This window comes from Trachemys scripta, chromosome 18 (genome assembly GCF_013100865.1).
Source record: "Trachemys scripta elegans isolate TJP31775 chromosome 18, CAS_Tse_1.0, whole genome shotgun sequence".
Taxonomy (NCBI): Eukaryota; Metazoa; Chordata; order Testudines; family Emydidae; genus Trachemys; species Trachemys scripta.
In genome coordinates, this window is record NC_048315.1 from 16,415,635 (window position 1) to 16,486,962 (window position 71,328).

Genomic DNA, 71,328 nt, shown 5'->3' on the forward strand with positions numbered 1-71,328 from the left:
AAAAAACAACCTGTGCAAAATAAAATGATTGGCAGCAGTGGTGGCAACAGCATTCGTTCCAACCCCACCAGCATGAAAGAGAGAAAGAGAGAAGGGAATATTCTCAAAGGGGATTGCAGACACTGTATTTCTCTGGCAATGAGACAGCCCATGCTGCATGACCTACTTGTGGCTGCTGAACAACAGCAAGTTGCAATAGGAAGCAACGGATTTAAGATTAAGAAGATGCTGGTGGGATGGATGAGATACTGCTCATGGAAAGAATGCTGCACATCTCCTAGTCACCTTACCTTTGTCCAACTTGTCCTCATCCGTCCTACCATGAATGCAAGTCATAGAATCATAGAATCATAGAATATCAGGGTTGGAAGGGACCTCAGGAGGTCATCTAGTCCAACCCCCTGCTCAAAGCAGGACCAATTCCCAACTAAATCATCCCAGCCAGGGCTTTGTCAAGCCGGGCCTGAAAAACCTCCAAGGAAGGAGATTCCACCACCTCCCTAGGTAACGCATTCCAGTGCTTCACCACCCTCCTAGTGAAATAGTGTTTCCAAATATCCAATCTAGACCTCCCCCACTGCAACTTGAGACCATTGCTGCTTGTTCTGTCATCTGCCACCATTGAGAACAGCCAAGCTCCATCCTCTTTGGGAACCCCCTTCAGGTAGTTGAAAGTAGCTATCAAATCCCCCCTCATTCTTCTCTTCTGGAGACTAAACAATCCCAGTTCCCTCACCCTCTCCTCATAAGTCATGTGCTCCAGACGATAATCATTAATCCTCTTTCTTTGGCAGGAGAGAAATTGCCAGCTTTCTATCCACCTTACAGTCCATTCATCCAGCCCATACTTCTTTAACTTGGCGGCAAGTCGACGCCACATCATTCTATTTTGTTGCGAGCACATTCTTTCCATTTTTGGCCAAAGAGTTTTGTCATGGGATCGGCCCAGTGCGTTTTCAGTCTGCCCAGCGGTCGCTTGTAGTCTCTGGGGATCCAATCACTGATGCAGGTTGTCCACCTATTGTTGTGTCTGCGGAGTACATGACCCAACCATCTTCGCTTTGCGTTGTACATCACCTGCACTACATCGGTCACCCTTGTACGCCTTCTGATCTCCTCATTCAGTATATGATCACGGAGCGATATCTTACACATTCGCCTTTCCATTGCTCTCTGGGTGACAGCGAATTTTTCTTCCTCCACTTTCGTCGTTGACCAGCTTTCTGCTCCATATATCATTGCTGGCAGAACAGTGGCATTAAACAGTTCTTTCCTTTTCTTCATGGGCAGTTCATCATCCATTAGAGACATCTTTATTTTGTTGAAACTTACCCACCGCACCTTTCGCCTCCTACTGCATTCCCCTTCGAATGAGTTGTCTCTGCTCAGCTGCTGACCCAGGTAAATATATTTGTCAACCTCCTCGATTTCTTTCGCGTTTACAGTGATGTTTCCTTCTGCACAATGCTCATTCCACATTCATTTCGTCTTCAGTTGAGTTCACTTCCAACCCGAAAGTGTTTGCAGTTGATGCAATTTGTTCTCCAGTTCTGCTGTGTCCTTTGCCAGTATTACACAGTCGTCAGCGAAGAGAAGATGCGTTAACTGTTCTCCATCAATTCTGATTCCTTCTTCCCAGTTCAATTTCTTGAACAGTGACTCCAGTACGGCTGCAAACAGCTTCAGTGAGATTGTGTCGTCTTGTCTGACTCCTCTGCGTATAGTAATAATGCAGGAGACATTGAATAATGTTATCTCTGCTGAACAATTGTGGTTAATTTCTTCCAGCAGGTCTATGTACCTCAGGTTAATTCCTATTTCATTGAGCATGTTGAGTACAGCGTTAATCTCTATCGAGCCAAATGCTTTTTTGTAGTCGACAAATGCAATATACAATGGTACTTTGTATTCCTTGCATTATTCTATGAGCAGTCAAGCCAAGTGGATGTGATCAATTGTCGAACACCCTGAATGGAAACCAGCTTGTTCTTTGCTTTCATGCATTTCAAGATCCTTCTTAATCCGATTGAGTATGATGCAGGTGAAGACTTTATACACTTGTGAGAGGAGTGTGATTGGACGGTAGTTGCTCAGTTCTTCTGGATCGCCTTTCTTCATCAATAGTATTATTTTCGATTTCTTCCGTGCATCTGAAACATGCTTGCTATTGATGTAGATGGTGAATTGTTGCGCCAACGCTTTGAAGAGAGTATCTTCCCCTGCTTTGAGATATTCTGGCCGAACATCATCCACTCCCGGACTCTTCCCTCTCTTTATGTTACGAACTGCATATTCAATTTCTTCCCACATAACTTCGGGAACTTCTTCTGTAACCTGCTGCCTTGACGGTGTATGCTGGACATTGACATGCGAGGAGTAGTGGTCATTGTAGAATTTGTTACATATTTCATTCATCTTGCTCCTTTCTGATGTCCTTTCACCATTTCATCTTTCAGCTCTGCTGGGATAATCTGTTTCAGCCTAACATCTCTTTCTACTTTCTTCAGAATCTCGTTCTTTTCGGCCACCTCTCTCAATTTCTTCTTTCTATAGTCTTCGTAGTCTTCTTTGATCTTCACAAGAATTTCTTTGCACAGTGTTCTATATTCTTCGCCCATTTTTCCTTCTAATTTCATGCATGCCCTCCTTGCCATCAGATTCACAGTTTCCTCGCTGATCCCCTGCTTGTGTCCCAGAGTTTTCAATGCTTTTGCCTTCTAAGCTACTGAGATCTGAGAGATGAACTCTTCGTAGTCCTCATTAATGTCCTTGTTGACCTTATACTTGGTGTCCATTTCACTCACTGCCTGTGCAAATGCCTCTTCCTTGAAGTACCATGTGTGCTTCGGTTTCTGGCTTCTCTTAATTCAGTCTTGGTAGATATTGTCAACACATAGTTTTCAAACGCAACATACGATGGACTGAGCCTGTGAAAACGATTCATTCTCTTATTGTCGCTACATTGTTAAAGATCCTTCTGGTATCTGTCATTACATAATCAATCTGATTCAGTGTGACTCCATCTGGGCTTTTCCACGTCCACTGCCAACACTTTTTTTTTAAATATTGTGTTCATTATGTGGAGATGGTTTGCCTCTAAGAATACAACCAGACATGATCCATTATCATTTCTTAAACCTTTACCAAATTTTCCCACGTACTTTTCTTTCTCACTCTCCTTTCCACCTACTATTGCACTGAAGTCCCCTTGGATAATTGTATAGGTGGATTTCTTCTGCATCATCTCCTCCAGCTCTTGGTAGAAATGTTCCATTTCTTCCTCTTCCACTTGCTGCATGGGACTATGCACCTGAATATTCCTAGTGCTGGAGTTTATAGTCTCAGCATTTGGCCTTGTATAAATACAGGACAATGAAAGCCACTCTGTGTTAGTCCCAGCCTCAAACTAAACTAAATCCAGATGTTTCTTGGCTCTTTGCATCCCCTCACCAGCCTCTTCTTCTGGTTGCTTATGGACAGAGTAACTCTTATGCGGGATTTTAGAGCATAAGTGGAATGATCTCCCGGGAGAAATAGTGGAGGCTCCCATTGCTTGGTATACATAACATTAAGCTAAACTGTTGTAAACCTTCCTGCACGAGCGCCCAGTGATGGACTATATGGCCTAATTTTTCAATTCTCTGAGCTGGTCCTGGATGGTGTTAGAGACAGGGTAGCAAGCAACAGCACAGCTGATTGCAACTGACCAGCTGCCTGTCCAGTGGGCTATCCTGGTTCACTTGAGATAAAGATCGAGGATTTAGAAGCAGGAGTGTAACAAGAATCTATCTGGGGCCATGGGGCTAGGAGGGAGAGTCTGTCTCAGGTTAGGTGGGCTGTACAGGAATTGCATAGTCTGTCCAGGGGACCACAACATTTTGATTGCATGTTGGTTCCACTTACCATTGAAAATAATGGGAACTGCTGGGTGAGCACTTTGGAACATCTGGCTACTTCATGTAGGCACCTAAAAAGAAGCAGAACTCTTTTGAAAATCTGAACTGAAAGCTTCATTACCCATCACCAATTCCTTCAGACGTCTAATATTCAGGTTTTTTTTACTTTGTTTGCTGTTTGCAGTGGGGACTGTGAAAGCTTCAGAGAGAACAGTCGTTATAAACAGAGAACAGTTTAGTTACCTCCTTCTGCTACCCATAATCTTCTGGCCTCTTCCCTGTTTGCAGGCTAATAGGATGGACAATACCGTATCCTTTCTTCCTTCTATCTCCTTGGTACTTATAATTTACTGAAAGCAGTCACAAGAGCAATTTCTCTCCTGCCAAAGAAAGAGGATTAATGATTATCATGGGGTCCAACAGCACCCAGAAAGAATGTGCAGTGAATATATTTTCACAGCACAGTAGTTCCATGTGGTCCAAGCCTGAGGCTTTCTGCTCCTAAGAGTGTCTAGGGGAAAGTGTTGATATTGTTGATCAGGTTTGCTCCTTGCCATTATTAAATGCCATATGGTTTTGGTTGTATTTGCACTTGAGCTGTGCAGTCAGATCTTTGAGGGTTTGGTTAGGACATCAAGAACATCTCCTCCTCCAAAGCAGGGACATGGATAAACAAGGAACCAAAACCTTTAGAAACAATAACCCATTTTCTGGTCTGACAGGGGACCTGACATGGTCCTGCTGTACCCACCCCTATGACTGAGGCTCCCTAGGACTGTGTTTTCTCTCATATATGATTTTTCCAGTTTTTTTATTATGATACCAGTTTGTACTTTTCTCTGTAGTATCCTGGTTAGATGCTGAAGGCTGCTTATTTTTTTCTTTCTTTAGGGTGTTTGCTTGTAACTGGACCTTGAAATACAGCTCTACCTGCTACATTCACGTTTTTTTTTTCCCCCAGGCTTCTTCATTAACATATTAAACAAGTTCTGCCATTTTGACACTGAACTGGATAGAGTTGTACCCTGAATTTGTGGCAGGGAAATTATGGTTTTAAAAGGTCCAGTTCAAGGGGTTCTGATGTCCTAGGGAACCTAGCAAAAGTCCACTTTTCAACCTGCCCCAAATCACAACAGTTACAAGCAACCCTTAACATTCTTCTGCCCTAAATGAGTGCCCGTTCTGCCTTTATGGCAAAGGCAAAGCCATCCCTGGTACCAAACTACTGGATCACCATGGATCTGAAAGAGGTTACTGCTCTTAACAGAAGCCTGGATGCCTGCATATAGACTGCACAGGGCTACTACAGAACACTGTACGCCAAAGAAATATGTTAATTGCATTTAGCTAGTGGAATGATATCATGCAAGCTGTCATCATGCACTCAGCAACAGTTCTTCTGTATGGTTTTCCACAGTGCCTTGGGTGCAAATTTGCAGCAATACTGCACACATAATGGGAAAATGAACGTCGGCCAGGAAATTCTATCTTATCTGAAGGTTGGCACCTCCTAACAGTGCAACACCTGTTGAATTTGGCAAGAAACCAAAGCACAATCCACTGTTTTGTACCGTGGGAGCGCTCTGACCAGCAGCACTCAGTCAGTTCAATGTATCTGCATTATCTCACTCTAGTGAGTAGGCTCGTTACAAAGTGGTTTAATGAGCTACCCCCCAAAGACAAATAAAACAAATGCATTGACTGCCTAACTCTAGTGAGTATATAGTAAATTACTAGAACTATGCATTCAGTTATCAATAGTGATGGGAACAGTGCAAACACTGAAAAAAGACTGACTGACTGATAAATAGGAGAGGCTTGTCCTGTCTCTGTCAGCCATATATTGCTTCCTTAATAAGTTTATTAATTTACTGCCTTTGAAAATCTGACCCAAAGTGACTTGCACAGTAAGTCTGTGTCAGACTTGTATCAGAATCCACAATCTCTTAGGTGTCATATCACTCAAACTCACTTCTCTTTCTATAGTGTAATCAGTAATTCAGACTCATACATTTGTTGGGTTTTTTGGTCAATTGCTGCCTTACCTGGGATACATCAAGCTATACAGAGATCCTACTTCTGCCGAGAATATATGGCTCTCTGACTCTTCGCACAACAAAACACTGACCTGAGCATGAAGTTTAACTACTGAGATTTGTAAATATAATTTTAAAAGGTGGGTATTAGTCTCCTCAAAGATCACAGCCAATTCTGAATTTCTAAACAAGGGAACATTACATTCCCGATTTTTTTTCTCCCCAGTTTTACATCAGTCTAATTCCATTGACATTGAGTGGAGTTGCTGCTTATTTACAACAGGAGAAAATCATAATCAAGCCTTCTATTTCCAATTATTTTTGTTAATGAAAATGTGTCTGACTCTGCCATGGCTCACCGCTTACACCCATACAAAATGCTACTGTTCTGATTTGTCTAAAGGCAGCACCCAGGACTCCCAACTACTCGAACACCAGCTCAACCCGTTAGCTCAGTGGTTCCCAAACTGGGGTTCGTGAACCCTTGGGGGTTCATAAAATGTTACAGGGGGTTCTCAAGAAAAAAATTCCTAATGGCGGACAGAGCTGTCCCTAGGGACCCTGGGCAGCACGGGGCCAGCAGCCTGGAGCCCCTGGATTTCCAAGAGCTAAGCAGATCAAAGCAAGCATGTCTATCACACTGAGGAGATTTAAACTTCAAGACTCCTTATAAGAAATGGAAAGGGAGGTGGATATTTTTTGCTGTTTTTAAAATTAAATAGGCAGGTAGTATTGTTTTTAAAATTATTATGAAGTTTAAACTTTGTTGTAACGTGCACTGTTTGCCTGGACTGCTCAAGACCTGAATGCTTGTGTAGGAGGAACTCTTTGAGTTGGCTTCTTAAATACCTTCATGCTGTTTCACATCTAATGCTCCTTGATGAAACGTAGGAGCCTTGTCTTATAACAGGCTTATTCAAAGTGATACAAGCTATGACAGTGAGATCTTGGACGAGTGTTGCTGTTTTCATAACGTAATAAAAATACTGTAATGATAAATAATAATTAAAAATAAATAGTGTGTAATAAGCATGTCATAAAACACATTTTATATTTCCAAGATCACTGCTTTCATAATTTATACTCAGGTAAAGGAGAAAATCCCTGGAAACAGTCATTTTTAGGAGGGGGTTCGTGAGACTGGATATTTTATTGAAAGGGGTTCACAGGTTGTTAAAGTTTGGGAACCACTGCTCTAGCTCATGCTCCCACCTAAGGGGTGGGACCAGAATCTAGGAGTCCTGGTTGTCAGTCCTCTGCTCCTGGCATGAGCATAGAACCCAGGAGTCCTGGCTCCCAGTCCCTCTGGGGTGGAAAATGGAACCCAGGAGTCCTGGCTCCCAGTCTCTGGGGTGGAAAATGGGACCCAGGAGTCCTGGTTCCCAGTCCTTCTGCGGTGGAAAATAGGACCCAGGAGTCCTGGCTCCCAGTCCCTCTGCGGTGGAAAATGGGACCCAGGAGTCCTGGTTTCCCCACCCCGTGCTCTGTCCCTCAGGTCCCCCATGTAGGTACCCAGGAGTCCCCGTGCCGGGGCATGGCGGGGGGTGAACACGGAGCCCCCGTAAGGCTGCCATGGAGACCCGGGCAGGAGGCCGCGCAGCCCCGACCGGGCGTCGCCTCCCTTAAGGTGGCCGCCGGCTCGGCGCGGCTCGGCAGTGACAGGGCGAGGGGGCGGCGCTACCGCCCGGCTGGCGGGAAGGGGAGGCGGCCGCGGCCGGCATGGAAGTGGAGATGGCGGAGGCCGAGAGGCCTGGGCCGCGGGACGGGGAGAAGCGGGGAGCGGCCGACGCCCCTGCGGCCTCCGGCAGCGGCCACTACGAGCTGCCCTGGTGAGAGCGGGGCCGGGGCCGGGGCCGGGGCCGGGGCCGGGGCCGGGGCCGGGGCTAGTGAAGGGGAGAGCCGGGGGGAGGGAGACGGACGGGGATTGCCCGGGGGCGGGGGCTGTAGGGCGCGCCTGGGCCTGGCCCTGCTGGGGGGTTGGGGCGTTGGAGGGGGAGTTGGGGTCTCCTGGCAGCTGGGGCCCCTTGAGGGAACGGGGGGTCCCCAGCTGCAGTAAGGAGGGAAGGAGATAGATCTGCTATTGATTGGGCGGGTTGCCCTGGGGATCCCCTTAACTGGGGGTGCAGCTCTGCCAGCATGTGGGGCCGGCTGGTGCAGATCATGACAATAAAGAGGGTAAACTGAAACTGACAGCATGCTGTCATATGCACAAAGTAAACAAACTGAAAAATAAGAATCTCTAATGTTTTCCTACTCTAACAATCGTAGGGCCTATACTTGTGGCAGTAATAATTTTTTTAAATACTTAGTGTGACGGCCTTGGGCTTTGTTTGTTCTAAGCTGATGGTGCTCTTCTAAGTTAGCAGATGCTTTGGAATTCTTTAGGAGGAGGAGTGCCATATAAGTGGAAGAGGCCATTAAACACTGCCGTCATTCTGCATGAGGGTAGAACCAAAATGATTTACCAGATATTTATACTGAGTTCTGTTTGCAGAGTATGGTGTCTTACTTGTGGTATAAACTAGGCAAAATGAGGACATGCTCATATGGCCCTGATCCTACAAATGGCATAAGCTTTTGTGGGTGAATGCCCACTTCGTCACATGCATCCGACGAAGTGGGCATTCACCCACGAAAGCTTATGCTCCAATACATCTGTTAGTCTTAAAGGTGTCACAGGACTCTCTGTTGCTTTTTACAGATCCAGACTAACACGGCTACCCCTCTGATACTTGACAGCAATTAGATTGTTACCCAGCATAGGATTACAGGCCACATTGCATTTGTATATAATATTTATTTAGAATCCAGCATTTTTTAATTATCTGAAGGGTGTAAACCCTAATCCTGGAACTGATAGTGTTCAGTGCAGCAGTTCAGCCTTATGCCATCAGTTGCAGGGTAGGGGGGCCTAAGTGTCATGTACGCAAATCAGTGTACAGCAGTTAAATACATTTCTCATCATCCTTCTTTGTCCTTTACAAAAAAATCAATCAGATTATAATGATGAAATAAACAGTCATTTGGTAAGCTAAATTACTGTGAAGGAATACAGTCAAAGGATCAGCATCTCCTCCCTTTGCATTTAGCAGCACCCGAAGATTATCAAATGGCTGTGTTCTAATATATTGACACATTGAAAATATTTATTGAATGTTTGCTCTTAATCACGTGAGCAATCTGCATGTAAGTTTCCTTTGAATATGTCAAAAATCCTCAAGAAATTTAGACATTAACCTCAAACGCTTCCAATTATTTTATACTAATTGAATCTGTTTTGATTAGTGTAAAACATGATCTAAATTAGATATGTTTAATGTTTTGGGATTTGTTTTTAAATAGGGTTGAAAAATACAGACCTATGAAGCTATCTGAAATAGTTGGGAATGAAGACACTGTGAGCAGACTGGAGGTATGTAGTTTGCTTTTTTATAACAAAAACAAATTGTCATCTTGTATTTATTTTGTATTGTTTTACTATACAATTCTGCTTAAAGCCCCAATTCAGGAAAACATTTAAGCCAAGTTTAACGTTTACCTCTATTCAGGAAATCACTTAAACAAATGTTTTTTCCCTCAATGGGATTTAAGCCTGTACTTAAGAGTAAAGCATGTGCTCGCGTGTTGTCCTTTTCAGTAAGTATGCTTTCCTGAATCAGGGCCGAAGTTTATTCATTTAAACTATCGATTTGTCTAGTTTTGATGTGGGTTCAGAAAATTAAATTAGTGCCTTGCATGTTAATTGTAATCATTACTAAACGTAGTTTGCATTACAACTGACTTTACTTTGTATCTTCCTATAGATATATTTGTTGTTTTTCTAGAGTTTTAAGTCAGGTGAAAAATATTTTCATTGTAGTCATCCTAACAAATTACTGTAGTTTGTAACAGAAATGTTCACTGATGTTGTGGTCATACAAAGTTATACTCAGTTTTGTATACATAAACATACTCAACTTATTTAAATTGTACTATTCTGTCGTGTGTGTGTGTACTTGAAATTTGGAATGACCATTTTAACAGCCTCCTTGGGGGTTACTCTATGAGGAAGTGTTGTTTAATGGTTAGAATGTGGGACTGGTAGTCAGTATTCCGGAGTTCAATTCCTAGATTTGCTAGTGACTTATCACAATGTTGTTGTTTTTTAAATGGATGGAAGGAAAATGCAAGGATACTAAAAACCTCAGGTTAGCTGAACCGTTTTCAGTATGACAGGACTCTGCACACAAAGGATTAATATAAAGGATCAAGTAAGGAAACCTGAAGTAAGTAAGGGACCTGAAGAAGAGCTCTGTGAAGCTCACAAGTTTGTATCTTCCACAAACAGAAGGGGGTCCATTGAAAGATTTCTTTATTTACTGTCTCTCTCAAGTAAGACATATGAAAATGATAAGGTGGGGTAAAAATTAAAATAAAAGGGGAGGAAGTGAATGAGGAGTTTTTAATTCCAATTATGAAAAATGGTAGTATGTAGGAATTACTCTCCAATTTCCTGGCAAAGTAATCATTCATTTTTTTCCCTAGGTTTTTGCAAGGGAGGGAAATGTACCAAATATTATAATTGCTGTAAGTATTTTTGTGTTGCACCATATTTCTTCTTGCTGTATTTTTGTTCTCTATTGGCGGTGTCGGTTCAGGATGGTAAATAGGCTCTCTCTATAGTTGCATTGGTCCATGAGTCTGTTGGTAAGGGAGACCTTAATTGTACAGCCAAAGATCAGTATTTTTGTTTAATCCATAATTGTCCCAGATACACACCCTCCTGCTCCAGGGGGTTAGGTTTTGTCCCATAACTGCAAGGTTTCTTGCACTCTTCTCTGAAGCATCTAGTACTGTTGGAAGCAGGATATTAGACTACATGGACTTCTCATATGAGTCTGTATAGGAATTCCTGTGTTTTTGTTACTGCTAACAGAACACAGTAGCCAGAAAGTGCAACTCACTTTAATGATATAATACTTAAAATTCATTGTATTCATAGGGTCCTCCAGGAACTGGTAAAACAACCAGTATCTTATGTTTGGCTCGTGCACTGCTTGGTCCTGCATTAAAGGATGCTGTTCTGGAACTGAATGCTTCAAATGACAGGTGTGTATGAGAACTCCATAACTAAGTTTCAAATTAAGGAAGAAACACAACAAACTTCAAATGTTTTTACTTGAAATGTATATGCTTGTTAGATTAATGCTAGTAAGATTTCCAATACTTGTTTCTCAGTCTCTTCCCGCCTCCCTCCCCCCACAAAAGACTTAGGTGATCTTAGATGTTTTAAGGTCTCTTGTAGACATTATCCACTTCCTGTTTTGGGAACGTCAAATAGATATTAATGGAATGGAATTGCAAAACATATGCAGATTATTAGGTCCTATGTAATCTAATTTCTGTCCATAACTTCTCAAATTTATCCTAAAGAGCTCTCCTCCATCTATTGCATTCATAAAGTTCCCATTAACATTTAAAGGAAAATAATTTTATTTTGTGACGGAGGAAAGATTATTTGAGTTTAGGTATATAGGTGGTAGGAACCTCAAATACTAAAACAACAAGGAGTCCAGTGTTGGTTTTGTGGATACAGACTAACACTGCTACCGCCTGATACTCAAATACTAAAAATTGCTTTGTGGTGAAAGCTTATGCGCAGGAGAACTGGGTTATATTCCTGATCTTGCTAGAGATTTCCTTTATGATCTTAAGTAAGTTACTGTGTCATTTCCCTGGTTCACAAGGGTGTTTTAAGGCTTGCTTTGTGCGTAAGGGCTTGCCACACTACTGATTACTTTCAGTGCTTTGAGAACCTTTGCTGGAAGAGTGCAAGTGTTTGTTCTGTCTTTATTGTTAACTTCAGTTACTGAGTAACTGTAGAACACTACATTTTGTAACTTGAAACTGAACCTCGAAGGATAATGAAATGTTTGCTCTTATTTTCCCCAAAACCATTTACAGTTCCCCTCAAATGTAAATAGTGTCCATTTTGTGTTAATGGAATGTAATTTGTTGCACTTCTTTCTTTAAATTGATGTGAAATACAAACTGGTGAGTGATCATTGAATGAATAAGATTCTTGTTTCAGGGGCATTGATGTTGTGAGAAACAAAATCAAAATGTTTGCTCAGCAGAAGGTCACACTTCCCAAAGGTCGGCATAAGATAATCATCCTGGATGAAGCAGACAGGTACACTGTGTTTCTTTTGATCACAAATAACCCCTCAGAAGTGTTCTGCCTCCATGTTCTGAATAACTTGCATAAAACGCAAAGCTTCTATTATAAACCAATTTCGAGTTTAGGGTATTTTGCTAGCCTCTCAGAAGTAATTTAGTTGTGAATAGATGTCCATTTAACAGCACTCTTTATCAGACTCTCTTCCAACAGAGGCTGCTGCATTTCAGAAATGTTTAGTATCTGAGAGAAGCACTTAAGATTTGATGGGATGTAAAATAGCATCCAATTTACTGACTATTTCTAAGCTCTCATTTGAAAAAGGGGTGACTGATACAGCATACGTAGTCCTGCAGTAGATAATTCTATTTTAGCTTTCCTGGATGAAAAGGGGTTATGGGAAGATGGCTACATTGCATCTACAGCTAGAGATCATTCTTCTAAATTTTGATGGCTTGGTTTTAATTGTGTAATATTCAGAGATGGTATGTATTGGGGGGTGACTTGTTCCTGTACAAAGCTGGATAAAGCTACTTAGCTTCCTAGTTGCCTAGCCAGAAGATCAAATAATTCACAAGGCAGTAGCTAATATAAATAGAAACTGTGAAGGCGGTATAAACATTTATTAGACTGCAGCTGGATGTTAGATAGTGAAGGGCAAAAGCCAACCTAACTTTTTTTTTTCCACCCCCAGCATGACCGATGGAGCACAGCAAGCATTGCGAAGAACAATGGAAATTTATTCCAAAACAACTCGCTTTGCACTTGCATGCAATGCCTCAGATAAAATCATAGGTAAAAGAAAACTGCTAGTCTCTGTATACACCTTTATTACACATCTTCCACGTTTACAGTTAGCTTCTTGCCGCTGTTATAGTATGTGACGGTAGGGCCCCAAGATTGGAGCTCCCAGCCTCTTTTTCTACTCTCCTCTGGGTACACACTTCCTTCTATTCTCCCCCTGATTTCCTCCTTTCCCTCTCAACAGCTAGAGAGTGACTGCCAGTCACAGTTACATTTCAGAACCAAATTTGGCCTTCGTGTTAGCTTGCCGGAGACCTGGCCTTTGGTCTCCGTTGAAGAGCTCTGTGGCCAGAATCTAAGGGTATGTCTACACTGCAAAAAAACAATTCCTCTGCAGCTTCAAGTCTCAGATCACAGGTCAGCTGCCTGGGGCTCGTGTTACGGGACTAAAACTCCATCTATACTGCTAAATATACCTGACGCTGTGGCAGGTGGGGGTGCAGTATAGGTCCACTACCCACCACCATAAGTAGTGTGCATTGTAGACATACCCTCAGAGTGGGCTTTGACAGTGAAACTTTTCCATGTAAAAGGAAATCAGATGAAAGGGTGATGCAGAAATTTCACAGATGCCTTCTCCCAAGCTGAAAAAAGTAATCTTGGATGGATACTTAAGAAGAACAAGATGTTCCTCCTGCAAATGTCTCTCTCTCTCTTCCTTCAGAGCCAATCCAGTCTCGCTGTGCTGTGCTGCGTTACACCAAGCTGACAGATGCTCAGATCCTTGCAAGGTTAATGAAAATTGTTGAGAGAGAGAATGTACAATACACAGATGATGGACTGGAAGCCATTATCTTCACAGCACAAGGAGATATGAGACAGGTATTAAAACAAACCCAGCAAAAGAAAGGCCTTCTTACTGAAGTACAAAGCCTGGGGTTGTGGTCTTGGAGGCTTTAAGTTGTGGGAAGTAAAGGGGAGACGACATGATCTGCAGTACTCCAGTATACACTGTATGGTTTCGCTGAATTCTGAAATGGTTAGTCACTAGATCCTGCATCAATGGAAATTGAATGCTGACCTTTTAGAGTTTGTGCTATTGAATCATGGGAATGTTTGATATGGCAGCAGTTCCAAAAAAAAGTCTGCGCTTGACTCTGAGGAGGAGAACCAGAGGTAGAGCGTTTCAGATAGTAATCAAAATGTTAATTTTACTCTTTACAGGCATTAAACAACTTGCAGTCCACATATTCTGGATTTGGCTTTATTAACAGTGAGAATGTATTTAAGGTTAGTAAAAGTTCTTATAGCAAGATGTGATTGCTCAGTATTTGCACTGTAATGGGAACATACATAACATGTTTTCTTCCTAGTTTTCAGTATCTGGCATTGTTCCCACACTAAAAATACTTGATGTCTGGCAGCTTAACTATATCAGACATTGGCCAGGACATGTAAAAGTTTGACAATGGTTTGTCAGTTCCCACGCAGTATTAGGTCTTGAATAAGATTGCTACATTAAACATAAGAGATGCATGCACCTTTTGAAAAGATTGTCACAAAGAGGTTTTTCCTTTAATGCTGGAGAAAGAATGCATCTGAATGTAAACTGACACAGCTGAGACCCATTGTCTGTACAACAAATAATCTTAATAGGACTTCTGTGAAATTCAGTGATAGTAACTAGTATGTATGATAGTCTAGTATGTTGAGTGCTTTGTACTCAGTGATATAAAGCCCGACTTAATGTTGGGTAAGTAATTATGTTACCAGCTAAGTTAGTCACTTAAAAATAAAATGTGTGGTGAATAACCTATATTATAGGGCTCTGTCAGATATAGCATTTAAACTATCAACTATATAGAAGACTACGAAAATTATTCAGGGTATTTGGGTGCAGGAGAGAATATGTACATTGATGTCTCCTAAAATTCGAATTTCTCTTTGGTGTAGGTGTGTGATGAGCCACACCCTCTGCTAGTGAAGGAAATGATACAGCACTGTGTGAATGCAAATATTGATGAAGCATACAAGGTGTGTATTTTAGTCTTTTGGGGCACTTTCTCAACAGAATGCTCGCTTTTCAAAAGACTTTAGTTTGCCTTACTTTCCATCCAAAACAAAGGTAAAACTATACAAATGCAGATAAATTCATGACTATAAACATTTTTCATGTAAGGGAGCTTAAGATGTAGAAATCCCGATAGCATGTATATTTCTACACTGAGGCATCTTTGTGATTGACTGGATCTAAATGTCTGAATACAAGTGACACCACATTAAGTGACACACTTTGTAATTCACATACAAATAGCTGCAACTCCACTTCTCAAAAATTTAGTAGGTAAGACAAGATAAGAGCTAGTTTCACTACCTGTATTTTCAAAGAACATACTACAAAGCCATTACTGGTGTATTTTGATAAATGGAACAAATCTGTTGCCAAGATAAACAAACAAAATACATCTTAAGCACTATCCTTGCTTTCAGTCTTCACTTGCAACTCATTCATAATTATGTGAATTATTTACTGGAGAGAATTAATAGCGTTCTGAAGTTTTACTCTAAATAGCCCTTCTGGCATCCACATGAGGTTCTCTATCCCCCTCACCCCCCACTCTTTGGTGCCGTTTTTAATTTATACCTCTCTGCTTTTAATTGTCAGACAGTCATGGTGTTTCCACTTGCAAAGGAAAACGTGTGTTCATTATAGAATTCCACCAATACTACTTTGTAATATGGCTGGTGGAAAAAGGTTTGGTCTAAATAACGTGTCTGTTCTCTGCTGGCCTCTGAAACAGCTCAATCCCAAACCTGGATTATTCTCACGGCACCATGAAGGGTACCAGTGAACTTGAGGGATTTTAATATAGACTGTTTACCTTATGGTGGCAGATGTAGCTACTGTGTAACAATACTTGATATAAGTATTAGGGCAGTAGCAGCACCAGGAGCAAATATTTGCTCTCCTATCACTAAACAGGAAACTTGTTGTTGGTCAGTCTCAGTGTTCTGGTAAAAGATGCTAAATATAGCAATAAAATATCAATGTATTAGTTTATAAATGGGAGACCATTGATACTGGCTCCCGAAATTTGCGGCTTGCCTCAGATGTAATTATGTCTAAGGTGGAAAAAAAAAGTAACGACCAAAACAAGTACGAATGGCGTGTCACTTTGGCACAAAACTTCTTGCTAGCACACTATGGAGATTACACCTGTTGCTTTAACATTAAAGAACTATATGCAGTTTCGCCATGTGGGAAATGATTGGTATACAAGAACGAGTACAAGCTTAATCCACAACTTTTTTCCCCCCAGGGAAATTCACATTTGTTTTCTCCTGCACAGATTCTTGCCCACTTGTGGCGGCTTGGGTACTCACCAGAAGATATAGTTGGCAATATCTTCAGAGTGTGTAAAACCTTCCAAATGCCGGAGTATCTGAAATTGGAGTTCATCAAGGTTAGTGCTAGCCTCGTTATCACATTAATCTTTCAAAAAAGAAAAAAGATTCCTACTAAAGGGACAGCCTCCGTTTGTTTTCCAAGATTTGCTAGTACTTAGTACAAAAGGTATCTAAACCTCTCACCGTGTTTCCCGTCCTGCTGTTGTAAGAATAGTGAGAGTTTATTTATACTTTAACAATATCAGAGGGGTAGCCGTGTTAGTCTGGATCTGTAAAAAGCAACCAAGAGTCCTGTGGCACCTTATAGACGAACAGATGTATTGGAGCATAAGCTTTCGTGGGTGACGCATGCGTCTGACGAAGTGGGTATTCACCCACGAAATCTTATGCTCCAATACATCTGTTCGTCTATAAGGTGCCACAGGACTCTTTTTTTTTTGTTACTTTAACAATAAACGCCCATGGAAGCTCAAGGTGCCATATTTAATTAGACTTAGTCATAATATAATCCTGTTCAAATAATGAATAAACTCAGCCGGCCACTACATCAAAGCTTCAAATAACCATTTCAGCCCTTGGCCCTGGAACATACACTCTTATTTCCCCTAAAACGGTCAAATAAATGGTTTTTGCAGCATGGCCAGGTGGTCATCAAGTCTGGGTTATTTCAGTAGCTTACTAAAAGTTAAATGGCATTGAGTTCTAATTTGACATGTGATAATCATTGTATGTCTTGGAATCAGACCCCGTAGGGTTAAATCCTGCCCTCAGACACAGGCATAGTGCTTCCTTGAAGGAAAATGGGAGGGATATGCGTGCACCACAGAGCAGCATTTGACCTGATCTATCTGAAAGTTGTTGTATTGCCCTAGCATGGCTGGCTTCAAGAAGAAATAAGCCCTACAACTTAATTTTTCCTTCAGCTCAGGGAACTTGAGGCCAGCATTTTTGGAGCTGACGGGCAAGCTCTATTCTATATGGTGTATATGTAATTTGTTAATGTCTGGGGACTCTGTACAACGTGTACTATCACAGGACAAAGACAAGACAAACTACTCTTGCTGCTGGGGGAAAAAAAAGTACAAGTCAAAGTCTTCCACTAAAACTGCCTCCTTTTGCTGTAGAAATGTAGACAAAGCAACAGAAAAAGCTGAAGTTTGACACCTAATATTTGTATTGCCAGGAAATTGGATATACTCACATGAAGGTAGCAGAAGGGGTGAATTCTCTCTTGCAGATGGCTGGACTGCTTGCCAGGCTCTGTCAGAAGACGGCTGCTCCTGCAGAAAGTTAAATGGAGTATTTTACTGGACTGCAATTACAGCCTTGATTCTGGAAGTATGAAATTACAGTGTTTAAGGCCAGCTGCTATCTGCATACTTGAACCTTGTGTATATAGTAAATTCTGAATTCAGTGAGCTTATTCTCTGTTCTTGCTGAACCTGAAAATGAAAGCCAGCATTTGTTTTTAAATTACTTTGTACTTTTTTTAGGCCAAATAAACTTAAAATCCACTGAGAATGGTAGTATCTGTGATGTAAAAGTGGTGGGGTAGGACTGGATAGTACAGATGATTAGCAATAGAGTTAAAACCTCTTGTCCTGGTCTGCCTATTAACTTCTGGTCAGTACAGCCATGAATGATTTTAACAGCCAGTGGCTGTTCAGTGACCTTTGAAATGAAATGGTTTCAATCTCATTCCTAGTGGACAGGTATATACATCACACAACTGATCATGACTGGAGATCTCAGTGAAGCCAAGGATGAAATGGGCTGTGGAAAATGACCTGCCCTCTTGCACACATGTGATTTCACTAGGTTAGTGTTGAGCAGGTGCCATGATCTAAGCTATACCTGTGCTGTGGATAACAGGGAAACCATCCAGTAGGCACCTTTAATACAACTAACAACATTTGTATAATAAAGTGCAGATGTAGTCAAAGTGACACCGTATCTTGGATACTGCCTTTGGAACCTTTGAACATGGAAGTACTGTGTCAGTATTGAAGTGTGTGCCCATCTCAAATAGATGCTGGTGCATTCTAGATTTAGGCATCAATTCTTGCTGGCCTGGGTTAACTTAATCATTAGAAATGAAGAATGCCTGATCTTTTGCCTGTTGGATTAATTCATCTAAAAGCTAAGGCATCTATTCTGCCCTTCCATGTTCAGTTTCAGAAGTAATTAGCAAGTGGTTCAAATACAGTCGTTCCTCTCATAAGCAATAACTGTATAAAATGCAAAGGGAATATAAATATGGAGTGACAATTTTACCCACCTCTCCAGGAAGTCTAAGAGAAGGCTTCTGGAACTGGAGCCATGTTAAATTACCCCAAGTTCATAATTTACAGGAATTATGGATACACAGAAGGAAGACAAATTAAATGCTGCTGCTGGTGGTGATTACCTGGTCATGCTTCTGTAGGCAGGGGAAAAATGTCTTGCCTGATTCAGCTGCATTATGTACATCCCTGCTCACTGAAGAGACATGAGAGCTGAGTGAATTACTGTCTGCACAAATCTCATTGGCTGTAGGGATTTCAGTTTAGGAAATATTTAACTTTTTCAGATGTAAAAAAGTGGAAAGAGTTGAGGCAGTTTGGCAGAACGATGTGACAAGTTCCTCTTTGGAAAGGGTAGTTCTAGACTGGAATGGAGAGGGAAGCTGTGAATGAGGCCTTTGCATCCAAAGTACAGGTACACTTGATCTGATTGGTAATGCAAATGAAGACAGCACTAGAAGCAGGTAAGAGATAGTCAAAGTATTTTATTTAATTAGTTAACCCAGTATTTCACTAAGTCGTTATCAAACTGTACATCATCACTGGCACGTCTGATTCTCAATGTATAGAGCAACTCCTTAGTACAAGTACAATTATAAACTATGCATTTATTAAATCCGGGTTGGGACCCTAATCTGCTGCATGCTGTACACACACAGAGTCTTGGCCCCAAAGAGCTTACCAATCTGAATAGAGTAGGCAGACAAGCAAGATATGAAAGGCACTGAACTACTTCCCAAATCCTTCCCCTCTTTCCATGTATTCCAGACAACCTGCTCTGCCCTTAGTGGCCCAATGTGCCCTCACTTTCATAGCACTTACTACAGGCCCAGTCAGAAGCAAGGGGAACGAACTACAATTGCAGACTAGTCAGTTGTTCAAGGGCTTCCACTGGCACAGTGTCCAGGGCCCTATAGGGTTGGTCTTTGCCCCCATTGTGTCCTCCACTGGGCTCTCCTAGCTGTACATTTTCCCTATTCCCATAGAGGAGAGAAGAGCAGCTTTTGGTGACATCTAGGGTGACTCCCTCTTCTGTAGCAGCTAATGCCTGTTCTCCTCCTTCTACCATCGGCAGCTTCCAGCAGGACCTCCCAGGATTGGATGAAGATGTGGTTGTAGATGTACTCAGCTTTGAGCTAGTTCATGTCTCCCTGGTTTGTTGCTGGAACACGTAGACTGGATGCTACTCCCATTCACGGGTAGCTAATGTTGTACGTACCCTGAAGTCCCTGTACACCTACAAATTAAAGATTTCTGAAAAGGCAACCAATCTGTCGTAGATACTTTTCTTTGTGGACATAGGTGACAAAGGGGTGTTTTAAAAGCTACACTGTAGAATTCCAATCACTTCAGTATAATTTGTTTGTAAAATTTACTGGATATGTTCCAGCACACTGATCCTTGAATGAAAGGTACCCTTGTTATTGTCAAGTGCTTCACAAAACTAAGAAAGGGTTTACCTTGCTTTACAGAGGACCCCCAGAAGGTGAGGATTTGCCTGCATTCTCACACTGGCAGATTGGGGAATAGAATCTGTATCTTCTCCTTTAATCACTTTCCTACCCCATTTATCTTATACAACTTTGAACTCCTGTTTGGGCAACAAATATTTTCCATAAATGCTCCAGGAAATATTACTTGGTTTATTCACCTCTCCCTGCTGAGCACAGAGTACAATAAATCCTGTATTGCCCTGGCCTAACATCTGTTTAAATCCTGGAACTTAGTCAGCGTTCTGTTACTTGATTAACTGTATCCCAGGGAACTTGTACTATTGCTAACCTTTAAGTATTTGAATGTCTCCCTCCAAGTATTAGATCAGAATCTTAAACTGACACATCAACACAATTGCACTTCTCTGACAACTGAGACCAATATTTTCAAAATTGAATTGAAATGTTGAGACACGTTATAGAGTCACAATACTTCTGAAAATGAGGCAGTTTTGAGAGGTATCATGTTGGACATCCATCATCACCGGTCACATAACATTTTGCATGGTCTGTCAAGTAATCATATTTCTATAACAAAGGTTAGAACTTTTCTATTTAGTAATTTTGGATTAAATTCACCTTTCAACAAAAGAGCCAGGACAAGGTCTATACAGTGCATAAGTCTTCAGATTAGGTTTTAATTAGGGTGACCAGATAGCAACTGTGAAAAAAATGGGACGGGGGGGTGGTAATAGGCACCTATATAAGAAGTAGTCCCAAAAAATAGGACTGTCCCTTTAAAAATGGGACATCTGGTCAGGAGCGCCACCGGCGGAAGGTCCCACCGCCGAAATACCGCCGCGGTCGCCGCCCCCCCAAATTGCAGCGCCCTCGCCGACCGCCTAAGTCGCCTAATGGGTTGCGCCGGCCCTGCATCTGGTCACTCTAGCTTTAATGATTTACTAGGCCTTGGGTTGGACCCAAGTCTATTGTCTCACTCTATTGTTGGTGTCCCTTATTTCTGTGGGCCCTTTGCACAGCAGAGAAGAATATTTTGGAAAAAAGGAAATGTGATTCTAGCTACAAACTGATAGGAAACTTATGTCGATGTAAAACCAACCCTGTTTAACTCCTGTTCTGAAACTGACTACACATATCCCTTTCAAGAGGTTAAGGACGTTCTAGATCGTTTTCTTTCCTACATGGGCTACATTAAAGGCCCTGTCTTGCGGCCTTTATGCAGACTTCAGGAATACACCCCTTAGTGGGAGCTGTGATTAAGTTTTCCCCCAATCACTAATTACAAAATGCTTGATTGGCCTTCTAGTTTCATACACACGAGTAACAGGCACCTTGTTGCTTTGATTAAGGTGTCTCAAATACAAATGAAATGTTAAATCCGCATCTGTAAAGAGGCTTAAATTCTACCTTAACTCTCACTGTGCATAGACTGATTAGATCAAATAGAGCAAAATTTCATGAGTGAAGTAATTTATAGTAAGAAACGTTTCATATTCATACCTTCCACTTCATAGCTGACTCTTATTACCCTTCTCCAAGGTTCTCTCTAGTCACTGGTACCAAAAGGGAGGAAATTGCTTCGGTAACCCTTTTCCCTGCTAGTTAAAGAGTACCTGTTCATGCTAGAGCATAAGAGCTTGGTGAACCAGTTGCCAGCAGTAAGTAGGACTGGCAGGAGACAGTTGCTCCAACACATAACTTGCTGTTCTAAAAGAACTCCCTTACTAGGCATTTACCTAAATGTTCTCACTCTACCATGGGTGAAGTTTACCCCTATGGAGCAGGCACACACCCCTTAAGACTGAAGTACTGCGTGAGCTTTTCCTTGATTTCCTGCACAGAGCTGCATTTCACCCTTAACGAGCACATGCTCTAATGCTGCCAGGTAAAACGCTATGCTCATGAACATTTTAGTTGTCAGAACTGAAGCATGTTCAAATGCAAGGTTTGAGTTCTAAAACTGATGTCAGCAATTCTGAAAAGCAGGTGCAATTCCTGAGGCTGGCAATGTGGTAAAGATGAGCTCAGTGCCCCGCTATCTGTCTCAACTCCTATGGATTGCTGTAAAATAAATCCCAAAAGCACAAGGAAAGATACTAACTGTCAGCACTCTGAATATTATCTGTAGCTGCAGTGCTCTTGTTTGTAGTAGCCTTTGGTCCTTCATCATTTGTGAGCCCTTCAGTGTATTACTTAGCTATACAGAACTACTCCTATTCTAAAAACTTGCTGTCTGGCTGGAAGGTTGGATCCCGCTGTTGAAAGCAGTGTCTGTCCAAGAGCTTTGCTGCATTGGGAACGAAACAAGAAATATAATTCATCAGCTTTAATACCTCCTTACAGGAGTCAGCTTGGCAAGTTAAACTGTCAACTGCGTTGCCGCTCAGTAGTTTAAAGATTCATTTCACACTTGACAACAGAAAACATTGTTGAGCAGACAAGCCATCACGCCCTTGAATGGATGTGGAGGAAAATATGATAGAATAACAAAACCTTGGCATTTCTCTTGGTAACTGCTGCACCGAGCAGCTGAAATTCACTTGTTGTGGGGCAGTGGGGTGGACTTTCTCCATATACTTTTTCCAGTTGTATTTTTGTGGGACTTCTGGATCCAGTGCATTTACTTTCAGCAGTGTGCATCCATGTCCTTTAAGTTAGCTACTGGCAGGGTTTGGAGAACAGGTTATTCCATTACACTTGTGACTCAAAGGACCCCTTTCCACTGTGTGTGTGTGTGTGTGTGTGTGTAGCAGTCTTCAAAATGAAACATAAGCTTCTGCAGCTTTGCAACAGCTTTTTTTTCAGTTGTAGGGAAGATACCTTAAAATAAAAGAAAGACCGTGAGTTCACTGCTTTCCCCCCCCACGCATTATTAGTGACTTTCTGCTTGCATTTTATTTTCAGTGCTAGGGTTTTCTCCCTTGGCTGCTATCATTCAGGTAGATTTTTGTATGAGCTGAATAATATAAAGATTTAAAATTTATGGGGAGTGTTATAACTGATAATCTCTGAACAGTTCCAAAAATATATGGATGCCAGGAGTCCAGATAATTTAAGAATCCATCATTCCTGGAAAATCCATCTAACTAAGGGCAAGTCTATACTAGAAGTTCTTGTCAGCATAGGTGTGTTGGCAAGGGTGGAGAACCACTGTTTTATAACATTCAGTGTTGTTTACTATTTGTTTGTGGTGTTAAGTGCTTACCTGAGATTTACGAGGGGACTTCCATCAAGTTTTTTTAAATTACAGTACTTTACAGAGGTCTAATTAATCCTTCCCTCAGCTGCTGAGGTAGGTACCTTCCATTTTACAAAGAGAAACTGAGGCATAGAGAGACTGACTTGTCAGAGGCCACAGAGGGAGTCATTGTCAGAGCAAGGATTGGAACTTGCTCAGTCCCATAACAAAACCACTTGATTAATCCTCTCTAATATGAAAATTTAATCCCCTCCTCTTTGAAATTCCATTGGAAGGGGGGACCAAATGGAGAATTGCTTGCAAATGTTATCAAGTAGCCTTTTTCTCTGCTTTCATGTAGATCTGATTTCCCCGCTGCATTTGTCCAAACTAGTGCCTTGTAATTCAGTAAAACTTTCACACATACCAAAAAGAAAAACTTCAGTTAATTTCCCCTAAAAAATATTTCCCATGCCCCTTTCTGAACTAATTCACTTTTATAATAATCACTCATGGAAAACTGTCATTTTGCTACTGTTAAAGCAAAGAGCGACACCTAGCTGTGAAATGCTGCTAAGATGTGGACGGTGAGTACCTTTAAAGATAAAACTGTTCTGCTCCCACAACTATGCATTTTAACTCCTAGCACCTCTCAGCTATAGTCTTACAGGGACTATAATGGCATACAAAGGCTACTTGCTTTGGAAATTTAGGACAAATATCAGATAATTAACGTTGCCACAGCCATGACTTGATTTGTAGCATCAACTAGATAATTTTATAGGCACTAGATATTTGCTAGCTGATCCAAAAATGTTAATTCCTGTAACAGGGGCAATCAGCACTTGTCATACGGTTACTCCCATTATGGATACATCAATACATGCAACATCATTCCTGCTTTTTTAGAGTCTGCCAATATAGAGATTCACTCCTTCTACGTTTGCTTTTAAAATAGACTAACACTGTCTTGCAGTAGAATCAACTTTGAGTGCAAATCATTATCGAAGAACAGATATGCCCCCACCCCTGGGTTTACAAAAAATGCATCAAACATTTTATCTATTTTTACCTTTAGTTTGGCACAGCTGCAACGTCTGAGTTAACGTAATCTGGATAATCATCTGGGCTTTCTAAACGTAGAGAGTTGTTATTGGGAATTGAAAGCACTGATCAGTAAATGTGTTGATCTACGCACATCTTTATACGCCCTGCCAACCTTTTTAACTCTTGTTGTTGATATCAGCTTGTATGTTCCATACCAGCCATTTTTCTGTATGTGCCAAGAAATACCAGATTCCAACATCAAGGCTCCTTGGAAAGTCTTGAAGACTGTACATAACAGCAGTTTGCAGTGTTCCTTCAGTAGATTTTTAGAATAGATCATAACAGATCGACAGAGACATTACAATCTACTGGATTTATAAACAGGGCACACACAAAAAAAACAAGAAACGGTTTGCCTAGATTTCAGAGTGGTAGCCGTGTTACTCTGTATGAGCAAAAATAACGAGAAGTCCTTGTGGCACCTTAGAGACTAACAAATTTATTTGGCATAAGCTTTCGTGGGCTAAAATCCACTTTTTGGTTTGCCTAGAGCAGGGGTCGGCAACCTTTCAGAAGTGGTGTGCCGAGTCTTCATTTATTCACTCTAATTTAAGGTTTTGCGTGCCAGTAATACATTTTAACCTTTTTAGAAGGTCTCTTTCTAGAAATCTATAATATATAACTAAACTATTGTTGTATGTAAAGTAAATAAGGTTTATAAAATGTTTAAGAAGCTTCATTTAAAATTAAATTAAAATGCGGAGCCCCCTGGACCTGTGGCCAGGACCCAGGCAGTGTGAGTGCCACTGAAAATCAGCTCGCGTGCCGCCTTCGGCACGTGTGCCATAGGTTGCCTACACCTGGTCTAGAGCATCCCCAAATCAGATATGAGAAGTTCCTAAATACGCCCAACAGTGCATCTCACAACTAAAGCTGTCCCAATGTGCTTCATGGGAAGCTAAATATCCAATTGAACCTGTGTTTTAAAAAGTTAACCTAACCAAGGCTTTTATGCTGGCCCATCAGGGAGCTTCATACTCCAGGGACATAAGATACAAAGATACTGTTGCTTATTTGTTTCCTGGTCTTAGGGCTCCAAAAGCAAGGCAGAGTTTGCAGCTTGGAGAGTTAAAAACTGAGAAGGTTTGAAATAAGAGAAGAGACAGTCTTCTGTAAGGGCCTGCCAGGGGACCTCAGTCAAACTGTAGGTCTTCCAACTCTGTCTGTGCTCCCTTAAATATCAGAAAGGCAAGAGGCACATAAAGATTCCAAGCTAGTACTCAAAATCCTTGCTAAGATCTGCAACAATGTGCAACTAGTTTTTAAAATGTTTCTATTATCATGACTAGGGGTCATGTCTTCAACTGCAGCTCGCAGAATGGGACCCCAATCCTAACTGAGGCCTTGGGGTGCTACCATAAAAATATTAAATAACGATAGTTTTCAGAACATACCTGATATATTTGATTGTTTCCATATCTTTATAGAGGCGCTGTTCTCATAGTCGTCCACATCATCTGTGAGCAAGAAAAGTGTGCACAGTGCAACGAAAGCAAGTGGACTAAGAATGTGGAACTGTTCTTTGAAATGTCTCACTTCTACCCTCTAAAAAATGTAACCATTTGGACAAGGCTGAGTTTCCAGTCAGACCTGTGGGCTTGTGCATTTTAATGTGGAGCAACTCCACTCCCATGTCTGGTCATAGCCATCTCATCTACTTCCCAGTTTAGCGCATGGTTTGTTTGTTTTTTTTCCAGGCATGGGTTAGACCTGCCTGTTGACGGTACTGCTGCCCATTAAAACAGTATACCCAATGTAATCATTCAGCATAAAGCTAATTGTGATCAGATTCTGAGATGTTATCAACACAGCATATAATATCAAAAGCCAAAATTAATCCACAATTTTGAAAAAATATCCCAGAGATAAAAGTTCTCATTTCAGAAGAAAGGCCTGTCATAACTATAAAGGGAAGGGTAACAGCCCTCCTGTGTACCACACCATAATGCCTCCTGGCCAGAGACACCAAAATCCTTTTACCTGTAAAGGGTTAAGAAGCTCAGGTAACCTGGCTGACACCTGACCCAAAGGACCAATAAGGGGACAAGATACTTCAAAATCTTGGGGAGAGGGAAGGCTTTTGTTTGTGCTCTTTGTTTTGGTGAGTGTTCGCTGTTGGGACTGAGAGAGACCAGACATCAATCCATGCTCTCCAAATCTTTCTGAACAAATCTCTCATATTTCAAACTTGTAAGTAAACAGCCAGGCAAGGCGTGTTAGTTTTATCTTTGTTTTCTCAACTTGTAAATGTACCTTTTGCTAGAGTGTTTATCTCTGTTTACTGTAACTTTGAACCTAAGGCTAGAGGGGGTTCTTCTGGGCTCTTTAAGTTTGATTACCCTGTAAAGTTATTTTTCATCCTGATTTTACAGAGATGATTTTTACCTTTCTTTCTTTAATTAAAAGCCTTCTTTTTAAGAACCTGATTGATTTTTCCTTGTTCTAAGATCCAAGGGGATTGATCTGGACTCACTAGGAATTGGTGGGGGGAAATGGAAAGGGGGGATGATTAATTCCTCCTTGTTTTAAGATCCAAAGGGTTTTGGATCAGTGTTCACCAGGGAATTGGTGGAAGAGTCTCTCAAGGCTACCCAGGGAAGTGACTTAGCACATTGGGAGTGGTGGCAGCAAAAGCAGATCTAAGCTGGTAGAGAAGCTTAGAGGTTTTCATGCAGGTCCCTACATCTGTACCCTAAAGTTCAGAGTGGGGAAGGAACCTTGACAAGGCCTAAGTGAGTAAAGCTTTAAGCGAAGTGATTGGGGGCCCTGCTCCATGACTGGGGCGTCTCAACACTACTGCAATACACACAGTAATCATCCCCCAAAAACTGCCACTTACCAGACTCAGCACTATTGGATGTCCCAATCACAACATTTTGATAGGAACAGGAATCCTCTTCCTTTTCTGTAAGAGATAAAAAGGAAGGACTTAATGTGTTGGATGATGGGGAGAGCTCTCTGCGTGTGGCTCTGCGTACAACACTAAGTCTTAGCACCAGCTGCCTGTGGAGAAGAGGTGTTTACCACAGAGAAACAAATGCACTACTTAAGAAAGTTAGCAGAAAGGTCACTGTAAAAGACTGTGCTAGAACTGGAGTTTGTGAGGCATGGTCACTTTTCGTATAATCACTTTAACATGTTAACATGGGATCGGATCCTGCATTGAAATCAACTGGAGTTTTGCAGTTGGCTTCAAGGAGAGCAAGACTGGGTATTCATGACAGTGTTTAGAGGGTATCAGGGGGTAGCCGTGTTTGTCTGTATCCACAAAAACAACAAGGAGTCCGGTGGCACCTTAAAGACTAACAGATTTCTTTGAGCATAAGGTTTCATGGGTAGAGAGGCTGGGAGCGTCTGCTGCATGATATAGAGGTTATATATCCTACAGTTGTAAGTGCAGGGTTTTTTCCTCCTTGTGAACTAAGAGCTGATCAGAGGCCTGATCTACACTGAAATGTTTCACTGGTATGTTGTTGAAGGGTGTGACTATTCACCGAAATACTTATTACTGGTACAACCGCTCGAGTACATGCAGTTCTACCAATATAACAGTGTCTTACACGGACATAGTATGTTTCCTTTCCTGTACGGGAAATAAGCTAGCCCAGGATAAGCCCTTTTATACTGTATCCACACTAGGAAGTTGTATTGCTTTAATGATACTAGTATAGTTAAAGTTGTCTGAGTTGTATGTATAGACGAGCCCAAATGTGCCAGTTGGCAGCCCTTGAAACCAATGTTACCTACTGAGCCCACTTGGCAGCTGGGCAGTGGAGAAACCTGCGTCTGCTGTGCACTGCTCCACCTACCCAGATAGAGATCATTTCGGGGGTGAAAGGATTCTTCGTTTTCCATGGCCAAATCACTCCTTGGCCTCTCTGCTGAGACTGATGTGCCAGCTGTGATGGTTTTCTTGGGACAAGGACACAGCTTCTCAGTGAATTGGACGGAGACTATCACCAACGAACCATTAGAGAATAAGTTTCCGTCATTACCAGCCTGGGCAGGATTTTAATTGGCAATCTACACACGTAAAGTCTGTTACACATCCCTGAAGTGCCGCCTACTCTGAAATTGGTCTCTAAAAAAATAATGGTGTTGGGAGGTGTCTGTGTTTACTGTCAGTCAGTGGCTTCAAATGGGCACAGACTACTGGTTTTAAAAGATGTTTTTCTAAATACCAGCCCGGCAAACTCACTCTGGAATCTGAGAATCAAGCTGGGTTCTTTCCATCTCACACATTATGAGCAGTAATGAAAGTTCTGCAGGCCAAATTAACCCCTCAGTGATACTTGAGAAACACCCCTGTCTTCCAGTTCTGGCCTCAGTGACAACTAAATAGCCCCATTGCTTTACTTCTATTAATCATTATCAAACAAAATTGCTATATTCCAATTAATTTATCCCTAACACCACCCAAAATAAAATAATTAAGCTACCACTGTTTAGGGTTCTAAAAACCCCAATAACACCCTCAGGCCGCACTGGAATACAAATAGTAAGCCATTATAATCACACAGCCAGCTGGTAAGATTGCTTTTGAATTAACGGGTACATCTTACAGGCCTGATTCCAATTTCAGCATGGAACTCCAGGAAACTACCCTGGACTTACACCATGTCAGAGAGATCACAAGCTGGCCCTAGTCCTTATGTACTAAAATTCGTATGCTCTATACGTGGTTTGCTGAAATGTGTGCTTTGAAGAATCCGTTCCATTTGATGAGTAGCTTCCCATTGCCTCTCAGCCCACATTCACTATCTATTTTCAGACTAGCACCACAGCTGAGAGAGACTATTGGCTGAGACAAAGGCTCAAGTGCAGGCATTTAATAATATTTATAATTAGAATCCGTTTAAAAAGCAACCATGGTGTACATGGGCAGTTAAACCACACGAGCAACTGCCTGTAGTTTACTATCTGAAATGTACATCCACAGATGCAGAAAATGTAACTGAAGCCTGAACAGTTGATGTGGTCACCACATCAAAGTTAGGAAGATTCTCAGATATTCATTCATGCAAATAGACATGCCAATCACTTTCCATCTTGCTTTAACCCCTCCCATGGCACAAAATGGAAGTGCGAGGCTAATAAAGTCAGTGGATGCTGTAGTCACAACACAAAAGTACCACTTGTCTCTGCACCACTCAAAATTCAGGATTTTCACATTTCGTTTTGAATTTCCCCCCCAAATAGTTACATTTTTGCCACCAAAAAAAAAACCCCCACCTCAAGAGTATTTTTCTTTCCCCCCCAAAAAGAAGACCATCTTTGAGTGGAAAACAGACAACATTTTGAAATTTCTTTTGGACCAAAAAAAATTGATTATCCAAAAATGGTGTCAAAATCAGATACAATTTCAGAGGTTTTGCACACTTTGGGATATCAAAATGGCCATTTCACAGAATTTCACACATGCAACATCCACATTGCGTTTTTTGAGAGTCTCCTCCTGCCCATAATTTTCACACAGTCCTGAAGCACTAGTTTTATAAAATAGAAAAACAAAATAATTAAAGACATTGCTTGGATTGCAAGCTTTTGGGACAAAGACTGCCAGTTAGTATTCATATGTATAGCATCGGGCACAATGGGGTCCTGATCTCCATTAAGTCCTGTGGTAACTACCACAATATAAAAAAATAATAATTAAACAAATAAGTCGGAGAAGTTTTTTAAAGGTCTTTACACCACATCCGTCTTCTGGTGACAGACTTAAATTAGTTAACCTCTTTTTTGTACTTTTAAGAACAGTGTATTAAACACCTCTTTCTGTTACAACGTATTTAACTCTAAGTGTGTTACAGGATTTAGTTTTGCAGAAGCAATTTGGGACACAGTTTTCATGAAAGACTAGACAAAATAGGTATTGCCTAGAGGTCAGAGCTTCATTGTTCACAGCACTATACAAACATATAACAAAGAGACAACCTCTGCCCTGAAGAGCTTTCAATTCTGCAATGGGTTTAGCTGCGGCTGCATGGAGCCCCGTTAAAGTCAATGTCTCTCTAAACATAGCTTCCAGGCTCGCTACCTCATCTGTTCTGTATTTAACACTGATTAGTGTTCCTAATAGTAGAGATCTGGGGCACCATCCTGCATCCCTCATGGGCCTACTTGTGAGGATGAGAGCTGCAGGATCAGCCTCCAGGTCCTGCAAGCGTTTACTTTCGGGAGTAGCTTGAGACACCTCAGGTAGCCAAATGGGATTATTTCCTCCCAGTGCATACAGGTAAGCACATCTATAAGTGTGTGTGGCATCAGGGCCTAGGTGGATGCACCTTTCTGTACCTAGACTCAAGTTATGAGAACACAGAATATTGTATGGTTTGAAAAACTAAAAGAACAGGAATACATGTGGCACCTTAGAGACTAACAAATTTATTTGAGCATAAGCTTATTTGTTAGTCTCTAAGGTGCCACAAGTACTCCTGTGCTTTTTGCGGATACAGACTAACACGGCTGCTACTCTGAAATTTGAAAAACGAAGTGATCATTGGAGATTTAAGACCTGTGGCACTTCACATTCTCATCCTGGGACATTCCATTCCATTCTCAGGGAATTCCACCGTGAATGTTAAACCTCAGGAAATTCCACTGTAAATGTAGGTGCCTATACGGACAGCTGTGCCCAAATCACTTTCCTGACTTGCTCGGGCTTGGGATTGATCTTGTTTGCACCACCTACTGTACGCCACTGAGACAAGTACTTGATGGTGCTGCTGTTGGGCAGGGATAGCATCACCTTTGAACATTCAGGGCTTTGGCTCTGGACTACATGCGGTGCGGCTTTAGGCAATGCTCTGCCACTGGCCTGAAGCCAACCAGGGCTTAATGAAAATAAACCAGCTGATTTGCATTGAAGTATGGCACCTGACCATAGCCCTGAAGCGTGGCACAGCTTTTCAGTGGTTTTGCCGCTCTGTAGCACCCTCCTTTTGGATTCCCCCGACACAATAACTTTTAACCCCTTGCTGCCCATGTCTATTCCTTAATTAAAATTATGTCAAACCATATTGGAACAAAGGAGAAAGATAAAAGAAGAAAACTGTCTGTTTCTAGCTCATCCCAAACCCACGCTACAACCTGGCTGGCTGGAAATACTTCACTGGTTTTATCTTCCATAAGTGGATTGAATAAATAGCCATTCATTTGTCTGTCTTGTGAACGTACCATTTGCTGGTCTCAAGAATGTCCTACAGTTGAAGTAATCTGAAGCAATAGGGTTGCTGGAAAAGATAAAACATCTCAGTCATAGATATTTTTTGCCTTTGAGATGGCACTTGGGGCAAAATCCCACTCACCTTACTCATGCGTGGGACCCCAATTTCCCAGCCACCCAAATCAATCAGAAAGAGTCACAGAGCCTTCTCTTCCCAGAATCTTAAACTTTCCTTAAAGTTGCCACAGCTATCACAAGCTGCCTCATCTCCTGGGCAATACACATCTATAACTGAGTAAACCAAATACAAAACTTCCAGAGGTGCCTCCCAAAGCTATTTCTTTTAAATGAGATTTCTGTGACCCACATCAATACCGCTGTCCATTTCTGTGATTAATCTAATAGGTAGATTCTACAGTAGTGGGTCTATGCAAGGATGTAAATATCTTCGTGAAGGTGAAGTACAGTATTTGGTTTTCTGTATGTATTGCACTGTAACTTGGTTGCATCTGGAATGGATATGTTTCTTGTGATTGGCTCCTTGTCCAATATCATTCTTGAAACAAGCCTATTGCATTCCTCATGGTTCTAATACTACACAGACTATGAGATGTGTAGTTTCACGTTCAGGTGTGAGCTGCACTACAGGCTAATATGATACAATGGAAGTCATATTCAATACAGTTATGTACAACTGCAGAACTTGGACATGGAACACCTTCTCTGTGCATGTATCCTGCTTAGCACCTGGCTTCCCATAGGTTACTCATGACAAATTCAGAAGCACTTAGGACAGATTTTTCATTTCCATCCTGAGATCTTGCATATTCTGCTGAGAGTAACCGCACTAGCAAGTTACTATTCACAGCGGAAACAATGGTTCACAGTAACGTGGCCCATTGCAAGGTCTTAGAGAGAGTGTGAAATTAACACAGCTGTGCACAATCTGAATAATGAAACAGAATGAATGTCATGATCTTCAAAGCTCTGCTTCGGAACCCAAATCTTTGGAATTTAATTTCCTCTTTAAGAAGATGAACTAAACCCACTGCAACATCCTACAATTCAAAGCTACCATTAGCAAGGGAGACTGAAGAGATTAGATTCAATGTACTGATGGATGAGAGAAAGATTGACTTACACATAGGCAGCATCCAATTCCTGGTTGTCTTCTGCAAGTACAAATCATTTGCCATTAGCACAGTCTCAGGGACATTTCTCACAGCGCAAAATCAAAATAAAATCACAAACCTGATCCAGAAAAGGTCTATGCACTTAGAAACACGCAGGGCCAGGTTAGATTCTCCAGGAGCATCTGTGGCGATTGCTTCCCTTCAAACAAGCATTCCAGCTCTTTCCTTTCTCCCTCAGTTTTTTACTGGATCGGTGTATCTCTTGCCTCGGGAAAATTAACACTTCTCCCCCCAATGCACATACTGCACCAGTCTCACCTTCTTGTTCTCTTGGCTTGGTGTTCGCCGTCTCCTCCCCATGCCCCATTCTGCAACACCTTCTCCTCTGCACGCCCCACCCTGCTGCTCTCTAATGCACGGCCCAGAAACTTCAAAGTGCACTGACCAAAAGGCATCTGCCATGTCACTCGCAAGCCTGCAGCTCAGACAGCTCAAGACAGGCATGTGAGCAGGCTCAAAATATTGAACAAGCCACATCCGGCCTGACACCCTGAACTAAACATGAATTTAATGCAAGTTTTGCCATTGACGTCCATGGGAGCAGGGCTGGACCCTACGGCTATGTCTACATGGCAATAAAACACCTGCAGCTGATCCTCGGCAGCTGCCTTGGGCTCGTGCGGCTCAGGCTGCAGGACTGTAAAACTTGGGCTGGAGCCTGGGCTCTAAGACCTTGCGGGGGGCAGGGGGAATGGGAGGATCCCAACCCAAGCCTGAACATCTACACAGCAATTTTATAGCTCCGCATCCCAAGTCCCACCAGCCTGAGGCCACTGACGCGGGCCAGCCATGGGAGTTTTATTCAGTGTAGACGTACTGTAAGGGCCCAGGGAAAGAGAATTTAAGGGGCTTTGTTTTAGATAAAGAGTAATTTAGCATATAGTCTAAATTCTCCTAAAGCAGCGGTTCTCAACCAGAGGTACGCGTACCCCTAGGGGTATGCAGAGGTGTTCAAGGGGGCACATCAACTCACCTAGATATTTGCCTAGTTTTACAACAGGCTACATAAAAAGCACTAACAAAATCAGTACAAACGAAAATTTCATACAGACAACGACTTGTTTGTATTGCTGTCTGCAGTACACACTGAAAATGTAAGTACAATATTTATAGTCCAATTGATTTATTTTTTAATCCTATGGTAAAAAGGAGAACGTCCGCAATTTTTCAGTAATAGTGCGCTGTGACACTTCTGTATTTTTATGTCTGATTTTGTAAGCAAGTAGTTTTAAAGTGAGGTGAAATCTGGGGGTACACAAAACAAATCAAACTCCTGAAAGGGGTACAGTAGTCTGGAAAGGCTGACAGCCACTGTCCTAAAGGACAATGAGGCCTGGTCAAGGGGCATGGATAGTTAAACAAAAGGATTTGATGAGCACCTCTATAAAAAACAGACTGAGCAATGCCATCATTTGGGCTTTAACATAATCATCTGTGGCCTTTGTGATGGTTGCTTCACTCTGCATCACAATGGGCTAGTGCCCCGATCAGCCCTATCTTCCTCCAAAGATAAAATGTCCTTTACAGAGCTGTGCTACTGGAGACCTCGAGACCAGAATAATTACTATATTCCTATGCATTAAAGAATAAAATATAGTGAAGGGAATTCGGACGGCAGGAGATGCCGTTTTCCTGCTACCTTTGTTATTATTAATTATTTGTATTACGGTCCATCCAGAGGCCTCAACTGAGATGAGAACCTTGTTGTGTTCTGGATGCTACTAAGAGACCGTCCCTGCCGCTCTTACAATCTAAACAGGAGAAAGGCAGCATTCTGACCTCCATTTTACAGCTGGGGAACATCTTTTAGCCTAAGAAATATCCTGACACAGCTGAATACAGACAGGGTGTGATTAGAAACTCAAGGGGAAGCCAGCCCGTATACTAACAGATTCTCCATTCAGAGAAGAGACAGGAACAAAAATCTGATGTTGCTTCCAAAGGCTGGTGACCTCCCATCTAATATGCAGAAACACCCACATACATTAAAGCAGGGATCACAGCTTTTCATTTTCCCACTATTATTTTAAATAGAGGAGTAGATCCAGTCCTAGCATAAGTGGGCGCGAGTTCTATCGACTTCAATGGGAGTTACTTATACTAAGGCTGAATTTTGTCCGCCACGTTCTTAGCCTAATTGAGTTATGTTGCAGTCATAATGTTTACCTCTCATGAAATTTTGATATCTGGGCTCAGCATTGTCACCTAGAAGAGAGCACATGTTGACATTGTATGTTAGCCATGATTTGCTAGCTAGCAATTACAGGGGCTATGAAATCCGTTTCAGAGGCGATTGAGCCACCAGATGTGAAATTCAGGGGGGAGGGATAGCTCAGTAGTTTGAGCATTGGCCTGCTAAACCCAGAGTTGTGAGTTCAATCCTTGAGGGGGCCATTTAGGGATCTGGGGCAAAAATCTGTCTGGGGATTGGTCCTGCTTTGAGCAGGGGGTTGGACTAGATGACCTCCTGAGGTCCCTTCCAACCCTGATATTCTATGATTCTATGACAGAGCTCAGTATAAAAAGAAAGGGGAAAACAATGAATTGTAGAGCAATGGACCAATCTGGGGGAAATGTTCTAATGGGAAGAGCCACCTAGGTCACTAACGAGGAAATAGATTTGGGGGTGAGAGAGGAAGAATCACCAACACCATCAGCTCAGTGCAGCACTGTAGGAAAAACAGAAACACCAGGTAGCAAGCGATAGTAGCAGAGACTAGAATCCAAGACACTCGCTAAACTCCACCCCTGGTCACAGAGGGTGGTGCTGTGGTCCAGGTCTGAGACTCAGGACAGCTCGTTTCAATTCTCAGTTCAGCCACAGACTTCCTCTGTGAGCTTGAGTGAGTCACTTAATCTTGGTGTCCCAGTTCCCCTTCTGTAAAGTGAGCATAACGACAGACAGACTTAATATGGGTCTGAGGAGACATTCATTAAATGTTTGAGGTCCTCACATACTACCTAGAAAGGTGCTTGGACAGAACCCTTAGGGACTCTGTCCTCATGGCAGGCAAGGTGCTTTGGAGAACAGTCCCTAGCTATACAGGGGACCAAAGATGTGAAAACTCCCTCCTCTCTGGTATTTCAACAGAGCCCAGGTTTGCAGATCAAACCAGGGTGGGGTGCAAGACACATGTTTTAGGGAAAGCTATGGTCCATCACTGAGTTATCTATTATTATTATTGGGATGTTTAAGCAGTTGGAAGGGCTCAGCATTTGCAATCAGCAAGATCTTTCCCCCCAAGGAACAAGCTTTGTAGCAAGGGAAGGGAGGATAATAAATGAATATAAGCAGCAAGTCAATAGGAAAAACTCCCTGGATTGCAGTTTAACCCAGTCTTAGGGCCATTGGATGAGAAGCCTGATCTTCGAAAGGGCATTTTCCTTACATCTCACAAGCAGTCCCTTCTCTAGCCCTTAGCTAAGCAAAAGGAGAGGGTAAAGCTGAGCTGGGATTAACTCCTTGCTCACCAGTGACTAGATAGCATATTGTCTCACAGCAGGACAGGGATGGTAGCTGTTTGTACTGAATATTGTGGGGAAGAGGGATTTCACTTAATACCACATTTAGGACCTGATTCTCAGAAGCATTGAGCATCCAAAACTCCAGTTGAAATTTCTGGGAGATGCAGGTGCTCCGCTTCTCCACAAATCCAGGTCACCTGCCCACATGCTCCAGCAATGGGCACTCAGAAAATTAAAGCTGGAATACTGTGTGCAGAGCTGGCTACCGCACCCCAGTAAGACGACCACTGCTTAGGGGAGAGCGCAGTGTAGGGCAACAGAGACCAGGTCTGAAGAATCTGCAAAGTTGTGGAAAGACTCAGGAGGTTGGTCTTAGTTTCAAAGGAAAAGAGAAAAGGAGAACTAAAAATAGAGTTTTCAAAGGGACTGAGAGAGGTGCTGGAGAGAAATAGTCACATAGATAAAGGGTTTAAACATGGAAAAAATGGATAGAGAATGTAGGCAACATTCCATCATGCAAAGGGTAATGAGTTACATGGGGCGTCATGAAGATTCGTTGTATTTGTTTGTATAGTTCTACAAATGTTTGTGCGTTAGGTATTATTATAGGAGTAGATTGTAGCGATACCTAACTTACTTCCAAGGTAACTCCTGTCCCCATAATGCACCATTCAGAATTCAAAATGGAGGACTATAAATGGGAATGGAACATCCTCTCCCAGGCTTAACTTCTGTGAGCTTTGTAGGCGTATACAGCAGTCAGGGATCTCTTACCATATATGTTCCATTTGCCAATATAAACAGGCAAAGATTTGTAATATTCTCACGTACTAATTTTGTATTGGAGTAACAACCCACCCAGGGCAGATAACAAAATGTGTAAAGAAATGGATACTTTTGTATAAATACCTACCATCAATATCTGTGGCCTGCAGTCGCTTATTGGTTTTCCTGAAAGAGATAAATTTATTAACGTAACAGATTCCGGCAAATGCTATTTCTCCCGCAGTGTAGGTTTATACCTGGAATACAAGCCATTCACACTGGAAAGTAGCTAAAATCCCAGTTCTAAACACACCATATTAAATATTGGCTATTACAGAGGTCCCCAACCAATGGGCTGAACAATCCCCATGCTCCACAGAGCTTTTCCTGGTGGTGCTGTGCAACAGGAGACATTTTGAGGACTAAGAAATGGGAATTGGGGTATTTGGGATGGGATTTGGATAAACAAATATATACTCAAGCGACAATCTTCTGCCATATATTTTCCATATCAGTTTGCTTGGGCTTCCCAATGTCAAAATGGTTAAAATCAAGGACCTCCTGCGCTACTTGCCTTTCACCCGCAATGACAGTTCATTTCCCTGGCTTGGTTTTAAGGATTCATGCTAGTGGAGGCTATAAAAGCAGTTGGAACACAGATATCAAGAGGATTTAGAACTTTATGAAAGGATAAGCAGTAAATTAAATATAGGCCAAGCCAGATGGGGACCCCAATCCTCAATTTTCTCAAAGTTTGGGTGGACCCAGTGGCCCAAATTTTGGCTGAAATATCTTATTTTGTCACCTACCTTGTTACTGGGATGTTGTCTGGCAATTTAATTTCATCTTGCCTTGTCACGGCAACTGGCGTGAAAAATAAAATCAGATGTTGAAGGTTATGGCAGTAGGAGACACGTTTGCAAACTGAGCACAGAGCAGTCAAACGCAAAGGATTTCCAAATATTTGCAGACTACGAAATCCAGAACTTTTTCAATTACCTTCCTAAAAAACATAGGGTGGGCCAGGGAAGGAAATGACTATAGAAACCTATCGTGTCTGCAAGCAACAGGAACAGGCCACTGCAAACAAATATGTGTTAGATAAAGCGCCAGTCCTAAAAGTTAGGCTGGTCCCCCTGCAAATTAGCTGACATTTTCTCCAAATTTGCATGAGTTTCCATCCCTAAGCTGCAGTTCTTTTTTATAGACTTCCACTCGCTAAAAATTATAACTATGGGTTCTCCTAGATCAGGGGTACTCAAACTGGGGTTCGGGACCCCTCAGGGGGTCGTGAGGTTATGACCTGGGGGGTCGCGAGCTGTCAGCCTCCACCCCAAACCTCGCTTCACCTCCAGCATTTATAATAGTGTTAAATATTTTTAAAGTGTTTTTAATTTATAAGGGGGGGGTCGCACTCAGATTTGCTGTGTGAAAGCGGTCACCAGTACAAAAGTTTGAGAGCCACTGTCCTAGATGCTCCAATAGCAACTTCTCCTGAGGTTAGGTTGCATCTGTCATTGTCCTAGATCTTGTTAAAATAAAGATTTCTTAGATTGTTTGGCCCATCGCTGCTTAATAATTCTCACTCTCCTCCAGGGATGAAAGGCTGCAGAAAGGCAAAGTATTATTAAATGTAAGTTGCTGCAACCCACTTTTGTTCATTTTTAAATTAATTTCTCTCCACACCATAAAAACCTCTTCCCAGTTCTAGTTATCTATATTAGGGACTTCTCTGGCCCCCCTCACTATAGTAGTCAAGTGAGGCTGAAAATTGCTATTATCTCCACATATTACCAATGGGGAAACTGAGGCACAAATACTAAGCAACTTGCCCTAGCTCATATAGGGAATTTGTGGCAGAAGAGGGAACTGAATCCAGGTCTCCCAAATCCCAGGCAGGTACTATAACCACTGGACTATCCTTTCTCTCTATGCTGGTTTAATCCTTCTGTGGCTGGGAATACATTCCATTGTACAACAGAAACAGCACTCCTTGGACCCATGGATCATCAGAGGCAGGATATCCACAGCTCCTACTACTGGAGTTCTCCACAGCATTTGTTGCTGTTGATCGTGATTTAGCATTGTCCCATTTTAAAGATATTGGAGGAGTCAATGGACACCTGCTGTGATGACCCAAATCCATTCCTTCCAGGCTGTTCCCAGACAGTATTGTTGGACAACTGCTCTTCTGCCACCAGAGCACTCACTCATGTTTTCCCCCATCCCAGACAGTCACAGCACCTCGCTGCTGGGGAAAACTGAGACATCAAGTCAAATGCCAGCAATACATGGATCACACCCAGATGTCGGTTTCATTTACATTCTGAGCTAGCAGCCCCATCTTTCAGCTATCAGAGGTCAGCACCTGGATGTAAAACAGCTGCTTAAGGCAGCAAGACAGAGGTATTGTAGGCCGACAGAAGGAAATGCTTTGAAAATCCAACTCCCACCGTGGTGTCTCACTCTGGGGCGGGAGCCTTGTTGTTCAGATCCTCATGTCACTTTGCAGCATCTACACTCTTCTGGACTCCTCATTGCTGCTAGATACTCTAATGAAAACCACTGCAAAAGACGTTATCCTCCAGCTGCAGCTGGCCAGAAGACTGCACCACATCCTGTCCAACACGGACTTGGCCATGATGCTCTCTAGGCTGGACTACTGCCACCGTAGATTCACCATATCTAGCTTCGAAATGCAATTGGTTCAAAATGCAGCAGGCCCATCTCCTCAGGAGCACAATCCCATAGTGCTTTGCTTGTTTTAATAGCGGCCATTAGAACGCCAGTCACATTCCAAGGTCTCAGTCCTATGCGCTCCATTGGATTGGCTCATGTTGGCCAAGAAACTTTCCCCTCTCTCAATGTGACAACACTCTCCCTAGAGATCTGTGGTCATCAGTTGCTAGGAAACAGCCTCAAGAACCCAAAGACAGAGCTTTCTCAATAGTCAACTCAAGACCGTGTAACGCATTTGCACAAATCTTGCTCCTTTCAGAGCCAGGCATAACACTTCTTTCTTTCAGATGAGCTTTCCCAAAACCCAAACCGAAACAGCAGGGGAGGGGAGGTAGCAGCAGGAGATGGCATAGGAAGAGAAATAAAGAGAAGAGGGGAAAATCATTAAAAAAAAGAATAGAAAATGTAAAGAAAGACAGACAAAGGAAGGGGGGAAAAGAAACAAGGGGCAGCCGGAGAGGAAAGAAAAGCTCAAAATGAAAGTCCCCTTGAGGTGACTGAAAGGGGCAAGGGCCCAAGTGATGGTGCCTTTGTTTGGTGCTGTGATATTACTGCACTCAGGATGATAGAAGTACTTAGATCGACTGCAACGGGAAGCCAGTGCCTCGGCAAGCTTAGCTTCCGGCACCTTCTTTGTTTGACCTTTAATACGACCCAATCAGCAGCTCAGTTTAGGATGAAATCTAAAGGTCAGCTTGTAACCAAATGTGCTGCAGGAAGCAATGACAGGGCAAGGATAAATGAGTCATTCGTATCAATTTGGGTTCAAGTGTTTTACCCCCCCCACACCCCTGTCATTTTCAGGGGCAGTTTAAGTTTCTGCTCAGAAGAGCAGGGACCCTGTAGCCTAAGCCAATATGTTGTTACATTTCACGATACAGATTCTATGTGACACTAAATATTTAGGCTGGGATTTTAAAGGAGCTTAGGGGAATTAGGTACCCAAATACCAAGTGGGCACCTAAGTCTGCTTTGAAAATCTGAGCCTTCTAGTTCTGTCAGTTAGGCCTTCCATGCTTTCCCAATTGCAATGTATTATTCTCTGAGACGGGATTTAATTCTCTGCACTGCAGGACACGGTCATGAAAACAGAAGACACAAATTGGTATCCTTGCAAAAACTGCAGCCTGGAAAACTCTCTCAGTACTTACTAACTACAAGATTCTTCCAGATACCTATAGAGCATTGGTTCTCCAACTTTTTTTCACAGACCACTTGAAAATTGCGGAGGGTCTTGGCGGACCACTTAATGATCTTTCCAAATGTTGTTCGTACCGTTTAGCTAACTAGTGTAAAGCACTTTGGATAAAAGTGCTATATAAAAAAACAACTTTTATAATAATTAACGTTATTTTGTTCTACAAATAAAAGCACACAACTCATATTTTAATATCAGTAATCTTACTTTTCTAATGCCATGGATGTGCCCGCTCTCCCCCACCGCAGCAGTCCCTGAGCCGGGGCTGGGAAGGAGGGGGGGTCTCCCCTTCTCTCCCATGCAGCGGCAGCCCCTGATATGGGTCTTGGAAAGAGGAGCGGTCTCCCCGGCCGTGGCAGCCCCCGAGCTGGGGCTGGAAGGGAGGCATGTCTCTCCCTCTCTCCCCCACCACAGCAGCCCCCGAGTTGGGGCTGGGAAGGAGGGCCATCTCTCCTGGCAGCTGCAGCCCCGGAGCTGGGAAAAGTCGCCTCTGTCTCTGGACGCTGCAGCCCTGCACATCCCAAATTCCCCCCAACCCCTTCTTCTCCCCCCACTGTCCCCTCCCAACTACCCCCAATCCCCCCAAGGCCACCACCTCACCTTACATGTACGTCTTCTCCAGGGTCCAGGCACCTAATTAGTGGAGGCACGCCTGCGCAGCTCCACTAATTAGGTGGGTGGCCCTTCATTCTCTTGTGTGCGGCCGCCCAGGCACACATCTTAGAGGGAACTATCTGCGGACCACCTGAATGGAGTTCGCGGACCACTGGTGGTCCATGGACCAAAGTTTGAGAACCTCTGCTATAGAGCTTTGTAAAAATATATACTCACTTGAATAGGATCGTATCACCTGAAACCCCGGCTGGTTTTCATGCCTGAAAATACAGGGAAAGTTCTGGCTAGTGCAATATGTACTAAAGGGAAAGACATGCAATGGGGGCAGGGGGCGTATTGTTAAAGTCACAAAGCATAAGATGGAGGCAGAAGCCACTAAGGGCACGAAAGTGGAGCCTAAGGAAAGCTGAGGCTTATATTGCACAGCACGTCAGCACGAAGGCTGTTACAACCAAAATCCAAAGAAAGGGGCTTCCATGATCACTTTACATGTTAATATTTCTTGGAGGAGTGCAGAGAAGTTGTTTGATTTACAGCTAGAGCTGGGCAAATAACTGGCTTTTCAGTTCTCTGGGCTATAGAATCGTTCTGACTCTCTCTGGCCCGGGGACTAGTCACGTATTTTATACAAAGTGGAACAGCTTCAACAGGAGAGACTGAGAAAGACCCGACCCAGAATACCCTATGGTCCAATGAGTAGGGCACTCCCTAGTGAGTGTCTTAGCCACAGGACGATAGGTATTCAGGAGGCACCACCATCATCTTATCCTCCTCCTCTCCCTCGCCCCTCTCCTCTGGCTGTGTTACAAATGGAGCCTATGTCCCAAACATATTTTATGGCCAAAGCTTTTTGGTGACATGTCACATTCACAAATATTTTCAGGTTGACCAAAACTGCATTTTCAGCAAACAAACTATTAGTCAAAATAACGTCACCCAGCTCTATTTTCAGCCTCTTTATGGGTCTGATCGTGACCTTTGACGTCAATGGGAGCATTGCCAATGACCCTTAAACACACAACAGGAGCTGAGGAGGGGACCCAAGGATAGGGGCTAAGCCATGTGTGATGAAGAGATAATCCTGGTCCAGAAAACAATGATGATTTTGACTCTTTCTATCCCACGATGAAAGCATTTCGACATAAAGTAAGTACAGACTTGCAATAGAATTCAAAAGGTTCTAGAGACAGGTCCACAAAGCCCAGAAGGAAAGTTTAACCTCTCGCATACCTTGGGTCTATTCAGTCTTTTCGGAAGGCAAGCATCATGTTGTTTACTTTTTTTTTTAATAAAGGTAAAAGAGCTGTTGATCATGCATTTTGCTGTGGTAATATTTAAAAAAAGAAGGTGACATACCAAAGGGAAGGGAATACAGCAGAGCTGTAATACTAAAGAGTTTCTGGTACTGTGGGTACATACATCGAGGGAGGTTTTCAAAGCCCTCATGGGATTTGAGCACTCAGCTCCCATTGACGATGGTCGCGGCTGGAGATGAGATGTTGGACGGGGAGGGGCAGGGCTCTGAGGTGGCACCGAGCATTCTCTCTCTCTCTCAGGTGCTTGGCTGGCTGGTTCTTGCTCACATGCACAGGGTCGAGCTCAGGGGTCGGCAACCTTTCAGAAGTGGTGTGCCGAGTCTTCATTTATTCACTCTGATAAGTTTTCGCGTGCCGGTAATACATTTTAATGTTTTTAGAAGGTCTCTTTCTATAAGTCTATAATATATAACTAAACTATTGTTGTATGTAAAGTAAATAAGATTTTAAAAATGTTTAAGAAGCTTCATTTAAAATTAAATTAAAATGCAGAGCCACATCAGATTGGCAGTGACCTTGGGGGTTTTGACCTTCCTCTGCTGAGTATGGGTGTGGGTTACTTGCCAGGATAATCTGGGTATACTTCACCTAATCATTTCCCTGCCATTGTGGGGGCCTCAGGCATTGGTGCCCCTCCTATTCTCCCCATGACACATAATGGTTAAGTCTCCTGTGGGCTGTAACACTTCAGTCTCATTTCAGTTGTTGGGTTTGGTGTGCGGATGCTGGTGGGTGTTGGTGGCCTGTGATAGACAGGAGCTTAGATGAGATGATGTGGCGGTCCCTTCTGGCCTTCAACTCTCTGACTTTTAGTGAGCACTGGGCACCCAACTCCCCTTTGTCCCTGCAAAAATCTCTCTCTTTCTTCCAGTAGCGCAGCTATTAATCTAACACAGACAGCAAATCACTCCATTTCTCTTCATTCTGATCAGCTCCATTCCTATAGCTGGCACTTTGGTAGTGAACAGGGGTGTTTTCAACCGAAGTCCCTGTTTAGATTCCTTGGGACTGTGTGGGTGTGTCACTGGGGTTGCAAAAAAAGCAACAACAACAACAAAAACAGCTATAGAAATGGAACGTGAAATCTTGACCCCTCTCAAGTCAGTGGTTGTTTAGCTACTGACTTCACTGGACCAGGAATACATCCAGGCTCTTTGTTTAATTTCAGCAAGCCAGAACATCGCTCTAACCCTAGACGGGATTCAGAGGGATAGAGCCCAGCGGTAGCTCTTCCATCAATTGCCAAACATCACACCAAAAGCCTCTCGCATAGTCATTTTTAAATGGAGCAGCAGGGCAGCAGCACACAATATGGCCCATCACGCAATATGGCCCATCCTTGGGCCCTTCCAGAGCCCTTTGCAGCAGGTTAGCTATGCTGCCAAAGGCAGGAAGAGGTTAAAAGCCATGATTTTTCTTTTTTCTCTAATCTTCTGACTTGTGGTTTGTCTGTTATTGAAGGAAACAAGGGGGTGTGTGTGAGAGAGAGAGAGAGAACTCATGTTTCCTTACTTAGCTGACATTGTAGGTGTGGTAGTTTAATGCTAGCATATGTTCTTATTAGCTAGCACGTTATTGTTTAAATACAGGTTTTTGTACCTAATAAAGTTGTTAACCTACCTTAATCCTAGTATAGATCTATGTGGTGGCACCATTTTGCAACATACTAATTTGCTCCTCTAACCCTTCTCATCCAAAACTCATATTAAAGCCAATTGGTACATCATTCAGGCCCAAGGTCATAGCTTGTCATTTAATTTCATGTTATTCTTTCCAAGGGGACTACACAGCTTTCCTCGGTCTCTGATCCATTCTATGTTCTTGGGCACTATGGGACTGTGGACTATCATTAATACTCTGAGGCAGCTATTTTTCACCTCCAGATTTCCTAATATGTGCAGATCTGGGATGCCTAGAGCTCTGATCCCAGCTGCTGTGTGGGCTCTGTAATCTCCTCCCTATGAGGACCTCTTGGGGAAAAAAGTGGGAGAGTGAAGGGTAACTTACAGTGTCCTCTGCTTGCACAGCTTCTTTTCCTGTTTAGTAGCTGGAAGAAGATCATCAAAATGGGTGAGGAATTAGGAATTCAAATGCAGAAAGAAGACAAAAAACTTGACAACATGAGCTAACAAGAATTTAGACACCAAGAGGAACTGGAGAACAGCAGCTCTGAAAGAATTTCAACTAGTGCCTCCATCAAACCTGCAGCCAGGACCAGGAAAGAGCGCTGGATTAATGCAGATATCCCGTCGGCCAACTGAGGGATGTTTTAACAACATCTGGAGGATCGGAACCAGGATCAGTCAAATTAATCCCTGGTCCAACAGCATGGAATGCAGTTTAGCCCGACCTTGCAAGTCTGTGCCCAGCAAGCCGCTCAGTAGCAAACCTTAGAGCATTACTGTCAGCGGCATTCTCCAAGGGTCTGCTCCTTTGTGCAGCTGAGCAGTCTCCGTTCCCGATGACTTGCATAAGAGGAGGGCACTCAGCACCTTGCAGCAGATGCTGAACACCTCACTTCTTAGGTACTCTGCTGGCCCTCATGACTGTAGGGTCTGAGCACCTCACCACCTTTCCTTTACTGTCCCTGTAGATCGGGCAATGCTATTATCGCCATTTTACAGACAGCAAACTGAGGCCCAGAGAGACTAAGGGCCAGATTTTGAAAGTATTTAGGCCCCCAGTGGAATTTCCAAAAGAACTTCGGCACTTAACTCCCCTTGAAACAATGGGAGTTGGGTGCTTTTGAAAACCCCACTAGGCATCTCTCTGTATCTTTAAGCACGTAAATAATGTTAACAACCTGTCCTTAAGTGCCATGCCCAAGGTCACACAGGAAGTCTGTGCAACAGCAGGAAATCAAACCCTAGGCTATCTCCCTGACCAGTAGACCATCCTTCCTCTCACAGGATCAGCCGTAAGCTGGGCAAGGGCCACTTCTCCAAATTTAGTACCACGGCTGCTTTGGGTTTTTCTCTCTCTAGAGCATGGGGTCAAACCCATCCTTTGTACAAATCCAATGAACTGAGTGGAATTCCATGAAGGATGAATCTGACCCATGGTTTCCTTTAAGGAGTCATTCCATCTCAGACAACAGGTCTCTTCGGGTGGGAAGTGAGGGTCCCCATATCCCATTGTCCTAAATGATCACAATGGCCAGACAGGCGGATGCCACTAGCAGAAGAAAGATCAGTAATGCCAGACTTTGCTTTGAAACCATTGGCACCATGCTTAGCATAGAGCGCCTCCTGTCTGCGACCTCTTGGAATGATACTCTGGGCCAAATCAGTGCAACTTTATTAAACTGCTGCAAAACACAATCAAAGCATGGCCAAAACCCACCCGTGATTACCCTGTAGCAGGAGCCCACTCTGGCACTAATTACCAACATCTCCTAGTCAAACCAGCCTGGGGAGATCCTTTATGGCTCCGCACCACCACAAGACAATGGATGAAACACATCCCCGGAGAATCTCCATGGCCTCGGAGATGGATTTGCCCCATTGCGCACAGGTGCTGAACTGAGAGATGAAGCGGCAGAACAGAGATTCAGGTGGGAGATGTAATACTGAATGCAAGGGCTCTAGGCCACTTCGGAGATGCATGCTCCCTCCCCGCATTAGAAGGCAGATGATAATGAATCACAGAGTTGTAAAGGTCAGAGATGGCAAAGCTCTACTAGATCATCGAGTCCACAGCCCCTGCCAGAGGGGGAGTTGGCTAGGAAGGGAAAGTTTTAATCTCAGTGTAAACGTTGTTGCTGAGCTAAACTCCACTGACCAGCCACCACCAATGAAATGCCAGCCAGTCGGCGCTCTGCCTGATGTAGATCCTTTGCTGGAGGAGAACAGAGACAGAGTCAGGTCCAGCAGCCTGGCTGCTTGGGACTATTGAGCCGTATTGCTGCTGTGGTCGCATTCTTTTGCATAAGGCTCGCTCAGTGACAGAGCAGGGCAAGTACGCTTGGCAAGGCTCCCTTGATGTACTGCAGGACTGTGAGCCTGTCATCACGGGTCCCATGCACACACACAACGTTTCCATTTCAAAATAAGACTTCTTGAGTGTCTTGCTTTCCTAGTGAACCTGCCACAGCGAAGTGCTTTTGGATTTCTCCCCATCCCCAAGGCTTTGAACCTTTTCCTTCTACATCCTGCAGTCAGCTGCACTGACTGGGGTGGAGAGGGAACCCCGGACTCTCCTGCTGTCTCCCTCCATGTAAGAAGCCAGGGATTACAACCCCTTGATCAATGGTTCCTTGCCTCTGTTCCCACTGGCCCCAAGACAGCACAACTTCTGAAGGGGCTGTGCCACTAGGGACTGCCCCTACAATCACCCCTGAAAGCTTCCACAGCATGGATGAGTAAAAGTCGCAAGCCCACACGCAGGCTGTATTAACTTTCCATGGTTACGTTAGAATCTGGAGGGCTCCAGGCAAATCCCCACCATCCATCTTCCTCCCTTCTCCATTCCAGCTCTACAGAGTTCTAGCTCTGTGTAGGGGATTGCACTGGCTGAAGGGGGAAGAAGGGTGCAAGCCGCACAGGTGGGCACTGCCTGCAGGCACCAGCTTCCCGCCAGCCACCATTTTAGTAGCAGGAAAAGCAGTACTCGCTATGCACACGGCGGGGTCGGGGCAAGTGTATCAGAGGAGAATTGGCAGCAGGAGCTCATGCTGCACAGAGTGCAGGTGGCAGACAGTTAATGCCTAGATCTAGCCTTCCTGCACATGCCCAGGGGAGAAACGCGAGCCCAGGCACCTGCTTTGGGACATCAGGCTCAGCTTGATTCTGGCGAGGATTCTGGCGAGGATCATATCTGCAATACTGAATGGCAGCAAAACCTTTCTGCTCAGGCAAACCACCCATTACAGTTAAGTCCTGAGTAGGAGAGCAGGCACCATGCCCAGCCCACGCTGGGACTGCAGGGAGATATGTAGCTGTCTGGCATAGGCGAGCAGACTGAGCAATGCAGGATTTCCTCATGCTGAAGATGCCCCTGATTCAAGGCGGGGGGAGAAAGTCTTACCAGAACGCTGACACTTCATGCACATGCTCACAAGAGCCCCCAGCAGCATCAGTGAGGCCGCAGCCCAGAACAGCTCCACTTGGCTCATTGCTCCGATGCGGTCCGGCCTGAAACACACGCAGCAGAGGAGAAAAACATTAACCGAACCTGTCAGCGCTTGACAGCAGTGTCAGCCTCATGCATGTCTGTGGCTGGGAGGGTTTAAGCACAAACAAGACCTATTTCATGCCTGCTCTCAACAAGTCTTTCACACAAGAGCCAAATACTTCCCTCCCTTCACCCACAGAGCCAAAAGTGCTTTTCAAAGGAGATCTAAGTATCATCATTAAGTAAGTTGCTTTTTCTTATTCCCCTTTCCCTGATCTTTATGGTTAGATTGTGAGGTCCTCAGAGCAGGGGATCTCCTTAAGCATTTGGAAAGCATCTAGCACACAGTGGGTGCTACCTCAGGCCATTCAAAATAATCATCATCCCCATTTTACAGATGGGGAAACTGAGGCACATGATGGGCAAGTGACTGGCCCAAGATCACCCAGGAGGTCAGTGACAGAGCCAGGAAGAGAATCTGGGTTTCCTGACTCCCAAGGGAACTCCCAATCCACTAAGCCACACTGCCCCCGCCCCCATAATTTTATTAATTAAAAAACAACCAGGAGAGACAACGATGGAGGGCAGGTAGGGTTTCCTAGCAGGTGGGAAAGACCTACACATCAGGCCATCCAGTCCTTCCCCCTGTTAATGCAAGATTGCTCTCTGTGCTCTATTCTCCAATATTTTTTCTGCATTTAAATGGCTCAAACCATGGGGCCTCCACTGCTCCTCCACCCCCTTAGCAGAGCGCCTCGACAACAACAAATATTTCTCACTATTCCGCCTGGATTTTCTTTTGCTTGGATTTCAGCCGTAAAAACGTGAAGCGTTACACATCATTACCCGGGACTAGAGAAAACAGAAGGCTTGATTCTCCCCTGCCTTGACCTCTGTGAAGCGGGTGTAAAGTGCTACCAAATCAGAGTTCCCCACTCTCACCACTGGTTATCCTTTTACAGCCACTTTGCACAGGTGAAGGTTGGAAAAGACGCACCCAAGATGGCCCCATTACCACAGCATCCAAGCACTTCACGATCTTTACTGTATCCTCACAACCCTCTCTGTGGGGCAGGGCCGTGCTACTATCCCTGCTGTACAGATGGGGAACTGAGGCACAGAAAGATTAACGGAAGGCCTAACATCAGACAGGGGGGCTGTGGCAAAGAAGGAATTGAGCCCAAGTCACCTGGCTCCGTAAGCTAGGACTCTACCACTGGGCCATCCATGCTCTCATGGGAATCCCTGGGAACCAGGCCTTGGGTGAAGTTAAGGAAAGGACTGTCCAATACTTCAGGCCGATGGTCACCTGGAGACAATGATGCTTTCTCTCTGCCAGCAGCACCTGGATGTCAGAAAGAACAGTAGGAACTGCAGCAGGTGTGCAAGGATTACTAGTAACCTCTCCCCATTAGAGCAGAGTTTATCGGCAGACAGTCTGCATTCAGCACACAGGTCCTGGCAAAGCCATCTGACTTTCCAAGCATGTACACAATGACTTTAAGGCCAGCATGTCGTTACAGATGACAATATTAATCCATAGCAATTTGGAACCACTTAAATCCCTCTCAGCTCATCTAGGATTGGATTAAAGCTCCCTGAATTTCACTGACAGGTTCCACATCCCTCTCTGCACCTTGTCAGTTCTTTCTGCCTTCATAGAGAATGTTGTGATATTTACATGGGTACTGAAACGATTCTATGGCCGCAGTGTGTGGAAACCATTCCCGCCACATCTGCCTTCCGGGGTATGGACAGGCCCAGGGTTTTTGTACATCTGTCCTACGCACACGTATGCACAATGAAGGATAGCTTCCTGCAATCCCTTTTCCTAGGGCTGACAAGGTGGGTGAGGTAATACCTTTTATTGAACCAACTTCTGTTGGCGAGAGAGACAAGCTTTTTCCCTAGGGCTGCAAGTCATGGCTGGAGCCGGTGACTTTCTGGAAATTCTCCTAAGCAATACCCAAAGTTAGAGTAAAAACCAAGTCCGGGCTATAAACCCTTATTCCTCAGAGCATAAGGAAATCACTAGCTCCTCGTGCTTAGGAAGAAACTTCTCATTTCATAATCATAGCTCACGCTTAGAACTGGGAGGTGCTAAGCACTCCGGCCGCTCGTCAGCAAAGAACTGAAACACTCGCTTACTCTTATGTACATGAGTAGCCCAAGGGCAGTGGCCGGAGAGGATCCTGGACTAATTTGACCATTAGTCTGATGCCACATTGCAGTTCCTAGGCATTTGAATACTCTTCTGACATTCTGTATTTCTCTATCTGTATGCACTCAGACAGAGAGAGAAAAAAAAGTCCCTCAGTTTTCTCCATGAGTGGTCCAAAGTATTCCATGTTACAGACTGCAGCCGTTCAGGCAATAATGGTAGAGTTTTAATTTTTTTTTTTAAATAAAGGTTCTACGTGACCCACTTAAAATCTCTGCTCCCTGCAGTGGGCAGGGAGTTATTTAGGCTCAAAGGGCTGTGACTGTCCTTCGGCTAGGCCAGCATCTGCCCCCCCCAAGAAAGGAGTGGAGGTTGGGGTGTCTCAGGAACAGGATTTTAAATTAGTAACTGCACTAGCTGGCTGTAAGAGGAACTGCAGGAGGAGAGTGCTCCCACCACAGAACCAGTGCAAACACTGTTGTCCTTGCAGCATATCATCTTCTCCTTCCACGGGAAGCCATAGCCCAGTGTCTCTTCTTGAGGTTTGTGCAGGAAACAAGCCTTGTGAGGAAACAGCTACTGTGAGCAATCAACTGCACTCTGCCAAAGCCCTGAGGACTCCCCCTTCTTTATACCCCCAGCCACAGCCGCCCCACCGTCATTGTATTCAATTCCCTTCATTTGTGTGTGCATCCATGTAATTTCTAGATTATTCCTCTCTCTGTTTTACGGACTGCCATTGGCCACCCCAGAGGCGGCTGCATTGCTGCGGCGCTACGGGTACTTAGCCTGTGAAGTGCTTCAGGATGCGAGTTACTATAGCAGCATAAAATGTGATTATCAATGAGGCCTGCAGAATACAATGAAACTTTTAGGTCCTGGTCCTACTGATTCAAAGCGGGGAAACCTCCCCTTGGCATGAAGTGCTGCAGGGTCAAGCCCTTGGTCTAAAGGTATTTTTGGTATTTAGCAAGGTTACAAAGGGGGCAAAATTGATCCCCAGACAGGCTATTGCTGTCAAAACTCAATGATTCCACCACAACAAAATGTTGAGAAGAGCTTTTTCTTACAAGACACCCTCCCCGAATCCCTGAAATTTCCCACTTTTGCAGTGTCAGAAACTGTTTGTGGACATAAAATCCTCCTGGAAAGCCGAGTCCCAAAAGTCCAGCGACACTACATTCTGTTATAATTCAATCCAAGCCCAGATAGAGGCAATTTGCACTCCCGAAATAGGGGTGGAATTGGTCTAAAAACTAATGAAACACCCCAAATCAGAAAAAAAAAAGTCCCCAGCCCAGATAAATGCATTATAAAAGCCCACTGGATTGCCTGCAGCATGACCAGTTTCATGACTGTGCAAGGATGGAAGGGTAGTCTGAGTCTTGGAATCTCCATGTCAAGCAGACATCACATGAGCTGCTGGGCATGTGATCGTGAGGGAGCAAGTGCGTACGATGACTGTCAGTCTGTCTGTAGTGCCTTGGCCCCAGAGTGGAGAGATGCTGAAACACACAAGCCTCTCTCTTTAAAGATCTAATGGAAGAAGTTAACAAAAGGATTTACGACCCGGCAGAGCGAGGCCAGTAACATTTGCTGTGTTTGAAGAAAATAAACCAACAGGATGTCTTTTTGAAAGGCTGAACTCTTCCTTCTCCGGCTGTCTTTGGGAAACGGGTGAGGAGAATCAACATGCTCAAGCAGCCACGTTTTTATCGGGGTTTCCAACACACCACAGTTCAGAGGATTTCAGAGCAGAGAGGGTTCTGGGGTGGGGTCATTTAGAAGATGAGGGCCATCTTCAAAATTCGAGTGTGGATAGAAAACAGGATTCCCTATAGTTTGGGGACGACTCAACTACTTCTCTAGGAGTAGCACTCAGGCTGGGTCTACACTACCCGCCTGAATCGGCAGGTAGAAATCGACCTCTCAGGGATCGATTTATCGCGTCCCAATGGGACGCGACAATCGATCCCTGAATCGATGCTCTTACTCCACCAGCGGAGGTGGGAGTAAGCGCCGTCGACGGGAAGCCGCAGAGGTCAATTTTGCCGCCGTCCCTACAGCGGGGTAAGTCGGCTGCGATACGTCGAATTCAGCTACGCTATTCGCGTAGCTGAATTTGCGTATCTTAAATCGACCCCCTCCCCCCGTAGTGTAGATGTAGCCTCAGAGAGAGCTCTGCACGCTTGGCCCATTTTAAAGTTTCTCAAGCTTCTCTTTGATCTGTCACATGTCCTCACACAAACCAGGAGACCCCTGTAAGAGTTAGGTAGCTGGAACCATTAATAGTCACTGTGTTCTAATGCTTAGATTTAAACATTGTAAGAGGCTGAAGAAGAGCAAGAAACCATCTGTGAATCACAGACTGCATGATAGTTTCTGGAAGAATGTCTTCCCATACATGCTTATTCCATTCCGAACAGCAAGTAGTAGGGTGGATACACTACTAGTAGTTTCCATTCCATATCACCCCTGTGAGGATGAAGCATACTTTCCAGAGCAGGGCACCTACCTACAGCAGCCTGGGGACTCTCCTTTTTCAAATACAGGGTGTTCTGCCCAAACAACGATGCTCATTTTAACGGAGATGAAATAGGGAAGTTTTCAAGTGTCCTTCAGTCTATACCAGCTAGGTCCTGTGATCTGGGCTGCTCTGGTTAAAGGCGTCTCAGCAGTTGGACGTTACGACCTGATCCTATAGTTAGGTCCAAGCGGAGAACTGTGAAATCATTCGGGTTTCCAACCCTCCAGGATTGTCCTGGAGTCTCCAGGAAGTAAAGATTAATCTTTAATTAAAGATTGTGTCATGTGATGAAAATTCCAGGAATACGTTCAACCAAAATTGGCAACCCTAGAAATCATTATAGTGAAGCCAGCAGGGCTCTGTGAAGGCATCATCTTGGTCCTGATGGCAAGATAAGGGCTGAAATTGATACCCGAGGGAGTTTATAAATCTCATCTATAAAATACAGGCTTCTGCGTGAGAGGCTGGTGTAAGTAGAGGGTCATGCACGCCCTTCCCCACCCCCACACACACCACCATTTTAGATTATGGTTATGAAAGCCACTTGCATAACCCGCACTGCTTTTAAATCAAAAGTGAAGAATTAAGATGGTTTGGTGATTTGCTGGAGTAAAAAATCAAATGGTTGGCTGATTGAAAAGCTTCCCTCCAGGAATTATAGCACGCATACTAAGGCGACGTCTAACACGAGGGGCACTTTATTGGTACAGGAGTTCCGGTATCCTACCACGGCAAAGAGCTCCTTGTGTGGATGCAACTAGGCCAGCAGAACCGTGCTTTGTACTGATATAGTAAAATCACCCCTCCCCCTGCGAGAAATACACTGCACTAGTAAAAGCACTGTTTTGATGGTGTAACTGTCTATGCCTGGGACTTCTGCCAGCACCGCTCTGTTGGTCGCAGATCCCCCTGACTGACAGTCATGCTAAATCCTTGCTAAACAGATGCAGTACTCACCCCAACTCAGTAGCTTCTAATAGTTCCAGAGAAAGACCTTTCGCTTTTGCCCTTATCTATGCTAGCTATTTCCCCAGAAATTCAAACTGATTTTAAAAACTGTCAAAGCCCTAGGATAGGCCAGGCTCCAGCGACTGCAACTGTTTTTATAACCCGTTTATAGTTAAGCCTTCAAAACCAGTTACAGAAAGCGATGGGGCTGCCAGAACTTTGTCCACACCAGTTCCAATCAGTTTGAGTTTGGGGAAAGTCTCAGCAGCAAAGATAAGGCCTTCGTGTGTATTTGTGCAGCACCCGACACAACGGGGCCCCGATCCTGACTGACACCTCTGGGCACTACTGACACAAACAGCAACACTGTCAAGGAAAACAGACTAAATTCAGCTCAAGCTCCCAAATGGAAACCAAGTTGCAGCCACTTAAACTAGAACTGCATTTTGCTCACGTGTTTTCCAGATAGCCCTGGACAGATGTTCAAGTAGACACAACATTTGTATTTTGTGCCAAGAGAGGAGTGGATGCATGTTAGCTGTCTATGGAACAATCAAGATAAATAGTCCCTTCCAACTCTCCATTTTTATGATTCTATAAACATTTGAATTGGTAAATTATTACTTTCACACAGACTTTTATCTAACTGATTCTGATGGATTGCATGACAATCATGCGATTTGCTGTTTTGTTTGGTGTTTTTAAGTAGGCAACCACACACACACCCCAATCCACCCAAGCTACCTCCTCCTGGAAAAAGAATTGCCTGAATCTACACGTATTTCAAAGGGTATAAATAAATAAATAACCTGCTCCTGACACATTGCGTTCCATTTGGGTGTATGTTACATATGCCCACTGTAGTTGTCTCTCTCTCTCTCTGTCTATATGTAATCAATTCAGGTTAAACACAAGAGTTTAGTGCTTATATGGCCCTTTATATCCATACACCTTAGCTCAACCTTCAAAGTTTATTTTGCACAAAAGCCTGAAATTGTAAACTTTGTAGAAATATACATCAAAACATCCTGCCTCCATTCATATGACGCTTTGTGTCCTCAATGGAGCAGACAAAGGTATAAACAAGATCCAATGGCTGAAAAGTGAAGCTAGACAAAAAGGAAAAAGGGGGCAACTTTGTAACAGTGAGGTAATTATTTACTGTCGCAATTTACCGAGGGTTGTGACGAATTCTCTATCACTGGACATTTTAAAATCAAGATGGGATGTTTTTCTAAAAAATATGCTCTAGTGCAAGCAGGAATTAATCTAGGAAGTCCTAGGGCCTGTGTAATACAGGAGGTCAAAGTAGATTATCACAATGATCCCTTCTAGTTTTACATTCTGTTAATCTTATGTTTTCAGCATCAGGATTGAATTCAGAGCTAGGCAAAACAAAGAGGAGACAATGGTTCTTCATCTCAGACTTACAATGTCCAGGCCACAATCCTGCAATGTGCAGGTGAATCCTGGGATCATCACGATGCCCATGAAAGTCAATGGGGAACCATCCTCTGCCCACTTAGATCCCATGGCAGGATCAGGGCTAAGGGGCCTGATCCTGAAAACACCTGATTGCTGAGGAGTGTTTGCTGCTGTTTAGCCCCACTGAAGTTGGTGGGAGTAAGCACTGGTAGTAAGTGTTTGCAAAGTGGTTTCAAAGAATTAGAACAATTTCCCCAAAAGGAACCCAGCACTGTATGTTAAATACATATTGTGGATGTCAGAGTCGTGGAATGGTTCAAGCAAGAATAAAATGACATAGCAAAGGAGAGAGCTAGAGCAAATGCAGAAGCTTCATAGAAAGAGTTAAGGAAGGAATCAGATAGCAGGTGAAATAAAACAGAATGATAAAGAGCCTCCAGTTATGAACTAGTTAATCCCTTAGCATCTTGTAAAGTGCTTTGACAGCCTCAGAAGATGCTAAAGAAAAGTCTATCACCTTCTGCATTGGAGATTGCACACTTACATAAGAAAATATCTGATAACTACCCATTACTTGTGAAGACACAAGCAACGCTGAAGCCATGCTGAATGGTTAGTCATCACCACAGCTCCTGGGAGGGACTCGCTATTCAGAATGGCAATATAAGCATGTATATGGAATAAAATACTTCTATTAACTTTTCTGAGACAGAGAATGTGTCACAAAATTCTCTAATTATCCCAGATGTTGCTAAGCCCCCTGGGGCATAGCTCAATGAACCTAGATCTCAAGAACACTTTACACCTGTCCTGATCTTAAGAACAACTTGGCATGAAGAGGGTTTTATTTTTTTCTAACCAGAACTGGTAGATATTTCAAGGCATCTGTATGTGGGAAAATTCAAACACACACAAGCCATGAAACAGGAGGAAACCCCAGAAAGTGTATTTACAGCTCAGACTTTTCATAGGGCTGGACTTCTGGAGGGAAAACATGGCAGACAGCTGGAGCCCTGAAGTCGGGAGTCGTACGCAGAAAGCTACGGTCCAATTGCTGGAGAGAGCAGCTAGATAAGCCTGGCATATAACTTATACACAGGAACCCGCAAAACCGAGGGCTCACTGCAGATTTCATATTATAAAGGTGTAATATAAAGGGCAGAATAAAAATAATCAGCCAGGATCAATCAGCAGGAACATAGGGAGGGGTTGTGAAGCCACTTTTACAGTCTGACCCAAACGCACTGGAAGGAGCCGGTAGGAGTCTAATGGCCTTTGGAGCAGGCACTTCGTGTGAGTAAAATGCTGCTGGGGAAAAATAGATTTTGGTACCTTCTTCGCATGGTGGGGCCCATCAGCTAATTTATGTACATTCCACCGGCACCCCCACCACAAAGAGCCACACACAACAGAAGGACAGGAGCCTAGCCGCAGTTCTTCTTGACAGGGATAAGTCAAAGCTCCAAGCGCCCTCCCAAAATCATTGCTGAATTAGGGCCTGATCCAAAACTCATTGAAGTCAATGGGAAGACTCCCACCGACTCCAGTGGACTTCGGAGCAGGCTTTACCCACTCCCAGCCAAACCCCCTTCCCTACCCATCTCACCTGTAGCATCAGCCAGTTCTTTGCAGCTTCCCCATTCTCCCCTCACGGAAGCACCCAGCAATACTGGAACAGGTTCCTCATGGGGACTGTAAGCAGGTCTCTGGTTTCCTGTCACCATCTGAATCACTAAACCCGACATCCGTTCTGTGCTGGACAACCCCCTTTGGCTGATGAAGAAATCAACACACCATTTGACACACACTCGTCTCAGCTGGCTCTCACTCAAACACTTCATTTTGTGTTCGTTGGGCGGGGGGAAGGGACTCAACAAACCACACTAAATACACCTATTGCCAGAGCTTGTTTCTACACTGAAATAGTGCTGCAAAAATTGTCTTTTGCCCCTAAACAAATCAGTGCCGGCAAGTTATTTCTCCTTGGTCAGCAAGTCAGTGCCAGGAATTAACAGCTGCACAATTCATTACAATTGATATTATTCATATTACAAATCGCACTTAGAAGCCCCAGTTGAGTTCAGGGCCCCAGCCTGCTAGTTGCCGTTTACACACATAGGAAGAGAAAGTCCTTGCCTCAGAGCCACCAGTCTAAACAGATGAGACAAAGGGCTTGGCTACACTTGCGAGTTACAGCGCAATAAAGGAGCCCCAGGCACACTAGCTCACTCCCCGTCCACACTGGCAAGGCACGTAGAGCGCTCTGACTCTGCGGCTACAGCGCTGCTGGTTTCCACCTCGACGAGAGGAATAACGTTCGCTGCGCCTTGGCTACAACACTCGGGCGTCAGTGTGAACGAGGTGTTGCGTTACTGCGCTCTGATCGGCCTCCGGAAACATCCCATAATCCCCTTAAGTCAAGTGGCCACTCTTGTCATTGTTTTGAACTTCTGTAGGAATGCGGAAATGCCCCTTCAAAGCTCCGTTTCTGACAGCCGGAATGCAAGCCGTTACTGGGAATACTGTGTGTCAGAGAGAGAGAGAGAGGTGGGGAGGAGGGTGGGTCTGCTGCTGTCTAAACTTACAAGACAGCATGCTGACATGCTCTCAGCCCCCCAAAAACCCACTCTCTCTCCTCCCACATACACACAACATGCTCCCTGTCACGCTCCACCCCCCCCCCCCATTTGAAAAGCACATTGCAGTCACTTGCATGCTGGGATAGCTGCCCATAATGCACCGCTCCTAATGCCGCTGCAAATGCCGCAAATGTGGCCACGCCTGTGTGCTTGAAGCTGTCAGTGTGGCCAGACTGCAGCGCTTTCCCTACTGCGCTCTACGAAGGCGGGTTTAACTCAAAGCGTTCTACATCTGCAAGTGTAACCATGCCCAAAGAGAGCACTGCCATCCCCATTTTACATATGGGTATACAGAGGCCCAGAACAATTAAGTGACCCAAGACCCAAGTTGCAGTTCAGTGCCTTAACCACGTCCCTCCTTTCCAGCTTCGGCAGCGCTTTCCAGCTTGGAAGCCTGCAATTAGATCACGGTCATAGTTTATTCCATTGAACTTTTCTACAATGCTTGAAGAATTTTTTTTTTTTTTTGAAGATAGAATTTCTGCTTAATGGCAATGGGGAAGGACTTATGAACCCTCCCGGCAGGGTTACTGGCTCAGAATTTTTCCATGTTTTCATGTTTCAGGGCCCCACACACTAAACATACACCCATCCACACACATTTAAGAAATACAATTAATAAGAAATCTATTGGATATACCATGTTGTAAAGCACCTTCCATTGATGTACAATATCTCCCAAATATGCAATTGTGTTTGTATTGTATGTGCTTTAATAATTTCACACCTACCAGCTGTTTTTCACCAGCGGGAGGGGTTTATTAAGCAGGACACTGAACAGTGATGGCACACGGTATCTGTCGTAACAACCTGGGATTTGTGCACACGTTCAGCAGAGGGCAGCATTTTTCAATCACAATGCCTTATTGAAACAGCTCCCCAATTTTGGGTCAGGAACGCCGTTAGCCAGGTTAACGTCAGAAAAAATAGAACTACATTAGCAAATATACGTGTATGTACATATTCAAATATATTTAAGCCTATATAGAACTCTGATCTTGGGATGAAAAGTAGTTTTTTTCCCACGTGTCTTTCAAAATAGCTACTGTGTAAAATCCAGATTTGTGGAAGGCCACACTGGAAGCAGCATGCATGTTTGTTTGTAGATAACGCGCCCTAGGAGCAGGGCAAGGAATGGAGCATTGGTCTGCTTATTATTTGATTATGCTGCATTTTATTAAGGAGATGGTTCTGTGACGCTTACCAAGGGTATCCAGGAGCACCTCACTACCACCCACCCATAGCGTGAGGGAAACTTATCTGTGCCTGCCAGGGCTCAACTCCCTGACTCTCCCAGCCACAGGCAGCACAAATCCTCCCCTCCCAGCCCATCCCTCATACATGTTAGCGATAGCCATACTCCAACTCCAGCGTCCTCCCTGCAGCGTCCAACTCCCGTTCCACTAAATACCCACAGAACGACCAGACCCCCTGTTCCCAAGGGAACAATCACGGCAGCTTAGTTACACCTTAGAACACAGCTTCACTTAACACGCCGTGCTTAGATTTGTGTGCAGAGAAAAGAAGGATACGTTTAACAAAGAACAGAGATTCATAGGATAGCAAACAAATATTGGAAAACGGTGTTACATAGAAAATCAAATCATAACATGCATTTAGTGCCTACACTTGACTAACTAACAAGATGCCCCCTCTTGTCCAATAAGATACTGCTTACCCAAAGTCCTTCTCACAGCATTTTTCAACCAGGATGGCTGATATCCTGTTTCATAAGGCAAAGCCTGTCGGGAGCTTGTCTTCACAGGATGCCCAGGTCTCTCTCTGCACCCCTAGATATATTTGGCCAGTCCTTTGTTCTATAAAACAGAGTTCCTCCTCTGTTTACCTATTCCTTCTGAAATGCCACAATCTCTTCATTAGCATTCGACTCACTATTCTAATAGACTTCTGTGTAAGACACACAATACACGATGGTCTGCTAGGGAAATAAGCATCTCACCTTCTGTCTGGGGGACTCTCCAGGCACACTACGGGTCACCTGCCTTTAACTACAAGGCCTTAAAAACATAATTTCCAATATAGCTACAGATCTCCTTACATATAATCCACACATACCTTGAGCAAAGGTTATGATGATCAGTGTGACACAGGCTTTCAGAAAACTTCAATACCAAACCTAGGGATCCCTGGGACCCTTATGCACCCCTGTGGACTCTGCTTGTTGGCATTAAGAGGTCCCTAGTCACAGATACTAAATTAGGTTATTTACCCTAGTGCATAATTTTGGATGTGGTTTTGAGTAATAGCAGAACTTTGAATGGGTTTTTTTCCAAAATAAAATAAGGATTTTAATCAGAGCTCTTAGCTATCAATCAGTTTCTTAGGGGTTTTCCAGAGATTTTTCTCAAAAATCTACTAGAATATTAACTGTGCATAGCTATTTAATCTTAAATTACAACCTATTCTAATCCCCATTATTACAGGCCTAGTAAACACTGCATGGAGGGAAGTGAAGTTATTTTACAAGTGTAGTCACCACAATAGCTGTATGTTCTATAATTAGATTGAAATCATGGCTGGTTTTCTGTCTTCAATATTAAAAGCAGAAGTGTTTAATTCCATTTGCGGTTCCATTTACATTATGATTGTATGTGACAAGGATACAGTAGGCATACAGATAGTTATCCAATTCCTCCTGGGAGGTTTAGAGATGACTTTTTATTTATTTATTTATTGTGGTTGGCATACCCCTCTGTGGTAATGATATAGATGTACTTTATACCAGCATCCCATTTTCTGCTAGTTTTCAGCTTATGTGGCCATTTTCACATGATAGCATAGGTCTGAAATGCCACTGGAATGGAATGGCAGTGTTTTACAACCACACTGCCCAGAAGTAAACAACAACAGAAGGTGCGGTGGAGGAACAGACACCTGCTGGATTCAAGTGGCATGCATTTCCCCCAGTGCTGCAGGTAGACTCTTTTCCCTTGCTACATGGCTTTTAGTTTTAGATACTGGGACACTTTCTTAATTTCTAACTAACAATTATTTCAACAGTAAGGCCAGGTATAAAAGCAGACTATTTACCGAACATGACAGCTGTGCCCAAGAGACTAGTTTGCACAGTTGGCAGGTTCCAAGATACTGGCTCCTCTAAGTGTTTAGCTACTTCTAGCCATCCGGACTTTGACTTGCAAAGAACCCAGGTGCCTTTAAAAGGGACTGAAAATGAGGAGACAGCCTAGCTGCAACAAGGGAATAAGAAAGAGGAGGCCTTGGCTTGTTCAAGTGTCCTACTCATCAGAACAGAGCACATACACAACGCAGCAGACAAGGTAGCCGAATACTCTGGGCTTTGTAAGACAGAAGCTTTGGGAGGGCTGGCAGCCTTCTTCCTGCCTGAGAGGAAGTTCGTGAATGGTTATTCTCTGTTGATATTTGAGGCTGCAAGACCAGGTTTCCCCCCCCTTATCTCTCTCTCTCTCTCTCTCTCTCTCTCACACACACACACACACACACACACACACAAATCCAGTGTCCCACTGATTTGAGCTGCTGGTATAAAGGAGGGCTGATTAAAAGTCAGTGGTAGAAGCTCCTGCTGCCACCAACTGCAATAAATTACTCAGGCTACATCTACACTCGAAGCTAAGGGTGCAATTCTCAGCTCAAGTAAACCTACTCACGCTAGCTCTCAAGTCAAAAGGGGGCAGCCAACCACAGTAGAAAGGACAGCAGCGAGCAATGGCACAGGCTGTACACACGGTATCCGGCTGGGTTTGTTCTCAGGGTGACTAGCCTGGGTTGCAGCTCGCCAGGGCCCATGCTACCGCAGCTACACTTGTTTTAGCAGGCGAGCTCGCTGAAAGCTAGAGCAAGTAACGTCTATTTGAGCTGGGAAGCACAGCCCTCGCTCACACTGCAGACCCAGCCTCAGATGCCACCCTAGAGTCCATTTCACTTTTTAAAATGTATCCATGTCTGGTTTTTCTAGGCAAGTTTATACAGGTTGATCCTTTGGGCCAGTGCTGCCTTGTACACATTGTGCCAGTTCACATCACTTCTGTATTCTAAAGCCACATAGAAACTATCGACTGGGGAAGATTTCTAGGGGCACTCATCGGAAGTAGGCACCCAACTTGCATTTGTGCCATTGAAAATCCACCCTCTATGATTGGGAGAGCTAAATGAGTCAAGTGTGAAGGATTTTAATCTGCAACCACCTTGCCTGGGAAGGTTGGCTGACACCCCTTATGCCATATGGAAATGACTTATCAGTCTCTAGCCCAATGAGCTTGGAACAGAGGTTACAACTGCACGGGCCTCAGTTAAGCAAGAGCGAACGTTTCCGACAGCCTACTCTTCTCCCTGCCTTAATGCTGTAGGTCTGACCTCATCACAGATGTAACTAAGTGGCAAGGTTGCAGCTGAAGATGTACGCTATGCTACCACCCAGTGGAAAGAAGAGCTAAGTGCAAAATAAAGACTAGCAGTCATTTATAGGAACTGTGTAGCAATTGGACATGAAAGTTTGCACACCATTTTAACCTTCCACTTTATCCTTACAAAGGCTACTGTACACCACTTAATGTTAGGATGCTTCTGGCAAAGGGTATTCCCATGCTAGTGTTCACTTTTTATGGTCGAGACAATCATTTCTAAATTGGAACACATAACCCTACCAAGGGTAGAATGCTTTATTTGATTGTTTACAGCCGTACAAGTTAGACATTTGTTACAGTAGAGAGATAATTGCAGGACTTTATAGAGGTACTTGCTGATTTTGGTTAAATGTAGAATAAAGAGGCAGCTCTCGGAAGCAAGGTGTGCATAAGTCATCCAGTCTCAGACACTAACCTGGCTGGAAACCGGTAGGCAGAAACAACCTGACATTACATGTGGCAAAGATAACACAATTAAACACCAACCCTAGAGTTTTATGTAAGAGCTTGCGGGTTTCCAAGTAGCACATATGTTTCTTTAACAGTGCTTAAAACTAAGACTTCAAGCCCATGGAGCTGTTTTGCTTGGAGTAGAACAGAAGTATCAGGGAAGCCAATGTTACAAGTTTTAACTTGTAGCTGAGCATGCAGTGTTAACAAAGTGAGTCAGCCTGGCAGCATGAAAATCAACCTATCCCTCAAACACTTTAGACATATGGCCTATGTAAACATTGCTGGGTGAAATTGGCATTTTTAAAAAAATAGTCTACGGTTTAGACCAGACGTCCCCAAATTGTGGGGCGCATGGAGGGCCCCCAGCCTCAGCCCCGACTCCCCACTGGAGCTGTGGCCCCACTCCCAGCCCTGACTCGGGGGGAGGGGGGACACAGACAGGGGCAAAGGGGTCATGACCCTGAAAAGTTTAGGGACCACTAGTTTAGACCCATTGACAATTGATTACACTCATGATCATATACAATCCTGGGACCAGTACTGCATTCCTTATGAACCTCTTCACTTCCTCTTTAAATCAACAGTTTTGGGAAGACAACAGAAATGCAGTACCTGGCCCTTTATGGGTGGGACAATTCTACACAATGCAAGTATAGCAAGGTACAAGAACCATGGTGGAACAGAATACCAAGGCCAACTAGAAATACCTGAAGTATTGTCATAAGGATAGCAATATTACAACATATAAGTCAGCTGTGTCAAGCTTCTAGTGTCAAAGGATTAAATTACTGCTGATGTGAGAGTCAGTGTATACTTCTACATTGTTTCAAATCCCTCTCCCAGCTTAAGATGGCTTCTGCTGTAGTCCCCTGCCCATTAAAGTACTTCGCTTTAAAATAAGCTGAACATGTAGTTTGTCATGTGGAGCCAGTTATCAGTAACCAGAAAGGCCAATGTAAGGTGGTACAACATTCAGATGCTTTCAGTGTCATCTAGATTAAAATACAGATTTTTGAGTCCGTATAGTCCTGGGGTAAATGGCATATAATGTGTGAGATTTAGCCACCAGGCGGATAAGACGTTGATTACTACAAATCACTGCAAATTTAGCTCTGTTTTAAGAGTGAAAAGCAATCTGGTATCCAAGCATACAGAGGAAATTTCTAAGAATTAAATACAAACATCAGTACTTTATATTCAGAATTAAAATCTCAAAGTTGAGACCAACTGAACACTTTTGGGTACCTCCAAAATGATACTTGACTCTACATTAGCTGAACATATACACAAATATTCTTCATAAAACTACCTTGGTGCACCACCAGTACCTACAGGTAGCTAACCAATGAAAGGCAGGTTATCTCCAAGACACTAAAACACCAACAAGACACTAAAAGCCAGATGTCCAGGACATGGCAAATGTGGCCTTGAATAGGACACTGCATGCTGTGATACTTCAGTAATCCATGAGTAGAACTGATGGTCTCTCCTTTTGTAGTTAAGCTCAGTCCATGCCATGGGATGCATGCTATTCAACCCCAGGAGGACTGGTGAGCCTGCATCAGAAGATACATTTGATACCTGATTTATCTGAATATTCAGGTTTGCCACTGTGACCCAGCCCAACAGCAAGATATTTAAATTTCGGTTCAGTAATAAATTATGTTTCTATAATGTTTCGTTAGGAGACATTCAATATATTACCGGTTTCCAACATTGAAGTTTACTTCCAGTTCTGAAGAATATTTCACTAGGTTGAAGACCCCAAATCCCCTGCCTGGTGACTGACAGGTTTCATCCTGCCACTTGAACAACAGAGCAGAGGAATAGTAACCCTGGATACTCAGAGAAACCAGGTATCAAGTTTAGCTCAGACTAATGTGTATTGTTACAAGGCTGCTACAAACTGCACCGAAGGACTCTTCTCAGAAATATGCATTAAAAGAACACACTAGCCACTCATCCATTGGTGAAGAGGGACTATTTGCAGTCTCAGAAAAACAGGTTGCCTTCAACTAAATGTGATTAGTACACTGTACTTAGTTTAAAAAGCCCAAGTGAAGTGTAAAATAAAACAACATAGAATGATATTTTTTCAGTACAATTTAGATGCTCTTATGTACTATCTACAGATTTCCCACCAAAAAAAGGCAGAAAAATACAGTAAATCCTTGTTTTCACATGCACTTAAGAACTCCAACAACTGCGCTACTGTGGGTTTCAGTTATGCTACTAGGATTCTCAAAACACCCAGTCTCATGTTTCCCACTTTCTGCTGAAGATATGGATTTGAAATGCTTCTGTATTTTTAACCAATCTCCAAGAGAACCTATTGCAATGTTAGAACAATGCAAACTACCCCATAAAAACAGGCAAGTGCATTTTTCATTTCAACAAAGTCAAGTTACAGAATAGACTTCTTTATGAGGAAGCCATCATGCTGAAAGCTGCTTAAGCTTATGAGTAGTTCACCCAGTCTTGCCCAGTCACCTTTTATCTCAGTGCAAAGAGAAAAAGACCTCTCACTGGAGTACAGACCTGTATGAGAAGACCTTTGTGTCCTATTTGATAAGATAAATTCTAGTAACAGTCCAGAAATCTGTCCACTTAAGGCTGTTAACTTGTTCCACTTTAATAAAATGCTCTGCAAGAGGAACAGAACTAAACTTTTAATTTAAAATGAATTAAACCAAGAGACATCAAACTTTTAGAAGAATTGCAGCTTTCACTTCTGCATCTGTCTAGTATCCTTTACTTCTTACTCCAACAGTGGAATTCAGCCCAAGGCAGAGAAAGAAAATTAGGATTGTTTTATTCAAATTGAACTTAAACACAAGTATTTTAACTGTATTTGCAAACTAATTGATCAGTTTTATGCCATTCTTATATGCTCCCAATGCTTTATTAAACAAGAATACCTCTCCACTGAAGACATGCCTTTGCTACTGTAAGATACACCCCATTCTACATGAACATCTAATCTGATAGCTTCCCTATTTTAAATGGGCTGACCACAACTTTAAAATTAATGCAATGTTGCAGAGGGCTAAAAAACTTTAGCAGACTCAGAAATAAAGATGAGCATTAAATATTACTTAATGTTTTCTTTTATTTAAAAGATCATCACAAAATACCATATTCATAAATTTACTTTCTGTTATGAAGCAGAATGTGTTAAGTGTTTGGAATTCCTTTTTTACATTTAAAAGTCAACTTTATTGAGTAGAAGTGAGTTTATATGGGAGTTTTTTTGTTCTTAAAATCTTTTCCACATTGAAGATGCAAATAGGTCGTTGGCTATTATTGGTTTGGAATACCACCACACAAATGCATGTCTTTGTCTTAAATTAAGTATTAGTGTTAGACAAATGGTTCTTATCTCAGAAGCAGTTTAAGTGACAGACAGAAGGAAGGAAAGAAGGATCGTTCTGTAAATTGCTGAGACTCTGATGTTAACAAGGTAACAGTAAGGAAAAAATCCAGTACTATCAGTGAATTTGGTACTTCCAAAACTCTTGGCCTCTTGCAGGTACTCTGGTAAGCCGGTTGCTTGATACTTAAAAATTCTCAGCAGTGGTGTTTGGGTCTCAAGAGTACTTCTCATGCACTGGATAAGTCTTCATTTAATATTTCTTAGAGTGTTACAGCTCAAATTTTTTATAACACTGCAACTATTCAATATGTCCTTCTCCACACTCTTCCATCAAAACTGATAACAAAATAATTCAGATTCAAAGAGATGCAGCTATTACTACCTATCTGAATCTCTATGCAGTACAAAGCAGAATTTATGGAGTGAAATGAAGGTAAAGAATTTAAATCCTGTTCATTTTATCTGTCAGCTCTACACCAATGGGCAAAGATATATAGGGACTGAAGGCAAAAAGAGTGGCAAATTATACACTCCTTAAACAAAACAAAAATAAAAAGTCAACTTTATTTGTAGAAACCTCATTTAAAAATTTACCAACCATGTAAAACTTAAAGAAACAGTAAGCAGAAAGAGCCAGCCAGTAGTAATGTGCTAGAACAGGCACCGCTTTATAGCACCAATCTGCAAGTTCAAAAGAGTGTAGCATTATACCATTGGGGAGCTAAAAGTAGATGGTACGCTGCAAAACCTAATGGCAGATGCATCTTCCCATCTAGTATGCCTATTGAAACGAGTGCTTTATTGGTTCACATAGACAAACAGCCACAGTGGTTTGGTGAAATCAATTACAAGGGACAGTCAGCCCGGAGGATTTCCTTGTGCACTATACACAGATATTTCCATGGAGATCTTTCTTCTCTTTTACTTCTATCTGTTTAGAAGAGATATTTTCCCTTATGGTTGGAAAGGACAATCTAATTTGTTCTCTTAGTTATATGGAGTTTTACTGTTGTATATGGTATTATTCTTCACCAGTGCATATGGTACCTAATTCTAGGAGGTCAGGGCTGTATAGCTTACTGATACTGTTCACCTTGCCACGACTCTTCAGTTTACCTCTTTAGAGCCACAGCAATACAGAACAAAACATGCAGGTCAGAAAAGGAGCACTGAGGACATCAAAAGAAAATGATACTGGATAATAATTAAGTCTAACCTTCGCTTCTAAAGTAAAACAAACTCAGAAAAGAGAAAGTGAAGCAGCACCTTAGTCTAGAGAGGATGCCACAATGGTGGAAGCAGCCATTGATTTACCTGCTGGAAACAGTGTGCTGCTTGGAAGGAAAAGCAGAGGAGGGAAAACTTAGCACAAAGCAGGCACTAGATACAGCAAAGCCAAGAACGTACTAAAAACCACTTGTTAACAGCTGACATGCATTCACAAGCTCTGTGTTTTGGGTTTCAAAGAGGACAAGCGTCAGATGGCAGGAATGGTAACTGCAGGGTAGACGTTCCAGCAGAGCGAGTCACTCTGTACTGTCTTACTTATTCTCCTGCCCGCCCCCAGCCCCTCCACTCCCATTCCCTCAGCCCCAAGCTCATTCTTGCTCTTTTGCTGTTTCCTCTCGGGGCTTGGCTCCACCGAAGATAGCAGAGTTAGGGTTGGCTACTTGATTGAGGGGAGTAGCAACTGTTCGAGGTTTGAGCTGAAGTCGGGGCCGCTGTGCTCTTTCCTCTGGAAAGAGAATATTTAAAGATGTTAAAGAGGAACGAAATGCTGAGGAACAATTTTGAAATGCTCAGCTATATTATTATATGCATCACTTTTGCAGAGCTATGTAGTTTACTTCTGGGACAAGAATAAAAATATTGCCTGTTAAGGGTGCTAACTTTAAATTTGGAGTGAAGGTTAAAGGTTAATTTTACTGGAGACACTTAGTGCAAAATATACAAGTTTTCCACCTTCTGTTGGCTCTCTGAAGTCCATGGAAGTCCCACGCAGGGGAGGTCCATCTCTAAAGCGACCAGTCCCACCACCCCCCATTGGGGGGGCGCCTGTTCGACGATCTCCACCAGGACGAGTTCCTCTATCCCGGCCTCCCAAGAAATCATCATCTTTGAAGCCTGAAGAAGGAAGATGTTGAGTTTTGAGAGCATATTTTTGTCATACCTTCAAACTTAACAATGCATATCTGGATGACTTGATCGCTGTGCAACTATCACTGCCGTTAGTCCAAATACTGCAATGTGATTTTATGTAAGAGACAATTTATCTGTCAGTGAGAATCAAAGATCACTTCACAGACCTGAAGGAAGCCAAAACTAATTTTAGAAAAAACCCTAAAACTTCCACTTGAACTGGTAACATTATCATGTGGTTGTCTTGGACTCAGAAGCTATTTACCCATGTAGATTATAGATACCATGCTCACCGAAACGTCAGCTGAGCTTTGGACATGAGTTCTTAACAGCAAGTGAAGGCATTGTTAAAAATCACAACCACTATAATCTGGGAAGAGGGCTGAACATTACACCACTGAAAAGATCTAATACAGGCATTCTGTTTAGAAGCACTTTGACCTTGCTAGCCACAGAAGTGGAGACACCTTTTGCATGGGGTATGTACAAGTGTACGAGGAAGAAAGGAATGAGGGAGCAGAGAAGCATATACAGTATTTAGTACTATGAAAGCAAAGCCAGACAACAGTAATCTACTGATACCGTGAAACTGACTGCATGTCTCCAAAGACTAAAGTTCAAGAAACTAAATAATCAGCCTCTTCCTCGTGTAATACAGAAACATTGGGGGGAAAACCATCACTGGATCATTAACGATGAGGTTTAGAGTACCTCCCTGTGATTTTTATATCCAAGAGAAGAGAGCAGTAGAGAGAACCAGGAGAAGAAGGTGGGGGCAGGAGGAGAGGAAATCACATCAGAAAAGGATTATTATACAAACACCACCCTTTGTGGTAGCAAATAATTCTGCCACATTACCGGTGGAGCGTGTTCTCACATTTGTCAGGAATTAGAAAGTTTAGTATCTCCCCCAATGCAGTGTTTCATAACTATCAGAATATTGAAGTGTATTTGGAAGCATATTAAGAGATCTTGCAGGTGTTACCTGGGATTGAAAGCTATCTTACCCCTATTATTAAGTCGCTTGAATTAGAATGATAGGGTAGTCCCCTTCACCAGAGCAGAAGTAGTAAGGTTTAAGGAAGACAAGTTTTAGACCAATGCAGTGCCCCAAGAGACAAAGGTTCTGCAACAACTAATTACAGTGGCAGTTATTTAATGACTTGTAAGTATTTGGGCGCAGAAGAGTATCATTTAAAAGAGTATAATTTAAACTAATAAATGAACTGCTGCATTTTGAAATGCTTAGATATATGACTTGCTGTGCATTTCAGTCAGATCAGCTTATCCAAGTAGTGCAAGTTTTAAAAAGTAAACTGTACTTTCATGAATAGGCTACCTTCTGATTGGGTTCATGGTTTTATCAGTGAACCAATCAACATCTAACTGGCTGGAACAGATTCCATTTTTTCAAAGGGAAATTACTAGTGAAAGGCACAAAAATAAGACCTGGATATCAGAACTCTAGCTAGAGTACACTGTATGAGCAGTGGCATTACAAGATTCTCCTACTTCCCCTCAATAGCATGCTTCAGCTTCACCCTGGAGGAACTAATACTATTAGGAGCAGGTTGTGCAGTTTGCATGTCCATTCAATTCTAAGCAGGGACTGACAACTGTCCATTTTGCAACATAACATCTCCCTACCAGAAAATGGATCCAACGCATCAACCCATTTCACAGAGGACCAACAGCTATCAGGTGGTTATAAATGATCTCATCCAAGCAAGTAGGTGGGTTTTCTGGATGAAGAAGAGTTATCAACTCTTCAAAAACATGAAAAATACATCCACTGTCACTTGCTATTTACAAGCTGTAATCTGAAGCTACTTGCAACTGCATTACAAAAAAAACAAAATTCTGGAAAACATTTTTTAATCATTCAGACTTGACAATTTCTTTTGGAGAAGCAAATCATGAGTGTTCAATGTATTTGAAAGAAAAGATGAGAACATACTCCCACCTGTAGCAAAAATAAATATCAACTTGTAATTATCTTGTGAAAGTTAAATGCATCGTTTTCTGCACAGGAAGTACCTACTTCTGTTCCTATTCAGACATGTACTCTGCTGGTTAGTTTGTTTTTGTCACAGATTACTAGGGAATACTCCAACTGTCATTAATCATAAGTTTTTTAAAGGAAGCATCTATTTTGCAGATTCACACTGAACCCACAGGCATCATTTTATCTTTTCCAGAACTAAGGTTACTCCATGCATCCTGCTAGCATCCCTGTCCTTACTATTCTCAAAGATAGTGGAAACCTTCCATCTGGAAAGTTCTGTTCTAACTCACTTTATATGCCTAAGTGAGATTGGCTTACAAATATTAAGTCTATAAATTTGATACTTAATCAGCAATTATGGGACCCATGTAGTAGGCATGTCAATGAATAGGCAGCATAAGAAATGCAGGAGTTTGTCAGTAAGAGCATAAATATGGATACCAGAACTGAAGTCATCTCTAGGTTCCCATCCACCGCCTCTTGACTCCCGAGGACCTCCTCCCATTCCTAGAAAGAAAACCATGTCACAATTGTGGTCAGCTCTAAAGTTATGCAAGAGAATGATTAATGGGAAAAAAAAATCTGAATTCTAGTCCGTAAATTGCCAAATTAATCTGGTGCAAACCCTTGGACAGTTTAATAAAGTCACAATGCTGCCTACTCCCATTAGATATACACAAAAACAGTTTCCAAAGTGAGAGCTTTCCAAGAGAACTAAGGAAGGGCTGATGACAAAGCCTCTCTAATGCAACACAACTAGGCAGAAATGTTTAAAATACTCTTCCTTAGAAATCCAGCTCAGAGAAGCTGTGGTGAAGGAAGTAAGAACTCAAATTTATCACAGGATGTTTGATGAATGTCATTGAGCCTATATCTTCTCATACTGACTTAGTCTGCTCATCATCTTTTATCCCCTGAGAAAGCATAGAGAACCAGACTGCTGGACTAATGATTGTGGTTTCACTTCCTGGGCCAGGAGTGACAACGCATCCAGCTCTCAAGGAAGTGTGGAGTTTATTTACTCCTCTAGACAACTAAGGAGCAGCAATGACTGGGCTAAACGGAAGTATGCATCCTTTCTACTTTACATTTAATTTGAGTGGAAAATTTATCCATATGCCTGCTCTTCAGATGTCAGGTAGTTTTCACCCTACATGGTCATTATACAGCTATAATCAAAAATGTGAACACATTTTAAAACTGCCATCTAAGTAAGAGAAAGTCACCTCTGTCATCAGGCCCGGCACCTTTTCTGAAGCCAAAGCCACCTTTGTCTTGTTTTCTGCCCTCGGCTATGTCCACTCGGAGTGGTCGGTCATTCAAGAGCTATTGAAAAGAAGAGGGGAGAGTCCTCTAAGAATTTGCTGAACTGGATTTCCAAAGAACTCTAACATTCTGCTTGTCTTTACATTTAGGAACATA

The 71,328-nt window shown here is 43.1% G+C and overlaps 3 protein-coding genes across 5 annotated transcripts in view; 1 reads left to right on the forward strand and 2 right to left on the reverse strand.

Annotated features, from left to right (window-relative positions):
* The first annotated feature begins 7,605 nt into the window (after positions 1-7,605).
* Positions 7,606-17,762, forward strand: RFC2 (replication factor C subunit 2). Its single transcript, XM_034752659.1, has 11 exons — positions 7,606-7,761; positions 9,275-9,344; positions 10,457-10,498; positions 10,914-11,020; positions 12,003-12,104; positions 12,784-12,884; positions 13,558-13,715; positions 14,058-14,123; positions 14,787-14,867; positions 16,184-16,297; positions 17,425-17,762. Exons 1-11 carry the CDS (start codon positions 7,652-7,654, stop codon positions 17,533-17,535), a joined length of 1,062 nt encoding a protein of 353 aa, XP_034608550.1. The 5' UTR covers positions 7,606-7,651; the 3' UTR covers positions 17,536-17,762.
* Positions 17,763-19,002: 1,240 nt separating this feature from the next.
* On the reverse strand, positions 19,003-56,550 carry LAT2 (linker for activation of T cells family member 2). Of its 3 annotated transcripts, none has more exons than XM_034752660.1 (13): positions 56,498-56,550; positions 47,744-47,850; positions 44,726-44,765; positions 41,619-41,662; positions 37,660-37,714; positions 36,999-37,036; positions 34,787-34,825; positions 32,569-32,599; positions 31,439-31,494; positions 27,102-27,167; positions 25,657-25,719; positions 24,228-24,288; positions 19,003-22,797 (listed from the first exon to the last, which is right to left on the reverse strand). In XM_034752660.1, exons 2-12 carry the CDS (start codon positions 47,829-47,831, stop codon positions 24,230-24,232), a joined length of 579 nt encoding a protein of 192 aa, XP_034608551.1. In that variant the 5' UTR covers positions 47,832-47,850; positions 56,498-56,550; the 3' UTR covers positions 19,003-22,797; positions 24,228-24,229. The 3 variants fall into 3 exon arrangements, with proteins under 3 accessions (XP_034608551.1, XP_034608552.1, XP_034608553.1); XM_034752661.1 differs by lacking the exon at positions 56,498-56,550 and adding an exon at positions 49,020-49,166; XM_034752662.1 differs by lacking the exon at positions 44,726-44,765.
* Positions 56,551-65,478: 8,928 nt separating this feature from the next.
* EIF4H (eukaryotic translation initiation factor 4H) overlaps positions 65,479-71,328 on the reverse strand; it is a 13,750-nt gene continuing 7,900 nt past the window's right edge. The window contains exons 4-7 of the mRNA XM_034752451.1: positions 71,133-71,232; positions 70,348-70,413; positions 67,725-67,886; positions 65,479-67,497 (exon numbers count right to left, since the gene is read on the reverse strand). Of these exons, the coding sequence (XP_034608342.1) occupies positions 67,361-67,497; positions 67,725-67,886; positions 70,348-70,413; positions 71,133-71,232 (465 nt within the window). The 3' untranslated portion in view covers positions 65,479-67,360. The remainder of the gene's footprint in view (positions 67,498-67,724; positions 67,887-70,347; positions 70,414-71,132; positions 71,233-71,328) is intronic.

Bases quoted from the DNA above. Each gene is read 5' to 3' on its own strand.
- RFC2 (XM_034752659.1), top strand. From the start codon at position 7,652: ATGGAAGTGGAGATGGCGGAGGCCGAGAGGCCTGGGCCGCGGGACGGG. The intron at 9,345-10,456 runs GTATGTAGTTTG...TTTTTTCCCTAG, and splicing joins ACACTGTGAGCAGACTGGAG to GTTTTTGCAAGGGAGGGAAA. The intron at 13,716-14,057 runs GTATTAAAACAA...TACTCTTTACAG, and splicing joins CACAAGGAGATATGAGACAG to GCATTAAACAACTTGCAGTC.
- LAT2 (XM_034752660.1), bottom strand. From the start codon at position 47,831: ATGAGCCAAGTGGAGCTGTTCTGGGCTGCGGCCTCACTGATGCTGCTG. The intron at 44,766-47,743 runs GTAAGACTTTCT...ATCTTCTTCCAG, and splicing joins CATGAAGTGTCAGCGTTCTG to CTACTAAACAGGAAAAGAAG. The intron at 24,289-25,656 runs GTATGTTCTGAA...CTCTACGTTTAG, and splicing joins GAAACAATCAAATATATCAG to AAAGCCCAGATGATTATCCA.